This window comes from the organism of the source record quoted next, unplaced genomic scaffold, assembly GCF_019419815.1.
Source record: "Pyrus x bretschneideri cultivar Hongxiangsu unplaced genomic scaffold, Pyrus_bretschneideri_v1 Contig36, whole genome shotgun sequence".
In the NCBI taxonomy this organism is placed as follows: domain Eukaryota; kingdom Viridiplantae; phylum Streptophyta; class Magnoliopsida; order Rosales; family Rosaceae; genus Pyrus; species Pyrus x bretschneideri.
The window spans coordinates 1,121,760-1,193,848 of NW_025999679.1; the positions used below are offsets into that span (position 1 = coordinate 1,121,760).

The 72,089-nt window shown below is 37.7% G+C and overlaps 2 protein-coding genes across 2 annotated transcripts; one reads left to right on the forward strand and one right to left on the reverse strand.

Moving 5' to 3' along the window:
- Nucleotides 1–18,816: 18,816 nt before the first annotated feature.
- LOC103955352 (S-protein homolog 24-like) lies at nucleotides 18,817–19,206 on the reverse strand. The gene has a single exon (XM_009367229.1). It carries the CDS (start codon nucleotides 19,204–19,206, stop codon nucleotides 18,817–18,819), a length of 390 nt encoding a protein of 129 aa, XP_009365504.1.
- A 15,906-nt stretch (nucleotides 19,207–35,112) lies between these two features.
- LOC108867802 lies at nucleotides 35,113–35,523 on the forward strand. Its single transcript, XM_018649439.2, has one exon. The coding sequence runs from the start codon at nucleotides 35,113–35,115 to the stop codon at nucleotides 35,521–35,523; it is 411 nt and encodes a 136-aa protein (XP_018504955.2).
- Nucleotides 35,524–72,089: the final 36,566 nt, after the last annotated feature.

Genomic DNA, 72,089 nt, shown 5'->3' on the forward strand with positions numbered 1-72,089 from the left:
GCAACATTGGGATTGCAAACGAAAAGATTATGTTGGATGTTCGGGCATATGATCTGGTACATTAAGTGGCATCTTGCCCTATACATATGGTTACTGCTATTTGAGTGAATATTTAATGCTGGGCTTAGTAAGAGTGGAGGCCCAAGAACACAAAATGTAAAGGGAGAATTAGGCTCGGACAAGTCGATAGCCCAGGAGGAATTAAAAATCATTTCTTAACAAGGAATAGGCAATAAGCCTATGCAAGAAGTGACACTTAGAAGGGCAGCTCACCCCAGCAAAAAATACTTTTCGAAGGCATGGATAGGTAAATAAGTGGTGACTCATCATGTTTCGGAGGCCATCATCGAAAGGCAAGGTTTGGACAGTTGGGCCAAAAAGTCTATGAAAACAGCAAGGGACACTAGAGACAAGGACACTCAACCAATCAATCAAAAGACATTCCACTTTGCTCTCAGACAAGCAAAACTAGAAAGCTTTAGTTTGTCCAGACTTTGTTCTCTTAGCCATAGATTCACCATAGAAAGCCATCTTTAGTTAAGATGTAGAAGCTTTGCTATTTTTCCCCAACGTTGTAGCATTGAATCCCTTTAGTAAAATCTGTTTCACCTTTCATTCTCCAAAGATTACAACCCTTGTAAAACACAAAGAGAAGTGGCTGTAAGAGGATGAACCTTGCCTAACAACGTTATAATCTTGCCCGAGTCTCTTTTGTTTATATTTATGTAAAGTAGCTCTGTTCTTTAAGGCATCTTTCTTTGTGTTTTAAACCATTTTCAACTGCTTTTCGTTCAAATTTTTATTTTGATGATTAATCGGGCTAAACTAATTAACCTTGCTTCTTTAATGTTTATTGTAATCAAAGAAGAAGTTGGAAGGGCCCTGAACTCCTTTTATCTGGACATATAATATTATGAGTAAAAGTCCTTGTTTACAAGGTAAGAAAAAGGAACCTTATACAGACTTAACCCATCTGTAACAATCCAGTAAGATCAAGAAGTCTAAATGACTTATGGTGCAAGTAATCAACCCAGTTAATAACCAAAAAGAACAATCTGTTATACGAAGATAACAGTGGCATGCTTAGATCCATATTAGTTTTGATTGTGAGCCTCAACGCCTAATAAAGGCCCCACAAAGGCACCATTCAAACTAATAGCAAACTCATATTGCAGCACACTAAGCAGCAAAACCTTGCCTGACAGGCAAGATCCTGGGGAGTTGTGTGAGGGATAGACCTAGCTCAAATGTAGTTTTGGCATGCCTAGTGGGACCCATTTTTTGATATTGTATGCCAAGACCAAGGAAGGATCGAACGTTCAGGTGGAAAGTGGAATTTGGGCAACCTCTTTGCCCAACAAAAGTAGGCATGATAGATCACCCAGAAGACTTTCCTTCACTACACGACCCCACAATCCTAGAGAGCCTGACCTTTTCGAAGAAGTCAAGTGGAAAGGTCACCAATGAAGATTTGCAAGCCACCATGGTACAAGTACTGAGGAGTATGGAGAAGATATTTCTGGAGACCAAATGAGAGGTTAGTAGGCAGTGTTCCTTAATAGAAACTCTACAAAGAAAGTTGGAGTTAGAGTACTCCACACCGAAGGATGGTTACACTAGGGAAAGAATCATAAAGGCAAGCCCAGAAAAGGAACTAGCAATTCATTTGTTCCCTTACTTGATGAAAATAAGAACAAAGGGAAAAGGAAAGAAGAGGCTGGAACCAGCCGGTGAGAAAAAGAAGAGTTTCAAGAGACAGGCTTGCCCGATCCTTTGTCTCCGCTACTAGATGTTAGAATACAAGTCGGGCAGGAAAGGATAAAGGTTGGTACGTCTAACTCAATAGGAGAAACAAGTAGAAATGGCTTATCCACAGCTGGGGGCAAGCATCGTCCTTATAGGCCACCACCATTGGCTAATAAGGGAGGAAGAGAAGCTAGATGGAGACAGCCAGACCCACAGAGAGAAGCTTTCTCAGACATTGATCATAGCTCGAAGTGGGGGATTTCCTATCCCCCACACAATAATATAGCTAACCAACAACTCAGGAATGAATTGGCAGAATTGAGAAGGATGGTGGTACAAAATGCTCAACCGCAAGCCTGCCCGATGTTTAGGATAGGAAATAATTTTCCTATCTTGAGTACATTGATGAGCAAAATAATTTTCCTCTCAATTTCAAGATGCCCGCGTTTCCAACTTTTAGTGGGTAAGATTGCAATGTGCCTTCCAGAGATCACATCTTCAAGTTTTCAAATTACTGTGTGGCGTTTGAGGACAACCCTAACTACAAACTAAGACTTTTTGGAAACTCACTAGTAGGCTTGGTTTCTCAATGGTACTCTCTGTTACCCCCTAATTCCATTGCCAACTGAAGGCAGATGAAGATAAGCTTTCATGAGCAGTTCTGTAGGGTGGAACCTGAAATGACCATTATTGATTTGGTAAAAGTGAAGTAATATGAACATGAGTCTACGAAGGATTTTATGATGAGGTTCAGCAAGACCAGGATGAAATGCCATTTCCTAATCAACCATGCTTAACTCATAGCCATCGCCCAGAAGGCTCTGAGACAACCTATGAGGAAGAAGTTCTATGAAGTACTATTTAACGAGCTTTAAGAGCTCGTGATTGTGGCCACTAAGTATGAGAAGCTATTGGCAAAGAGTAGCAAGTGAAACACTCATCCAAAGTGCCCTCATTTTATAAAAGCAAGGCACCAATACATCAGCAGGAGTTTGAAGGCCTAGAGGCGGGAGAAAATGATAAGGCTTGAGAGAATGGATAGAGTTGTGTGTTGCAGAGATGACCACTCTTTTGAAGCCTTTGATGGTGAAGGGATTGATTCAACCTATCAATGACAAAAAGATTGTTATGAACGATGAAGGCTTTGTACCCATGAAGCTTCCAAAGTATCAGTCATATTCTTTTGACTTAACCAAGGCCTTAGATATCTACGAGGAACTAGTGAGGGCTCGAGTTATCTTGCCCGACAACACCAAGAAGATGCCCAAACCTAAAGAATTTAGAGAGAAGAAGTATTGCAAACTCCACTATACCTTCAACCACTTCATTTCGAAATTTTGTGCAATTCAGAGATTGGATCCAAGACCTTATAGTCAAGGGAAAATTATTGTTGGAGAAACCCCAGGCCAACATGATGATTAACACATATCCATTCCATGAAGCTCCAATCAACATGATAAATCTTAATTGGGTTGAAAGAGGTAAAGGAAAAGTTACCTTGGATGAAAGAGGAGAAAGAAGGCCAGTATTGTGTAGTAGATGTCAGTGTGAGTATGAGCTTGAGGTACCAACATCAGGTGCCATCATCGATCTAGAGTTGGTCAGAAAGGAGAGAGATAGAAAAGTAGGACACCCACAAAAGTATTCTTCGAGCTATGGAAGCAAACAAGGAGACTACTAAGAATGTCTTCCAGATGTTGGGAAGAGATTCAGAGCTTAAGGGTCTATTTGAAATGTTAGAAATTTTGAAGCTTTTGAAGAAGTAGAAGATAAAGAGGTGATGTTGCCATGCTGGGTGGATGTTAAGGTTCCCCAACTAACCAACTACTGCAGCATGAGACAAGGAAGTCTTGAAAGAACCATGAGCTCGATACCACCAGTTACAAAGGTAAATTCAGCCAGATTGGGTCGAAAGTGGGACGTAGTGGGCAGAGATGGAAAACTTGTCCAAGAAATGTGGGCATCCATGATAAGAAGGGTTCAGAGGAAACACAAAGCTCATATAAATTCACTAAAAATGCCTGTTGTTTTAGAAGCTTTTGAAAATGTTAAGTTAGAGAAGTTTACCCAAGGAGGAGAGAGATAACTTAGTTGGAGGAATAAGAAAGAAGTAGAGAGGGCTAATAACAAAGCTAAAGATGTAGGGAATCATGTTCCTCAAAACCCTCATCCAGAGAAGTACAAAATATTAAAAAGAGCCCAAGAAAGCATGGTGATGGTACTTACACCAGGTTGGAATCCAGAGCCCATTCACAAGAGGATATTCCTTTTGGAACTCTAAGGCAACTGCATGATTTTAATGCCATAGGAGATGAGGAAGTGCCCGAGTTGATGTTAACCAAAAATGCTCAAGTATGGATGGACAAGTTTCTGTGCTAGATTGGGGAGAAGAATGAAGGAACATTTAGACCTAGCAACTTTCACTTGAACATGACCTATGTAGTGTCAGCCATGTTCTGTGCAGAACTAAATCAACCAGCAGTAATGAAGGATGATTATGTGGCACAAGAGCTAATAATGGCATTTGTAAACATGGAAGAAGTTAGTAAGAAGGAATCAAGCTTGGCAGACTTACCCAACCCCACACAAAAAAAGCTCGAAAGGGTTTATTATGACAACATGGTGCTCAAAAAGCCAAGTCTGACCTTAGAAAACCATCTAAAGCCCATATATGTGACAGCTTATTTGGAAGGAGTTCCCTTCAAAAAGTGTTGATAGATAGAGGGGCAGCAGTTAATGTGCTACCATTTAAATAGATAAAGAGACCTTGCAAAGGTGAAGAAGACCTTATACCTACTGATCTCACAGTGTCTTTTTCTAAAGCCATCACCAAAACTCATGAGATACTGCATTAGAGGTAGACTTAGGATCCAAGAAGATTATGTTGACATTTTTTGTGGTAGATATCAGCTCTACCTATGGGCATTGCTGGGAAAGGATTGGATACACTAGGGTCTATCTGTACCATTTACTTTGCATTAACAAGTTGCTATCTATCATGAACCCACCACTGTAGAATAAGGATTTTGGGAGATAGTGGAGCCCGAGTCACGGCTATTTCTCCTCACAACTAATGTTGCTAAGGCTAAGTTCTACAATCACAATGTTGGGATCCTAGAATGTCTAGGTGTTGATCAGAACGGCCGCCATCCCAAAGTGTCAGCTCAAAAGCTCTTAGAACAAGGACTTTCTCTCACCTAGGAGGAATGGAACATGCCTCATATTGTTCCTACCTGCCAACACCATTGATGACAGACCAAAAAAGAAAGGACCAAGTAATAGCAGTCAGGTCCTTAATCAAGAGAATGTTGGACAATGGGAGAGAATGAAGAAAGATTCAAGGAGAACTCAACCAAAGAAATGGCAAAGTGGGGAGAAGGAACTTGAGGCACCAAAGATGACCAAGGGAGGGAAATTTTGGAAGAAGAAGTGAAGGCAGCCATTCATATGGCAGAATGTATATATGACTTGGATTGGCCAGAGGAAGAGCCCGATGCTCCAAAGTCAGTAGAATTTTTGTCTACAGAGCTCGATAAACTAGCACCCGAAGTTCAAGACCCTTTAGAAACCATTAATTTTGGAACTGAGGAGGATCCGAGGCCAATACAACTCAGTGACCTGCTGGAAGCAAGAGATAGGGCAAAGGTAGTTGATCTTTTGTACGAATTCAAAGATTGTTTTGCATGGCATTACATAAAAATACCTGGATTGGACTCTAATTTAGTGGAGCATAGAATGCCCATTAAAGAGGGGTACTGACCTGTAAAACAAGCACCGAGGAGGATGTCGAAAGAAATAGAAGAAAAAGTCAAAGAGAAAATTGAGAGGCTAGTAAAGTCAAGGTTTATTAGGCCTACAAAATATGTAGAGTGGTTGGCCAATATTGTACCTATACTGAAAGCTCTAACTAATGCTATTTGATGTTTTGTCGATTATAGAAATATTAACGAAGTAACTCGCAAGGACGAATACATTATGCCTATAGCTGACTTATCCATCAATGCAGTTGCAAAACACAAAGTATTATCTTTCATGAATGGAAATGCTGGATATAATCAGATAAAAATGGCTAAAGAAGACATATATAAGACATCATTTAGGTGCCCATGGCATGTAGAAGCTTATGAATACATAGTCATGCTCTTCGGGCTGAAAAATGCTGGTGCTACTTACTAAAGGGCAATGAACGCTATTTTTCATGATTTGATCGGGCATAACATGGAGGTATACATTGATGACATGATGGTAAAATCTAGATCTGAAGATCAGCACCTGGAAGACCTCAGACAATCCTTGTTGAGAATGAGAACCCACAAGTTGAAGATGAATCCTAGAAAGTGTGCTTTAAGGTTAGGTTGGGTAACTTTATGGGGTTCCTGGTCCACAAAAAGGTGTGGAAGGGGACAAGAACAAGGCTAGGTTAGCAGTGAGAGAAGGCGGGCATAACATTTTCTTGGCAAATGGAATGAAGCTCGTGAAGGAAGTCTCATAGCTCCTGAATGTGGTGGGGTTGTACTCTAAGCTAGTAATGATTGAGAGGCTTTTAAACCTTCAACAACAGGATAAGAGGGGGATGACCAATAATGTGTAATGTCTACACACCTGCCTGATGGCCTCAGACCAAAGACTTGAGCCATATCTAGAATGGTGGAAGTCATAGGACCCACTTTGAAATCGAAAGTGTTGGTCCCTATGTTCCAGAAGAGAAGAGTTATCGAGATAAGCTCATGCTTAATGGGGATGGTGATCTTAGATATCATGATAAGCTCATAGAAGCCATTTTCCATCCATTTCTGCTTCCAGATGGGCTTTACTTCAGCCACCCACTTGGACCACGCTTTATCCTTCATTAAGGGGAAACTCCTATTGAAATTGGACCACTTTAGGGCAGAAATTCCAGCCTCGACCGTATAAGGATTAGGAGCGAACCAGTTGATAGCAGACATGTTGTTTTCCACTGCAACATGAACTCGGGTAGTCTAGGCAGGCCCCAGGGAATGTACTCCTTCTTCCTTGAAGAAAATAGATAGATTAAGGCCAACGCGAGGGCGATGAAGGCCATTGAATCGACGACGCGGAGTGACAATTTCTTCTCTAGACTCCCATGCAAGGCGCGATTTGTGGGCCATTATGGAATTAGAGAGAAAAAAGTGAAAGAGTGGATGGAAATTAAGGAAAGAAAGGGCTAAAAATTCGAGAGATTTGAATCCTCAGAAAGACAAGTTTGTTAAACAAGATGGCCAAAAAGTGAAACGGAAGTTATTTAACGGGCAACTAGTTAACTTTGGAAATCGTGGGTTAGTGCAAAGGTTTGTTTAAAATGGCTAATTAAGTGGCACTAAGACCCAGTTTCGTCATGCAATTTATTTTAATCATTATCAATTTCTTGATTAGTAGACTTGACAATGATTAAAGGGGGTACTGTTTGAGTGGATATTTAATGTTGGGCTTAGTGACAATGGATGCCCAAGAACACAAAAAGCAAAGGGAGAATTAGGCTCAGACAAGTCGACAGCCTAGGAGAAATTAAAAAACATTTCTTAATAAGGAATAGGCAATAAGCCTATGCAAGAAGTGACACTCAGAAGTGCAGCTCACCCATAGCAAAAAGTACTTTTCGAGGGCATGGATAGGTAAATAAGTGGTGGCTCACCATGTTCCGGAGGCCAACACCAAAAGGCAAGGCTTGGACAGTTGGGCCAAAAAGTCTATAAAAGTAGTAAGGGACACTAGAGACAAAGACACTCAAACAATCAATCAAAAGACATCCCACTTTACTCTCAAACAAGCAAGAAACCAGAAAGCTTTAGTTTGATCAGACTCTATTCTCTTAGCCATAGATTTACCATAGAAAGACATCTTTTGTCAAGATTTAGAAGCTCTGCTACTTTTCCCCAACATTGTAGTATCAAATCCCTTTAGTAAAAGCCATTTTACCTTTCGTTCTCCAAAGATTACAACCGTCATAAAACACAAAGAAAAGTGGTTGCAAGAGGATGGACCTTGCTTGAGAAGGTTATAGTCTTGCCCGAGTCTCTTTTGTTTGTACTTACGCAAAGTAGATTTGTTGTTTAATGCATCTTTCTTTGTGTTTTAAATCATTTTCAATTGCTTTTCATTCAAAGTTTTATTTTGATGATTAATCAGGCTAAACTAATTAACCTTGCTTCTTTAATGTTAACTGTAATCAAAGAAATAGTTGGAAGGGCCTTGAACTCCCTTTATCTGGACATATAATATTATGAGTAAAAGTCCTTGTTTACAAGGCAAGAAAAAGAACCTTATACAGACTTAACCCATCTGTAACAATCTAGTAAGATCAAGAAGTCTAAATAACTTGTGGCGCAAGTAATCAACCCAGTTAATAACCAAAAAGAACAATTTGTTATACGAAGGTAACAGTGGCATGCTCAGATCCATATTAGTTTTGATTGTGAGCCTCAAGGCCTAATAAAATCCCCACAAAGGCACCATTCAAACTAATAGCAAACTCATATTCCAGCACACCAAGTAGCAAACCCTTGCCCGATAGGCAAGACCCCGAGGTGCTATGTGAGGGACAAATCAAGCCCAAACAACTGCATCTGTTGGTTGTTTCTCCAGGTTTTAGAGTTTTTGTGACCTCTGAATATTTCTTTGAAATTCTGTAATAATGTTCAGGTGGATACACACATTCAACAACTTTATCAGTGCTTGAAAACTTTTGAGGAAGAGCTGCGTCGAACTCTACTTTTACTCCATTTCCATCTTGTCAAGTCTTTGAATTTTACGCAGTTTATATTTCACGGTTCAAGTCTTTCATTTTTACAGTTAAGATTACCTGTGAGGACATAATTACTTCTTCCTTGAGTTATGTATTTTACCAAATTTGGGTATGTATTTTACTAAATTTCGTAAAGTGGTATATGGCAGAAAGAGAGGGTGCTGCTGCGAGCGCATTGCCCGCTCCAAGTCCCGATAGTGGTGCAAAGTCTGGACGGAGTATTGAAGCTGGTAGAAGAGGGTGTAAGAAGTATCTACCTATTCTTAAAGTTTCATTTGTTATATTTGTTGAGTTGATTTTTCTAGTTTCATGTTTCTACCTTTTTGCTATTAACTACGGGGTTTTGAAACTACATTCTTACCTTCATGGTTTGAGAATATTTACTGACGTGCGTTTCAGCATATTTGGTTGGCATGAGATGCAAAGTATATATATCTCAAATTGTGTTCTTTGGGACCTCGTGGTGCTTTTTTTTTCTCTCCAGAACAAAACTGGTAACGGCCGCTGAGGCAGCAGTAACTGCATCTATAAATCCTACTGCTATGGATTGAGGCATACCTTTGGATCCAAATGAACCTATGTAACCAAGTTAGCTATGGGAAGATGGTTGCATCTGAGAACTGAGAACCCCAATGTACACGATTTTCCCCTTTTCTATATTTTCTCTTGTTTAAAATTATTTTCAACTTTATAATCTAATTTTATTATTTTCCTCCAACACTGCAAGATAGAATGGTTCCATTTTGGCTGTGTTGGTCTGAAAGCAGAATGTAGGAATAAGGAACATAAAATGTTTTGGCCAAAAGATTTTCTAGATCTCAAAACATACGTGATGATATCCTCATAAGAAATCATTTACATCATGAAACATTGATAAATAACAAAATGAGTCATCTTTATTTATCAACTTAATTTATTTCTCAATGTGGACATGTAAACCGCAAGTCCCACCTCTTATGCGCCTCGATGAATAGATACAAGCCATCCTGTTTCACATGCCTAGCGCACCAGTTTCTAGCACATCTGGTGGCATCTCTTTTAGCATCAAAGATGTTGAAATACCTCTTCACGATACCCCAACTCATATCACAAGATAAAACAGCAGTAGTGTTAATGTTGACTGTCCAGCTGAAGTCATTCAAAAATGGGATCGAATGAGTGCTTGGATCTATGCCTGCAGCTTGACAATGAACATGCAGGTTGGTGTTTTGAGCTATGTCGTTTAAAACGGTCACCCGATAATCAGCCATTGAGCTGCAGATGGATAATAAGTGCAGAAAAAGGAAAATGACTGCTACGGTGATTCATGTTGGTATGTTTCAGAACCTTGATGGAGATGCTTAATCAGATGGTTATTGATATGTTTTCATGCTTTAGTTTCCTGTAAATAGAAAAGCTGGGTGTGATAAACCAATTAAGATGGTAACTGTTTTGTGTTGGGCTTCCCTCATTAAGTGGAGGTATTTGGACTTCCAAGGCTTCGTTCATGCATTGACATAGGTTGATTAGAGTTTATTCATGCATTTTGACCAAAAAAAAAAAAAAAGAAAAAAAAAAAAAGGAGTTTATTCATGCATTATGATTATTTCCAGGGTATGGTTTAATGCTTGTAGGTATTGAATTGGCTGGTGTTTTCATGCATGGTATTTTTTTTATGTAATGGTACACGGTAATGGTGGTCTAATTATCATTATCTTACCAGTACTACATTATGGTTTAGTGGTAATTTTCTTAATGGTGGTTTAATTATCATTATCTTACCAGTACTACGCTTATGGTATAGTGGTAATTTTTTTCACTTGCATATGAGAGATTTCAAATTAAACTTACATGGATGATGAGAATGTATTATTTTGTTGAATTTTATAAGGATTGTTTTTTTTGGTGGCTCTTCATCATCAGTCCATTTGTTTAACCGTACAATAAATGAGAAGGTTATGGTCCAATTGCCACTGTTTACCAAATTATGCGATGTCATGTTTTAAACTTCCGGTGAGCCTATGTAAGGAACTAGAGTCTGCTATTGCAAAGTTTTGGTGGCGGGGAAGTAAGGACAAAAATGGCATGCATTGGATCTCTTGGGAGAATATGAAAAGAAGAAAGAAGATGGGAGGGCTTGGGTTTAGGGACTTATTGTCTTTTAACCTAGCTTATTTAGTGAAGATTGGGTGGCGACTATTGCATAATCCTAGTATGTTGTTAGGACAAATTCTTAAAGCAAAATATTTCCCGGATCGGTCATTTATAGAGGTTAAGCTGGGTAGAAGTTCTTTGTGGGGGTGGAAGGGCATCATTCAGGGGCGGAGGAAGCTGGACAAAGGTAAGAGATGGTGGGTTGGTGATGGTAGGTGTATTTGAGTTAGTCATGACCCTTGGCTTCTACCACACTTATAGGGTTCGATCGAAACATAATGAGATGCTGGTGATGGTAAGGGAGTTGATTGATTCAAAGGTAGGGGCTTGGAAGGTAGACTTGATTCACTAGTGTTTTGAGGAGGAGGAAGGCAATCTTATTCTTGGTTTACCAAAAAGTTTAGCAGGGTGTAAGGATAGAGTCATATGGCACTATTTTAGAAACTAGGATTATATCGTTTGTACGGGGTATGGAGTTGCAGGAAAATGGGGAACTTGGTAGGAAAGGGACCGGGGGGGGGGGGGGGTAGTAGTCAACGGGACATGGTTGACCGTTGTTGGCAAGATGTTAGAGGTTGGTAGTGCCAAATAAAATGAAGTTTTTTATATGGTGCTGTTGCAACAAATCCTTAGTAGTGCGGGGTTAATCTTCTTCGACGACGAATGCAAGTGGACAATTCATGTGTTATGTGTTGCAGCTAGACATGAAGTCTATCATGGGGCAGGATTTTTGTGAATCTTGGCAGGGGTTATGTGCTTGATTACGCGACGAAGATAAACAAAAGGAGCTTTTGCAGGAGTGTGTTTTTATTATGTGAAGAATTTGGAAGAGTCGAAATGAGATGGTGTTTAAAAGAGTGTTGACTAATCCCATGGAGGGGTTAATTTGGTGAGGCATCAACTTATTGAATTCAGAGCATACCATAATTCTAAGAAACAAGTTGTTGTCCGTAGTGAGGATGGTGATGGAGCTATCTTTGCTGGACAATCAATTTGATGGAGGCGGCCCAATTATGGTGTGCTTAAGATTAATTATGACGGTGCATGGTGTGGGAAAACATTCAACGGAGGATACGGTGGGTTATGAGGGACTTTACCAGATTGTGGAAAGTGGTAGGTGGGGAATGAGGCTTATTTTTCAATAATGCGGCGATGACAAAAGCTGCTGCAATTCGCGTTAATGGTATGTATTGAGATCGGTTGTGATGAAGTGGAGATTGAGTCTAACTCTCATGTGATAATTAGTATGCTTAATGGGGAGTATGTGGTAAATGCTACTTTGGAGTGTTTTATCCATGATATTGGTCATTTGGCGTCTCAATTATGAGGGGTGAGGTTTGTGTTTGTCAAGCAGAATGGAAATGCCACTGCTCATGCTGTAGCTATTAAGGGTAGTAATGTAAAATGATGCTGAGTAATGTTGTTAGAGTTTGTTATGAGAAGTTTGTTATACCTTACTTATTCAATAAGATAGGAGTTATTCTATATGTAAATGATGGTACATATACCAAAGTGTAACATTATTCAATCAATACAATTCACAAATTCATTTCTCTCTTTCTCTCTCTATCTTTCTTACTAAATCTCTCTCTAGATTCTAACGTGGTATCTATCAATGGTGTCTAACGACCTCCGACGATCCTTTGCGTCCCTGCATTCTCTGTGTTCTTTTTTCTTGTAACCCTACGCTACCAATAATGGCGGTACCTCATTCGCTTTCCTCTGATTCTACATCACAGCCATCTCCTGAAAATTCTTGAGTCCCAATTTCGTGCCCTAATTCGTTCAGTTCTTCGATCACAATCCAAAATATTGGCTCGTTGGTTCCGATCAAACCGATGACTACAAATTGGATCACTTGGAGTGCTTTGTTTGCATTGATCTTTCACCAGTATAATGTCACCGGAATAATTGATGGTTCCATGGTGGCGCCACCTATGTATCTTCTCGATTCTTCAGGAAATTTCACTTCAACTGTGATTCCTCAGTATGTGATGTGGTTTGATAATGATCAAAACATTCTGATCTGGATCAATTCGACACTCTCGGACTCTCTGATCCTCTACACTGTTGGTGTTACCTCTGCTTGTGATCTATGGGCAAAATTGAAGTCTCGCCTTGCGACGACATCTCAATCACACATCCATGAACTTCGTTCTCTTCTTCGAACAATTACTAAAGGTGATTCCACTGCGGCTGCTTATCTTAAACAAATTGAAGAAATCGCTGATGCTCTTGCGAATGCTGGTGCTCCGGTTGATGATTCGGAGCTTATCTTTGTCACTCTTTATGGATTACTGCCTGAATATGATGCTTTTGTTGATACTATTCAATTTCCTCTTGGTTCAACCACCATTGATGAGTTACACAGATTGCTGTTCAGCAAGGAGATTCAGTTGGCAAATCACAAGAAGGTTTCTCCATCAGAGCCATTTCAAGCTTATAATTCATCCGCCGGCATTCTTCCTACACCACTCGGTGACTCCAATTCTCAGGTGTATTATGATCAAAAAAGCTCGAATTTCAACTCTTCACAGGGCTGTGGCATGGATCAAAATTTCTCTAACCCTAAAAATTTTCAGAATCGCCCAATAATTTTCGATCTTACAATTCTTGCTAGAATTTCTCTCGCCAAGGTCATCAGAAGAATAATCGTGGCTCCAGATCCAATTTCAATAATTTCAATTGAAGGAATTCATGTCAAATTGATTTGAACAATGTGTTGCATGTTCCTGATATGAAACAAGATTTAATTTCTACAAATCGATTTATCATTGATAATTGGTGCTCATCTATATCATTTTCACTTCATTGTGAAGGATCTCACTTCGGGGAAGGAGCTTTTTAAAGGCCCTGTCAAAGCTGGATTCTATCCATTTCTTGCACCTTCTCTTGCTGGCAATCATCATGCTTATGTGACCAGTACTAAAGCTTCTTAGGGTATCTGGCAGCAACATTTAGCCATCCCTTTTTCAAAATTTTAAATAAACTAGCTTCAAAGTCTAGTATCTCTCTTTCAGATAGGATAAATAAATTTGTGTGCTCCAGTTGTGTTTTAGGTAAATGTTCTCGAAAATCATTTACCTCTATTCCTAGTAACACAAGCAAACCTCTTGAGCTATTGCACACTAATGTATGAGGTCATGCACCCATTTCTTCTATTAATGGATATCGGTATTATCTTCTCTTGGTTGATAATTTTACCAAGTATTCTTGGTTCTTTCCATTGAAGTACAAATCTGAAGTTTTCAGTACATTTGTTCATTTCAAATCTGTGGTTGAAAACATGTTGGGATTCAAAGTTATTACTGTGAGATCTGACTTTGGTGGTGAATTTGTCAATCATAACTTCTTTGATTTTTTTCAAACATATGGGATCTCTCACCAACTCAGCTGCCCTCATACTCTAGAACAAAATACTTGTGCTGAAAGAAAGCACAGGCATTTAGTTGAAACTACCCGAACTATTCTTGCAGCATCTCAAGTTCTTCACACCTATTGGGTTGAAGCATTTTCAATAACCTTTATCTCATCAATTGAATGCCCGCTGGTGTCAAACCTTCTCCTTGGGAACTATTATTTCATAAACCACCAGATTACACACCTCCTCTAAACTTGATCTTAAAAGCAAACCTTGTGTGCTTTTGGGATATAGCCTCAATCACAAAGGCTATAGGTGTTTGGATGCTCACACTAGGAAACTTTATATTTCCAGGCATGTAATCTTTGATGAACACACATTTCCATTTCATCATAACCAATATATTGTGGGTCATCTTGCTCTAGTTCAACCTATTTCCAATTCATCCTCCATCCCAACCCCATTAACCTTTACTCATTCCTTTAATCTTCCTTCATCATCTACTTTATTAAACACTGCATTTATATCACCTTCACATTCCAATCCCTTACCTACTTCACTTACTCTTTCATCCTCAGATTCCAATCCCTTACCTATCTCATCACATCTCCACTCTCCTTCTACTATCACTAATCCTCATCCTATGACTACTCGCTCTAAGTCTAGTATTTTCAAATCTAAGGCTCTCTTAGCAACCAAACATCCTCTCCCATTTCATCTATCTCATGATTACTCACCTTCCACATATCTTCAAGCATCTAAACACTTGCACTGAAGGCAAGTTATGCATGAAGAATTCAATGCCCTGCTTCAAACTGGTACATGGTCTCTGGTACCTCCTAATTCCTCTCAAAACTTGGTGGGGGTGTAAATGGGTTTTCCGTATTAAAAGAAAACCTGATGGCTCAGTTGATAGATACAAAGCTCGCTTTGTTGCTAAAGGATTTCATCAGCAACAAGGTCTAGATTACAATGAAACATTCTGTCTGGTTGCAAAACTAGTCACCATTCGACTTCTCTTAACTCTAGCAGCTAAATTTGATTGGTTTCTCAATCAGTTAGATGTCAGTAATGCATTTCTGCATGGCAATCTCACTGAGTCTGTGTTCATGGTTCAACCTCCTGGTTTTGAAGATCCTGCTCAACCACATCATGTTTATAAATTGCATAAGTCTTTGTATGGCCTCAAACAGGCTCCTAGAGCTTGGTATGCCAAGTTAATAGCTGCATTACACTTTATTGGATTCTCTGGTTCACAAAATGATCATTATTTATTTGTCAAGAAAGATGTTTCCGTGGTATATGTCTTGGTGTATGTTGATGATATTCTAGTTACAGGACCAGATTCCGTAGCATGTAAAACTATAATTTCTCAACTCTGTGAGTTATTTCCTGTCAATGATTTGGGATCACTTCATTATTTCTTAGGAATTGAGATGAAGAGGTCTTCCAAGGGTATATTCATCTCTTAAACTAAATACATCCTGGATTTTCTCAAAAAGGCACAAGTGGATGGTGCCAAACCTTGTGCCACTCCACTTAGCATATCTAAATCGGATAACTCTTCTCCATTACTGTCCAATCCAGAAGAATACCGGTCCTTAGTTGGAGGGCTTCAATACTTAACTTGGACTTAACCCGATTTGTCTTTTGCAGTAAATCTAGTCTGTCAGTTCATGCAAAGTCCACGAGAATCTCATTTCCAGGCTATCAAACACATTTTCAGATATTTGAAGGGTCCTATTTCTCTTGGTCTCTGGTTTCCAAAATGCTCTGCACCTCTCAGTATTCATAGTTTTTCAGACGCAGAGTGGGCCGGCTGCACTATATATCGTCGATCCACAGGTGGATTCTGTATTTTTCTGGGTGATTCACTCACAAGTTGGAGTGCTAAGAAACAACCCACCGTGGCTAGATCATCCACTGAAGCAGAATACCAATCTTTAGCTAACACTGTTGCTGCATTGACTTGGATTTGCAGATTGTTAGTTGATATTGGCCTTGTTCTTCCTGTGCTCCCAAACTTTGGTGTGACAACATATCTGCTATATCTCTTGCTAAGAATCCCCTTTTTCATGCTCAAACCAAGAATGTGGAGATTGACTATCACTACGTTAGGGAGAAAGTCTTGGCCAATTCTATCACCATGAACTTTTTTTGTACATAGGATCAAACTGCAGATATTTGCACTAAAGCATTATCCAAGGATCGGTTCCTTCTTCTCCGAGATAGAGTTTCTCTTCAGCTACCTCAGCTTAGTTTGAGGGGGGATATAATGATGCTGAGTAGTGTTGTTAGAGTTGTTATGAGAAGTTTGTTATACCTTACTTAGTCAATAAGATAGGTAGTTATTCTATATGTAAATGATGGTATATATACCAAAGTGTAACATTATTCAATCAATACAATTCACAATTTAAGTTCTCTCTTTCTCTCTCTATCTTCTTACTGAATCTCTCTCTAGATTCTAACAGTAGCCTCATATGTTACCTCGCATGGAGGTGCTTTCCATTGGGATGCTCTTGGTCCGGAGTTTTTATCTAATATTTTTGTTGAAGATGTAAACGTTTCTATTAGAATTTAATAAGAGTTATCATTTGACAAAAAAAAAAAAGAATTTGCCACTGTTTAGAAACGGATATCTTCCACCCTTTTGAACGCGCGACTGCCTGTTACTGAGAGCAACAAATTCGGATCCACTGCAGACGTTACAATTAGGAATTACTTTGAAGATAACTGTTGGAAATGTCAAAGGTGATGAAGCATCTGCATCCATCACTCTTCCTCAAGAACCATGGTATGGCGCTGCAGTACGAATGAGGGGGTTGTGGTTTTTTTCTTGGATTTGGATTGAATATAACGATCTCATATGCTTACGGAAAGCTTATTTGACATGGTTTTTGTTTTTCATGACATATTTAAGAATTATTATGCAATTCGACCTGATTTGTATATCTGGTTTGATTGTTATTGATACCCAATTTCTGTTTTGTTCAGTTGTTTGGGGTTTTGATGTGTGGGTGTGCGTTGATGAACCTTATGCATGCATAGGTTCCCTAAACCTCCTAGCTATTGGGTTATTGTATTGAAGTAGGTTCATTGGACAATATGGCAAAATAGACATTCACTTATATTCGATTTATAGAACTTGCGAACCTAAGACTGTGGAATGTACCAAAGTAGTGTACTAACTAAACTTTTCGCTGTATAATTTCAGAAACAAAAGAGATGGAAATTATGCTTAGCTAGACACCAATTTGAACCACAATTGAGTTTTATTGTATAATTTGGAACATTTAATAGGATAGGTAATGACTCAAAAACCTAAGAAAGAAAGAAAAAGAAATTGTGTCGCCTCTTGTAATATAAGATTATACAAATAATGACAAAAAAAAAAAAAAAACCTAAACAAGAAAAAAAAAATAATAATCATATGTATTATAATGGAACTGGTATCAATATAATAAAAATCTTTTGACATTCATCCCATTAATGCATATATTTGAACACCCAAAAATAGACTAATGATATAAAAGGCATTAAAAAAATATTGCAAATAACGAGCTTTAAAATTATGTTGACTCATCATTACACAAAAGTGTTGGGGAAAAAGATTTAGAGTACAAAAGTGTTGGAGAGACAACACAAGTAAACAAATTATTTGTATTAACTCACAAAATATTACAACACACAAACTCTTAAGAACACTCTTTAGAAGTTATGACACTCACTCTTTCTAGAGACACACTCTAGAACACTCACACTCCTACAAGATTACTCTTGCTTCTCACTCACTTGATTTCCTACTTGCTTGATTCTTACTTGCATAACACCATTACAGATTTATAGACTTGCCAAACCGACTTTCTAAGTCGGTGGAATTGACTTATTTCATCCTAGCATTGTTCTAGGCTTTTCTGCAATCAGCCCACCGACATGGGCTTTGCATGACAACTTCACAATTATACAATAGCTAGATCTTTCTAGCCAGTGATCCACCGACATATCCATGCAAGAAGTTTCTAGCATTTGCATGGATCAAACTTTTAGCCTATCATCATAGGCTGGATATCATCTTGGCCAAGGAAAGATTACACTTCAACACAAACACCAATTGGACTGGTGTTGATCTTCAACAAAAAGGAAACATCTTTTTGAGAGGCAAGGGGAATTTTCCAAATTTATCTTGACCCAATCAGATGATCATCTTTATTTCTCAAACTTAATTTCTCAGTCTGGCCACGTAAATTGCAACTCCAACCTCTTAGATATGGCTTTCAATGGAGATATACAAGCTGTCCTATTACCCAAATATGAAACTAATGTTCGTGGCTAATCCCATATTTTCTTGTAGTGCGTATATGAGTTATAGGATAATGCTTGTGTCCCCACTTACTTTAACAAATCTCTACTTTTCGAACATTACAAACCTTTGCATTCTCTTCATTATTATATAAAAATTATATCTACAAAACATCATTCAATTTGAAGATTATGTAGTCATCCATATACATAAGATAAGTGGTCAATCATTGCCAATTGGTTTTTAAACGACCCAACTTCAAAAATATAAACAGACCCGTTGAAATGCTTTGTGAGATAGCCTAAAGAATTATATATGAATGTCCACAACATAGAAAGCACTATTGAGTAAGAAGGAACATAAAAGGTTTTCGCCGAATGATTTTTTAGATCCCAACACAAATATATGTGATGACCTTCTCAAAAGAAATCATTAAGATCATGTAACATGGATAAGTAACAAAATAACAAAATCAGAAGATCATCTTTATTTCTCAACTTAATTTATTTCTCAATGTGGCCATGTAAACTGCAACTCCAACCTCTTATGCGCCTCGATGAAGAGATACAAGCCGTCCTGTTTTACACGCCAAGCGCACCAGTTTCTAGCACATCTAGTGGCATCTCTTTTAGCATCAAAGATGTCGAAATGACCCTTTACGCTACCCCATCTCATGTCACAAGATAACACAGGAGTAGTGTTAATGTTGATGGTCCAGCTGAAGTCTTGATAAAATAGGATCGAGTGAGTGCTCGGATCTACACCTGCAGCTTGACAATGAACATTCAGGTTGGTGTTTTGAGCCAAATCGTTAAAAACGGTCACCCGGTAATCAGCCATTGAGCTGCAGATGGACAGCGAGAGCAGAAGGAAAAAGCCTGTCACCCCGTAATCAGCCATTGTGTTGGAGAACCCTAGCTTGATAAAGATGCTTGATCAGATGGTTATTGAAATGATTCGATGCATAGTCCTTTTTAAATAAAGTAGCTTTGTGAAAGAAACCAATGAAGTGTGAACGTCCCTCATTAAGTGGAGGCCTTTGGACTTTCAAGGCTTCATTCATGCATAGGAATTTATTCATGCATTATGATTATTTTCATTATACGGTTTGATGCTTGTGGTTATTGCGTGTTGGCCATTGTATTCATGCATGGCATTAATCTGTGCATTTGTACATGGTACTGGTGAGTGAATGGTTAAATTATCATACTCTGGAGGTTTCTACGTGTGGCTATAAAAGGATATGCTTTGGGAACATTATGGGAGGGCTCAGTTGGGATTTAGTTGAGTACAACGGTTACAAGAGATGACGTATCTCTTTGATGCGAGCTACAATAGTGGGTTTACTGTTTGGGTTATTAGAGAGGGTATTTCCCTAAAGTGACAGAGTGATCTTCATTAGTTGACAGAGTGTACAGGGGGTGTATCCTATTGAATACGGACTATGTAAAGTCTAGCTTTAAGTGTTTGGCTTTCCTTATCAAATATTATAATTAAATCATCGCACATGCTCAATCTAGCTTTACAATATACTCAGATTATGAGCTATTGTTGCTGGAGTAAATGTTCAAGAAGTGGCACATTTCAACTCAAATATTTGTTCATGCATGCGCATTTCATATCTCTATTTGTGTTGCATTTTATCTAGTATGATTGTCTAGTTAGTTTTGCGCGCTGACTTCCAGTTATCTAGACACACAGATTAAGACAGCCCACATGGGCTGACTAACACCTTTCTGATGGTAGTCAGTTTTTGACCATTGATCTGCCTAGATCTCTTTTGCAGCTGACAAGTGTCTTTGGGACAAGTTAGTTGATGGAAATTTTGATTTCCTTGGGTATATTTGCTCCCTAGGAGGTTTTAGTTTGTTCTTGGGGGGTTTAGAACTTAGTTTTAGAGAGAGAGTTGCCTTAAAGGCTTGAAGCTTGCATCTTCTCCATTTATGAACCCTAACTGCCAAATCTTCCTCGTGCATTAAACATCCAATCATTGTCTATTAGGGTTTCATTGTTTTAAGGTTTTGCATTTAAGTCTTGGTCTAGTTTTAAGTTTTAAATTTGATTTTAGACCAAGCTTTTGGATTCAAGTTAGATTCTTCCTTCAATTGTTTGACTGGAGAATTTGACTGGTCATTTGAATCCAGATTTCATGTGCATATCATAAAATCATATCACATCATTGATCGTGTTGATCTTGGTGCCACAAGGTGATGAGCTCATGCGGAGCTGCCACTTTGTAAAGACCGAAGGAGTCCATCTCGTGTAAGGCAAGGTTGCACAAAGGTAAAGCTGCTCCGTAGATATGGATCTAGGAATTGAGCTTGTGTGGTCTCTGTATGAACTTTTGTTTACACTAGTGGATTGGACTAAGTGGAGAGTTTTTGGTTTTTTAACCCAAATGTGAGTTTTTCCGACCAAAAATATTTTGTGTTCAAGTTATGTTTATTGTGTCACACATCCTATATACACGTACATGGTACATATATCTGTTGAACATTTAAATGGTATGTGCTCACTTGACACATTAATAACTTGCAACAATTTACAGCCTTGCTGAGTAGGATAGTTTTTTGAAAACTGAAATTGGTATTTGAATCTCAGATTTATCGACTAACAAATCTATCTAGTTGACTAGCAGACTTAACTAGTCAGTCCAACAAATTATAATTTTTATATACAGGATATTCCACTTGGTACCAATTTCAGACTAATTTGGGTTTGGAGCAGTTTTTACATGTAAGGTCAAATTTTTTGTTATTGTAATGAAACTGGAAGCACTCGCCAACCACGTAAATTCTTGTTGTGTGCTCTTATTAACTTTACTTAGTGTCATGCATTGAAAGAATTTATCTCTTTCAATGGACTTGTTTGTCATGATGAGAGGGGTTAATTTTGACTTAGAACAAAATTGAATATTTTTGCTCTAAAATTAATAAAATAAGTGGTCAAGAAAATTGAATGGAAAAATGTTAATCTATGACTTCAAAGATTATTCTTTGTTGTTTGCGTAACTTTAGGCATTTTCGTAATATCCGGACAGTCCCTGCTTTCGTATATGTTTAAGATATGTTAGGGAGATTAAAATTTTAAAATTTTAAATTAAGTTTGCAAATCAAATATTGTGTCACCTATAGGAAATAAACACGTTAATTAACGCTTAAGTAATAATCCAATTCTCAATAACCACATCATTTGATTTGCGAATTTAGTTTAAAATTTTGGTCTTGCTAGCATTGTCCATATATTTTTATTTATTGTACCGTAAATGTGAGGTGTGGATTCCGTTATGGACTATGTGGTTCCATTTTGATATTTTCCGCACATATCAAGTTTATACATGCCGGGTTGGCATGCATGTATATACATGTGATGTAGATGAGAACAACTCATGATCTTGGCGTGCTAATTAGACATGTACATGCATATGACAGTTTGGTTATCATGTATGTAGACATAATTAATAGGTAACGACTATAACCTGAAATGCTAATCAATTAATTAAGCAAACAAATATGAAGTTGAAACAAAGTAGCATCTATTCAAACAATGAAAAAGCATTTGTTTTCTTATAAAAGCATATAGCTAGATTGCCCATATACTGAACCAAAGTATATACTGAGCAGCATTGGCAAAAATGAAGGTGTTCTTCTATTTCGTGCTCTTCCTTACTCTGGCATTTGGCCCGATTAGCTGCTATAGTTACATTCTTGGAAAAAAGCACTTTGTGCGTTTCGTTAACAAGCTCGAGTGATGGGGGACTGTTAAGGGGCAGAGAATTAACTTGATGCAGGAGAAGCTAAGGGTTCTCGAGAAGACGAGGAATAGATGATCTGGGATTCGCTCAACCAAGGGCAACGGAGCTTGCTCAAGTCACTAATCGTGGATTTGCTCACATGACCAAGCCAAATGCTTGATTTTAGAAGGAGAAATCACTCTCTTCAAATGCACAAGGCAAATACAATTTTAATTCATTCCAATCTCCCATTCAAGACTTTCTAGTACAATATTTATAAGCGTTTACAAATTAATTGACCTTAGGTTTCTATAACACCCTTACAACTTTCAAAATAACTTTACAAATTCCCAAATAATTAAAATGCAAAACCTTTGTTATTCCAAAGCATATTAATGGTTTCAAATTGTTTTCTTCAAGGCTTGCCTCGTGCATCACAACTAGACAAACACTAGCATAACTAGAGAAGGAAACTAAGATAAAGAGCCAAGCTAAATACATAATTGAAACACAACTTACCAAAATACAAATTACTAAAATATAAATTAGCCATTTAAATGTGAGAGCTCAATGAATTTCCCTTTCATGCACTGTATCAAACTTTCCAGGTGAGAAAGAACTCACCCACGAGTTCACTGATTCAAAATCGATCCATAACCCAAACTATTGTAACCAACTTTTCTTCGCATGCTTAGTTTTCTTTTTCAAGCTAACAAACAATTTCTTTGCATAATAGAAAAAATAGCAGTTATTTCCAGAAGCCGCAATAGTTTATAAAGATTACTTGAGGATGTATCAACTTCCAAATATTGCAATAACTCTTTTCGCTCTTCCATTTTTTTGGTTACATCAGTGTGCATGAAGTCATGCCAAACCGGATCATGAAACTCAAATGTAGGAGTAACTTCCACAACTTTAGGTTGCTCATGTATGGCAATGTGTTGTGGCCATCCATTTTTAAATCCTAACACCACATCTCTATTACCAGAAACCATCAATATGTTGCTACTTGTTAGATCAACACAAGACTTCACATCTAAAGCACAAGTAGAGGCCAAAATATCCCTTGTAGAATCTGATTTGCAAACCCCTTCTTGACATAGACTTGTTGAGTTCTTCAATGATACAAAATTCAATTATTTTGTCCTAAAAAGTGTTGAGGTTGACATTCTTCAAGCTCACTTCTTCATTGTCAACAGATTCATTAAAAATAGGTGGTACAGTCCAATCAAAAGTACTAACCATTTGATCAAACTTGGGTTCTTTATCGCAATCATATTTCATTTCACCGTATTGAGTTTCTTCTTCAAGAGAAATGCCAAGTTTATCTTCCTTACACTTAATTTCAAAATAAGAAGGCAAAGAAAATTGACTTACGTCCAGGTTTGAATCTTTATTGATTTCAATTGGTGCTTCAACCTCAAACGCTAATCCTTCAGTGTCATCTGGTTTGTAATCTTCCGCACAATCCCTCAGAACCTTAAGTCAATTATGAAATCTTGGCATCCTAAGCTTCCATAATTGATTTTTATTCCCCTGAGACGAACGGTGTCGTGGATTGTAAAGCCACCTCAATTCTGCCTCATGATCAGAATTACTGCGTTTTGACCCATTAGGCTTCATACGAGTTTCTTGGCGTTCGATTCCTACTAAGTTGTTCAACTTGTCTTCGAAGTGCTTGAAGTTCTTTGTCTCTTTCATCCCTAGATTCCACGATGCTCATATGGTGCTCATGTTTTCCTCTACCTCTTTGTCCCACCATTTTACATAAACGGTATGGAAACGACCCAAAGAACGTAGCAAAGCTCTGGTACCAAATGATGCAAGAGAAGCCAAGGGTTCTCGAGGAGACAAGGGATAGATGACCTGGGATTCGCTCAACCAGGGGCAACGGAGCTCGCTCATGTCGCTAATCATGGATTTGCTCACGCCACCAAGCCAAATGCATGATTTTAGAAAGAGAAATCACTAATGATGCAGGAGGTAGGCCTTGAAGAAAACAATTTGAAACCATTAATATGCTTGTCTTGTATTTTAATTATTTGGGAATTTGTTAATTATTTTGGAAGTTGTAAGGGTGTTATAGAAACCTGAGATCAATTAATTTGTAAACCCTTATAAATATTGTACTAGAAAGTTTTGAATGGGAGACTGAAATGAATCAAAATTGTATTTGCCTTGTGCATTTGACGAGAGTGATTTCTCCTTCTAAAATCAAGCATTTGGCTTGGTCATTTGAGCAAATCCACGATTAGTGACGTGAGCGAGCTCCGTTATCCTTGGTTGAGTGAATCCCAAGTCATCTATCCCTCGTCTCCTCAAGAACCCTTGGCTTCTCCTGCATCATTGAGAGCCAACTTAACTACCATTGTCGATCATGGAACGATGATTTTGGTATTCGTAATCTTGCTTCTAATGAGGAGTGGGAATTCGAATTTCATATTGGGTTCAATACAGTTTTTACATGTATTCTGTGGTACTCGAATTTATTAGATGCTGTTGTTAATGTATTTTATCCTAGTGACAAATTTATTGATAGTTGTGGAGGAGTCCATTGCATATGGAGAACACAAGAGAGTGGAATTTACTTATTCCACATCAACACAGGAGAGTGGGAAAAGAAGTATGACTGGACAATTGGTTAAAACTTCATAGGATGAGTTGTCTGTTGAAAGACATGATTTTCGTTCTCTTCAGTTTGATAAACTGGAAATGTTTGGCCTTGAAATCCTATTGTACCTCAAAAATATAATAAATGGAAATGCTTTTCTTTATCATGTTAGCGTTTTACTTTATCATCCTTTGAATTTCTAGTGTTTTTTTTTTTTTTTTTTTTTTTTTTTTTTTAATTTTAATTCCGTAGAGTGAAATCTTCATTTGATTTTTGTGGTCTTGTAGTCGACTTCTATTGTTTTGAAGATTGGGATAATTTGGTGAAGGAAATGCTCGAATTTGTAATCGTGCATAATTGAAAATTTAATGGTCACCATTGTCGAGATATTTGGGAGACGTGTTTAGAAGTAGTTTAAAAATAACTGAAAACGTTTTGAACAAAATGTTTTTAGAACCAATCATTGATAAAAGTATGAATGAATTCTGAAAAAAAATTACTTGAAGTACTTTATGCAAAAAACAAATAACGGTGCATCAAATATTTTTAGAACTCTAAAACATTTTCATCAAAAGTAGTGTTAATAATTTGAAAAGTACTTCCAAACACATCACAAGTGGCAAACCACTAATTATACTCATTTTGTTCACAACCTGCACCTTACCACCTATAACACAACATGTATACGATCAACGAATTTCATATGGAGAAGGATTCTTTTCCCTCCTAATTTCTCTCTCCTTCCCTCCTCTCATACTTGAACGGTTACAGTTAAATCACATCAACATTTTATATTAATTTTTTATAAAGACAATAAGACAAGAAATAATGTGTGAGAAGAGAAGAAGGAAGTGAATGAGAAAAAGAAAAAACAGAATCCTACTCCATTTCATATAGGTATCATAGGAGCTAGACAAGACAGCAAACACGACAGCTCGGCAAGGCAAGGTAAAGATTCAATTTGGCCCAATAAAATCGATAGTTTGGGCAAGGTATGGTAAATATAGAATTTGAGCCCAATCTATCAATATGCGCTCATCATATGTCAAAATTTCAGAGCCGAACTAGTGACCTATTGATAAAAAACTTAGGCCTAGCATGTCCACCACAATCATCCACATTGTCCCAACCTTAGTTTTGGGGTCAATTCAAACTAGTTCATATTTATCATCACTGTTCTTTACAAAATTTATTATTTTATATTAACGAACTACTAGCTCTATGCTAAAATGTAATGTTCGTTAGTGTCAATGTATCATTACTATATCTATACTAGCAAACTACTTAAATTAAAAATACATGAACCAAAGCCACTTAGTACTATGATTTATTGGTATTCCATTTCACTTGTAAGCGAGAGGTCTTAGGTTCAATTCTCACGAAGGGTGAATTTGAACCATATTATTGCTAGCTCATTGTGAAGCTTAACCTACTCTGCTGCTCCTTTAGTGTAGACAATATCGTTTATTCAAAAAAAAAAAAAAAAAAAAAAAAAGAAAACATGAACCAAAATGAAATAAGTTAGGTTACAAACCAAAAAGCAAAAACTTAAGTTACAAACCAAGGTTCCAAATGAAATTAAAATTTTTTGTTCAAACTTGAAAGTTCAAGTTCATGAAGACTACCCCTGCGGCCCTTTTCCCTTGTTGATGGTTGACCCTTTCCCCTTGATGTAGTGGTTGTAGATGATTGGACCCTTTCTCCTAAAATGGGTGCTTGTGGAGATAATGATTTGCGTTGTTGAACTTGAGTGGTGGTGGAGGTGTCATTTCACCTCCTTGAGTGTTAAGGTGGCATCATAATATTTTATTTTTTTTTTTTTAGAAAGTAAGTAAAATTGTCAGGCCCCGAACCTGGAGTCACTAGAAAAAATTTAACGCCGCATGCAATGCGTGAATAAAAAGTAAAGTAACAAGAACATATACATCTCTTAGTTTACATCATAATGTCTCACAACCAGACATTCACACTCTACTTATGCTACAAAATTTTTGTCTATAATTCCCATGAAAGTCTTCCCTTGCAGGTCTCTAAGTCAACAACTGTCAAATATTCATAAGGGGCGAACTTATGGCTCATCAAGGCAAAAACCACAATGCATATAATACACTGGAATCAATGACGATGCATCAATGTAGTATTTCCTCTTCAGTCTATTATGTTAATCCAGTTAACAAACAACCCTGTTTCTCTTTTCATTAGTCATCTCGTCAAATTCACAGTTCCAAACCCAAACCCAAACCCGAATAGATCGTTTTATCAAACTCTAACACAAAGAGCTTCGCTCCCTTATTTCGTGCATTTTGGGCTAAACATAGGTCTTCTTACCCCGAGAGGGCTAAACTACTATTAGTTTCATATTTCCACAAATCTCATACCTTCTCAATTTGGGACTAGTGCATGATCTTTTGTTATTCAATTCCATGGATCTTTCCCCACTGAGTCCACGATACATGACACAGTTATCGTTCATGATAACTATGAAACAATATTCAAATGACATTCAAATGAATAATATTCTTCAAGAAACATCAACCAAAGACAAGCTCCAGCATTTGAATCATGATATCAAGTAGTCATAAAATTGCACCAATTAACATACACAATTGTGTGTATGAAACCAATCAATATATGAAGGTTCTCCAAGAATTTTCCTACCTTGATTCCAAAGCTTAGCATGCTCCCACAATTCATGACGTCACCTTCACAGTGTGTCAATGTTTTTTTCATGAGTAACGTACTTAGAGTTCCTAATCCAACAAAAATACAAAAGGTTAGTATATAATCCTTATATAATAACCAGGTTATATTCCCTTTTATTTTGTTAGGGTCAAATACATTTCTTGGAGTCTAATTTGGTACCCTACTATATGATACTTACACTCTTGTCCTAAACAAATTTCTGAGTTTACAAAACACCCTTAAACTTTTGGTTATATACACCTTGGCCCCTTTATGAGAAATACATAATTGGCCCCAAAACTGAAACTATTTTTATAGTTCAGTCCCTGGTATGAAACCAGCGGGTTTCATAAATGTATTTTTTTTTTTTTTTTTCCACAAAATTGAATTCAACTTTGAAGCTAAAATATCATCTCTGCAAAATATAAATTAAAACTAAGGTCGTTTAGTCAATCTATTATAACAAGTACATAGACAGTTCGTAATGCTTTTACTAATACCGTTCATTTGTTTTTAAACAGTTTGATGACTAAACAATCTTAGTTTAATTGATTTTTGCAAAGGCGATCTTTATAGGGTAATTTATAATATGAACAATTCTGATTATAAACATAAAGTTCTATAAATTGACAACGAACAATTTTGAAAGTTTTTGAGCAGGAGTTCCTACTAATCTTTGAGTAGTTAAGTATTGTTCACAGACTAATCTCTTCCAAATAAACTTCCTTTAATGTCCACACAGAAGAGAATGCTTTGAATGATATGTTTATTCTTCTCAGGAAGAGGTATACAATCCTAAGCCTAACCAAATGGGGAGGACTAATTATAAGAGGTTACAAAGAGATTTCTCCTAGATTACACGGGATCCATCCTAAACTAGGAAATCCTAAATTATAGGAAACTATACAAGTCAACACTCCCACTCAAGTTGGTGTAGATATGTTACACATGCCCAACTTGTCTACAAACTTAGAGAACTTTTCACTAGAAACTGCTTTGGTGAGAATGTCAGCTATTTGATCTTCCGTTCTGATTAGAAGGACTTCAATTATTTTACCTTCTAGCTTTTCTTTAATAAAGAACATGTCAATCTCTACAAGTTTAGTTCTATTATGTTGCATCGGATTATGAGCAATATCACGAGCATCCTCATTATCACAAAACAACTTCATCGGTTGACTATGTTTGACACTCAAATCTTGTAGTAGTAGTTTAAGCCATAAAATCTCACAAATACCAAGGGCCATACTTCTGTATTCTGCTTCTGCACTCGACTTTGCTACTACTCCCTGCTCTTCTCCAAGTGACCATATTTCCACCCACAAAGGTGAAGTAACCTGATGTTAAGTGCCTATCATCCCTCGAACTAGCCCAGTCAGCATCCGTATAACCTTCAATACTAAAATGACCATTCTTCTTAAATAAAATCCCTTTCCCCGAATTTCCTTTCAAATAAATCAATATCCTCATAACTACATTCATGTGTTGTTCTCCTGGATCATGCATGTATTGACTAATGACACTCAAGGCATGAGCAAGGTCTAGTCTAGTATATGACAAATACATAAATCTTCCCACTAACTGTTGATAACTCCTTTTAGCTACCAGTGCTTGGTTTAAATCAATGTTTAGCTTCATTCCTTCTGCCAACAGAGTAGTCACGGATTTGCATGCTAACATGCTAGTTTCTTTTAATAGGTCAATAATATACTTTCTTTGTGACAGGAAGATTCCTAACTTGCTCCTTGATACCTCAATCTCGAGAAAATATTTTAGAGAACTAAGATCCTTCATCTTGAATTCTGTACTTAAATATTTCTACAAGGCTACATGCTCATCCGGATCATTACCGGTGACTACCATGTCATCCATATATACAATGAGTGATGTAAGCTTTCCATTCCGACGTTTCAAGAACAACGTGTGATCATAGTTACTTTGCTTATATCCAAAGGCTCTCATAAACTTGGTAAATCTACTGAACCATGCTCTTGGGGACTACTTCAACCCGTACAATGATTTTCAAAGCCTGCAGACCTTTTGTCTATGCATATTTGGATCATTACCGGGGACTGCTTCAAACTGCTGAAATGGCCAATTAAGATTTGCAGCCAATGACAACAAAACACGAACTGTATTGATCTTGGCCACATAGGCAAATGTATCTGTATAGTCAATTCCATATTTTTGAGTGTATCATTTTGCTACTAGTCTTGCCTTAAAGCGATACACCGTCCCATCAGCTTTGTACCTCACCGTATAGACCTATTTGCACCTTAAGTCTGTGATATCTCAGGTAGCATTGTTCTTTAAAGACTTCAACTTTTCACTCATTTCTGCTTGCCAACGCGGATCAGCTAAAGCCTTATGCACACTGTTAGGAATAGATACAGTAGATAATTGATGCATAAATGACTTATTTGATTCTGACAGGTGACTGGTAGACACATAATTACTTAACGGTATAACACATTAGACTTAGGGTTGGGTTTACTCACCAAATACCTAGTTTTGCATTTAGGGTTGGCTTTATAAGTAAGTTTAGGAATACCTTGGCTAAGGTGATCAGGGAGATGACGTGGTGATGGTGCATCCAGGATCGAAGATGATTGATTATGCTTATTGGGACTCAAGATTGACTGCGAGGTAGTTGGCGATAGAAGATTGTTTGGTCGTGAGGAAATTAGCAGTGAGCTATCAGGCAGTGAGTTATCTTGCGATGTCGATCCGTCCTTTTAAGTTTTTCAATATTGTTTCCACGTGAATGATCACCACTTGTCTCCGAGACATTACTACATAGTTCCAATTCATTCACATCATTGTTTTCGTGTAAATGATCACCACTTATTTCCAAGACATCACCACTTAAATCCAAATCATTCACATTATCTATATATGGAATAGTATAATCAAGAGTTTGAACTTCTGTCTAATTGTCCCCCTGAAGTGAAGACTTAGGATTGCAAATTACATATCATTCTCATGAAACGCAACATCCATAGTGACAAACAATTTTTTTGTGAGAGGGTGATAACAACAATACCCTTTTTCATTTGAGGCATACCCCTATAAACACGCATCGTAAGGCCCAAGGCTCAAGCTTAATCTTCTGCTGTTTATGAAGATGAATGAAGGCCACACAACCAAACAAGTGAGGTGAACTGTAGGAGCATCAACATATGAAGAGAGAGAGTCTGGAACGGCATCTGAAAGTCGACTAATCAGGATAGAACACGATTCATGAGATATGCAGCTGAGGTGAGAGCATCTCCCAAAAAGATAATGGGAGACCTGCCTTGAGCAAAGATGCACAAACAACCTCTAGAAGCTAACAATTCTTGCGTTTTGCAACACCATTTTGTTGTGGAGTATATGGACATGTAGTCTGATGAACAATACCATGATGATCAAGAAAGACATGAAGTTCAGAGTTTACATATTCGCCGCCATTGTCATTCCTGAAAACCTGTATTTGTGACTTATATTGTACTTGTACCATTTTGTAAAATTGCTGAAACAAAGAAGTAACTTCACTTTTGGACTTCATCAAACAAACCCAAGTCATACTGTGCAGTCATTAATAAAAGTAACAAACCAATGAGCACTACCAAGTGTAGTAGTTTTAGATGGTCCCCAAACATCAGAATGAATTATCATAAATGGGATTGAACTTTTATTCAAACTAGGCGGAAATGAAGTATGATGACTTTTAGCCATTTCACAAAAACCACATTTAAAGTTAGAAATATTAGGCTTAACAAATAGGCTAGGAAACAACCTTCGCAGATAGCCGAATGAAGCATGTCCAAGTCGACAATTCCACAACCAAATCTTTGAAGCTTTATTTCTATCCCCTTGTTTTCCTTCCACTGCAGGAGCTTGAGTGAATTCAGGAACTATTCGATGTCAGCTCCAAGTAATAAAGCTTCCCCTTCCTAATACCATAACCAATCGTCTTGCGAGTCCGAATGTCCTTAAAAACACAAAAAGGAGGCCAAAAAATGACAAGACAATTTAGGGTGACAGTTATTTGAGCAACTAATTATAAATTATAGTCAAGAAAATGAAAAACAAGTATGGTATCAAGACTAAGGGTATCTAAAAGGGAGACAGTACCTTCCCCGATAATAGGGGTAGGATTACCGTTGGTGACATTCACAACAGTTTTGGTGGATGGTTTTAGGGTTTGTACCTATCTAGAATCACAAGTCATATGTTCAATAACACTAAAATCAATCATCCACGTATTATTTGTAACAAAGGCAGAAACCTTTAAAGCCTTACCATTGTTACTTGTATTAGTAGAGGCAAACACTTCTGCAAGTATATTTTCAAAATCTACCTTCGCATCAGCAAACGAGGTAATTGTGGTCTTATTCTCATGGCCGAGTCGGTCGGTTCGATTTGGAGAGGTACAAGTCTATATTGCCATTCCTAAGCAACTTTAACAAATACATTAGTAGGTGATTAATACAACCCAAATTTCCAAGGAGCCCAAGCAGTATCAATTAGCACGAGCCAATAAGTAAGATAGCCCATCAACCATAGATAGCCAATTAAAAAATTATAATTTAACTAAAATCAATCACTTTTTCTAGCCTGTGTGTGATAGGAGCATATTTATGCTACTTAGTTATGTTGTTTCCTTGCATTTAGTTAGTTAATTACTATCTATTTTAGTCTTTTAAGCTATTTTCGTATGTTTTTAGGTCCTAATGGCAAAATGAGCAAGAAAGTGCATTTTGAGGCTATTTGGAGCAGTTTTGGGCATGGATTGGATAGCGTAACTATGGAGCAATGTGGATGGACGAAATTGAAGTCAAAAGAAAGCTAGGAAAGGCTAAAAATTTGGAGAAAGAAGTCAAAATGCAAAGAAGATAAGGAAAGAGCAAGAAATAAGGAACCTTATCCAAATTTCCTTATCTTATCCAAACCTTATCCAACCTTATCTTATCTTATCCTATCTTAATCTTTTCCTACCTTAATCCCAACTTCAAAGAGGACTCCTTTTCACATTAAATCACCTAAATATCAAGTTCTAGAAGCCCTATTTTCGTGCATTAAGTTTATGCCACATGTAACCCTCCTAGAAGTTCTAGAATCTGCCACAAGGACCATTCATTGTCCTCCTTGGAATCTGATTGAAGGTGTCCTTGTTCTTTGTGATTTGGAGTCCTAATTCCTCTCCTTTTCAGCCCAATTTCGTGGCTCCTCTTCACCCTATAAATACATGATGGCACAACACTCAAAAACCACCACCATCTACCCCAAATTCACACCACACCATCCACCACACCTCAAGAGCCTAAATTCACACAAATCCCCATTGTTGGCAGCAAGGAAGGAAGGAGGAGCCACCTGGAGTGTTTCTAGGTGTATTCTATCTTTCTTTTTAATGTTTAAGTTTAATTATCTTTGTTTTGCGAACATGAGGAGCTAAACTTGTTTTAGCTAGAGGAGACTCTGAAACCATGATTATATTTGCAATATGAATTGGTTACTTTCAGTTGTGATTTCTTAAATCGTGAATACAATTTACTTAACTGTTTGATTAAGAACTTATTCTTATGTGTTGATTAAGAGGGCCCGCTTAGTTTGCATGCATGAATTTGATGCTAAAATATAAGGGAGTTTCACCTAATCGTTATGAACTTATATTTATAAGTAGTGGAGGTTGCTACTCACGATCGTGTTAAGTAAATTCCTGGCAGGAGTATCATGCTGTTCATAGTTACGAATGCTTTGTCAATGCTTATGATTTTCAAAAAGCTTAATGATCTTTGATTGTATCTCTATTATGCTGTTCATGTAGGGAACTATTGAAGAATAATTTGGTTGCCGATGCGTATTCCATCCAATTCAATGACTTAAGGAAAATCTGAGGGTTAATTAGTGCTGTTCATGGTTAATCTAGGGTGTTGAGGTTCATGGTTTATTGGAAAAGCAACTGGAAATCAATTTGTATGCAAGTGTGTCATGTGTGGAGAACGACCCTCTAGCTAGCTTATCACCCATAGTTTTCCCTAATTTCGTCCAAGTTGTTTAGTCTTTATAATCTGTTTGTTTTTACCTTAATTTCATCCAAAATCCAATCCCCTTTACTTGGTTGTGTCTTTTAGTTAGAATTTGTCCAAACTTGTTTTAAGTGTTTTGTGTCAAGTTAAAAGTAATTTTCGTCCAAATCATCCTTTAGTGTCTAATTTGAGTCTATTTGATTATTTTGTGCTGTTTTGAGTCTTTTTAGTTTGTTTTGAGTCATATAAGTATAGTTTTCTATTTTTGAGTCTAGTTTAGTGTTTTAGAGTCTAATTTGAGTAGATTAGCATCCCTTCTAATCCCCGGCCTAAAACGATCCCTACTTTCATATACTACAATCATAAGGTTTTATTTTGAGTGTTAGAATATTTCACATCAGTGTGGGCCTAAAGCAAAAAAGCCAATTTTTCCTTTCTCTTTTTGTCTCTTTGCCCTTTGTCCAATGTCTTCTTTGTACAAACAAAAGAATAGACAACCAAACTCACTGCAATCTGGAGCAGCAACAGGCATATGTTGGTGTAGATTGCAGATGGTTAGGGTTTTAAATCGAGGAGGTGTATGATGTAGGTTGCTAGAAGTCTAGAAACTCCTCAGACTGTGGTACAGTGTAGAGATTGTCGTGGTTTTAGGTCAGAGGGATGGTTGCAACGACAACGTATGGGTCCAGTGGGTTGTGGGTTAAGCTTGATCTGGGGTAGTTGGATATGGCTCCATGATGTAGCAGCGGGTCGTGGTGGATAGATGCATGGGTCAGCGTAATGGACTTGGGGTCAGCAACGACAGAGTCGCTCGCTGGTTAGACGGGTGCAATGCACAACTGGCTGCACTGTTGGTGGTTCTTGGGTCAGCAACGATGATGTCACTCATTAGTCAGACGACGCTGCACAGTTGGCTGGGCGGCTGATGGTTGTGGTTCTGTGCACAGTGCACTGTTTTTCTCTTTTCTCTAGGCTCTGATATCAAGAAAAGAATGTAGGAATCCTTTATTTGGACTCAACTAGTATTGATAATAGTGAGTCAGCATATTTGAAATTATAAGTTAGTTGGGGTTTTTTAAATACAGTGGAAAAACCATATCATACAAATGAGGAAGTTCATCCATTGTGCTTGTGGTTTGAAGCACGTGTCAGTTTCACTACATGCACTGCGGAATTAGAGGCAACGGTGCAATAACCATCCTCCACGATAGATGGAAGTTGGGGAGCACTAACTCTATATAAAGGATTCCCTACTCACAGAGAAGTTGTTCTTCGTATTTGGGACTATCACCATAAGAATATTAAGATCTCTAGTGAGTAGAAGAGTCTCTTTGAAACACGACAATGTCTTCTGCAGGTTAGCTTCATCTATGTAATTAAAACTATGATGTGTTCTAGGGTTCAATGTTAGAAAATATTTGAATTATTCCTACATTTGGTATGAGAGCAAACTAATAAGCCCTGGAACCTATATGTTTGTGTTTAATTTTCTGTATGATGAGTTCGGCAATTTTAATATCATATCATCATGCACTTTTTGCATTATTTAAGTTGTTTAAATTTATACACTTTATTGTCTGGTGATGAGATTCATGCAACGTCCATATTTTTCTCAAAAGAAAATATGTATGAGCAGGAAAGCTATTTAAATCACGCATTGTGTCTTTGTTCAGCATAAACTCTTGTCCAAAGGCCTGAGATATACGCATGAAAAGATTATCCTTCAATGGCAGTCTGTACCTCTTGCTCATAAGTGTGGTACAAACATGCATTGGTTAGTTACTGACAATAATCAGTTGTCTTCTGTAGTGAATAATCCAGCCATGAATTTCTCTTCGATTGCGCCTTTAAGTGGAGGAAATTTCAAGAAATGGAAACAAGACATCGAGATTGTCCTGGGCCTGATGGACGTCGATTTGGCACTGAGGGAGGAAGAGCCTGAACCACTCACTGATGTTTCAACTGCTGAACAGAGGTTGAAACATGAGAAATGGGAGAAAGCTAATAGGATGTCATTGATAGTCATGAAAAGGACCATGAGTGAGACTGTGCGTGGAGGAATTGTTGCTGATGACAAAGCCAAAGACTTCCTGGAGGCAATTGGGGCAAAGTACAGGGAATTAGAGAAGGCTGAAAATGGGGAATTTGATGACCACTCTCACCACACTCAAGTTTGATGAAAATAAGAGTGTGAGAGAGCACATTCTTAAACTGGTGGAAACTGCTTCAAAGCTCAAAAACTTGGAGGTGGCCTGTGGACGATGCTATTGTCGTTCGTATGGCACTAAATTCATTGCCATCAAGTTTTGAGCAATTGAAGGTCTCTTACAACACTCAAAAGGAGAAATGGACACTAGATGATCTCATCTCGATCTGTGCTCAAGAGGAAGCAAGAATTAAGAAGAACCAAATGATCAACCATGTCAATTTCATGCAGGTAGATAGGGGTAAGAAACGTATGTATCAACATGGTAAGATTCCTAAGCCATTCAAATCTTATGATACTGCCATGAATGCCTTCTCCTCTAAGGGAACTGAGATGTCTATGGAAAATATGGACAATGTCAAATCTTATTTTTGCAAAAGATATGGGCACATGAAGAAAGATTGTGATAAATGCAAGAATTGGAAAATTAAGAAAGGTATTTCTTTTGTTGAAATTTTTGTTTGTTTTGAAACTAATCTTGTTGAAGTCCCTCCAAATTCTTGGTGGTTTGACACTGGTTGTTCGGTGCATATCACCAATTCTTTGCAGGGGTTCACAAGAGGAACTACAACAACAAAAAATGAAGTTTTTCAAGTTTATGTTGGCAATGGAAATAAAGTGGCAGTGGAGGCTATAGGGAGTCTAAAGTTGAAACTGTCAAGTGGTCATGTTTTAGAGTTGTTTGATGTTTTATATGTACCTTCATTAAGAAGGAATTTAATTTCTGCATCTAAGCTTGTAAAATCTGATTATGCTTTCGTTGGTGATAATGAAAGCATCAGAATTTCTATGAAAAATAATCCAAACGTTGTTGTTGGAATTTGCTTCTTAGTAAATGATCTTTGGCAGTTGTTGTGTTCCATTTTTTCCAATTCAAATTTCTTGAATGTTGAGACCTTTTTGCCGAGTAAAAGATTGCAATCAAATGAATCATCTGCCATGTTGTGGCATAAACGATTAGGCCATATTTCAAAAGTCAAAATGGAAAGATTAATAAAGGACAACATATTGCCAACTTTGGCCTTTGGTGATTTAAAGGATTGTATTGATTGTTGCAAAGGTAAACTAACTAAAGTCAAGAAAAAGAGTTCAATAAGGAGTGAAAAGCTTTTGGAAGTAATCCATACAGACGTGTGTGGACCCTTCCCAATTAAAACTCTTTGTGGAAATATATATTTTGTGACTTTTATTGATGATTACTCAAGGTTCACATATCTTTATTTGATCAAAGATAAGACTTCAGTGTTTGAATGTTTTAAAATTTTTAAAACTAAAGTTGAGAATTAATTGGATTTGTCCATAAAAGTTTTAAGGTTAGATAGAGCAGGGGAATATTCTGGCAGGTACACTGAGATTAGTCAGGCAAAGGGTCCTCTGGCAGTCTATCTGGAGCAGTGTGAAATTCAAGCGCAGTATACATCTCCAGGTACACCACAACAAAACGGTGTGGCTGAGAGAAGGAATAGGACTCTAATAGAGATGGTGAGGAGCATGATGAGTTGTACAAAACTTCCACAATACTTGTGCGGAGAAGCTTTATAAATGGCAAACTATATCTTGAATAGAGTCCCAACAAAGGCTGTGAGTAAGACTCCTTATGAGGTATGGATAGGGCGTAAACCAAGTCTTAATCATTTGCATATCTGGGGGTGTTGTGCAGAAGCAAAAATTTACAACCCAAGAGAAAAGAAATTAGACTCGAGGACAATTTCTTGTCACTTCATGGGATTCCCTGCAAAGACCAAAGGGTATAGATTTTATTTTACTGATTTTCCTATGAGAATCTTTGAGACTGGAGTTGCCAAGTTTATTGAAGAAGGGGAGTGCTCACTGGAACCAGACATTGAGGCATCAAGATTCAACCTTGAAGAAACTGGCAATGTATTGCCTGATAATAACATTGAATGGTTTGATAATGATGGAACTTACGGGACCCACATAATTGAAAATGATGGTGGAGTGATCAATATAACTCAGCAACAAATTGAGTTTAATATTGATAACTTTGATTATTCATTGAGTGGGGTAGGATCTGATTTTCATGCAGGGACCTCATCGCAACTCTTTGGTAGGTTACTTGAGCAACAAGTAACAATGGAGAATAGTGAGCAACCTGACATTGGAACTTCATCACAACCCACAAGTGAATTAATTGAGCCACAAGCCACAATGGAGAGAAGGGTATTACCAGCAAGAACAAGAAAGTCAGCCATCTCAAGTGACTACTTGGTGTATCTTCAGGAAATAGAAATGTGTGTAGGCATGCAAGATGATCCAGTGACATTTTATGAAGCAATGGAGACCCAACAGTCCAACTATTGGAGAGAAGCAATGATTGACAAACTAAGGTCCATGCAAACTAATAACGTGTCGACCTTGGCGGAAGCACCATTGAATGTCAAGCCAATTGGCTGCAAATGGGTCTTCAAGACCAAAAGAGATTTGAATGGTAAAGTGGAGAGGTATACAGCGAGACTTGTAGCTAAAGGTTTCACACAAACTGAAGGGATCAATTATTCTGAAACTTTTTACCCAGTTTCTACGAAAGACAGCTTGAGGATCATTTTGTCATTGGTTGCACATTACGATCTTAAGCTCCATCAAATGGATGTCAAGACAACTTTCCTTAATGGAGAGTTGGAAAAGGAGATTTATATGCAACAACCTTTGGGATTCGTAAGAGAAGGACATGAGAATATGGTTTGTAAGTTAAACAAATCCATATACGGTTTAAAGCAAGCATCAAGACAGTGGTTTATGAAGTTTGATCAAAAAGTCACAGCCATGGGTTTCATTGAGAACAAAATTGACCACTGCATATATGTTAAGGTATGTGGTTCAAAATTTGTTTTTCTCATTTTATACGTGGATGATATACTTCTAGCTAGTAATTGCATGAATATGTTGTTGGAGACAAAAAGGTTGTTATCTAAAACCTTTGAAATGAAGGATATGGGGAATGCTTCTTTTGTTCTGGGCATTGAAATTGTGAGAGACAGATCGAAAAAATTATTGGGGCTTTCACAGAAGTCTTATATTGAAAAGGTGCTCCAATGGTTCAACATGCAACATTGTTCGAATGGAGAAGTACCAATGGGGAAAGGAGACAGGCTCAATAAATCTCAATGCCAAAAGAATGAACTAGAGAAACATGGAATGTCAACAAAACCATATGCTTCATTGTTGGGAAGCCTTATGTATGCACAGGTTTGTACAAGGCCTGATTTAGCCTTTGCAATTAGTGTACTGGGGAGGTACCAAGCTAATCCAGGGGAACAACATTGGGTTGCAACTAAGAAGGTCTTGAGATATTTACAAAGAACAATCCTACATGTTGGTTTATAGGAGTGTGGAGAACCTTGAACTAGTAGTATACACAGACTCTGATTTTGCAGGATGTTTGGATGATAGGAAATCCACGAGTGGTTATGTATTCACACTTGGAGGTGCAGCAGTATCCTGGAAAAGTGTTAAACAAAAGGCTTTGGCAACCTCAACTATGGAAGCTGAGTTCATAGCTTTATTTGAAGCAACGAAGAAAGAGTTGTGGTTGAAAAATCTTATTACTTTCATGAGATTGGTGGACTCAATTTCAAGACCTTTGGTCATCTATTGTGACAAAAAAGCAGCTGTATTTTTCTCCAAGAATAATAAGAAATCTGAGGCAACACGCTTGATGGATGTCAAATATCTATCTGTAAAGGAGCATGTGAAGAAAGGTGACATATTAGTGGAGCACATTGATACCAAAAGGATGATTGCTGATCCTTTAACAAAGCCTTTAGCAGTGGGAGTGTTTAAAGAACACATCACAAGCATGGGGTTATATGAAAGCTTTGATTCACCTGGTATGTGGGAGTGAAAAGAATGTTGCTGGATAAATCAAGATCACTGACATGTAGGTGTTGCTACAAATTATGTTTCGAATTTCTTTCAAACTTATGTATTAATTATTATTTATACTGCATGTACAGACTTATTTGAAGCACTAAATGCATGTGATTGGTGTTTATTCCAAAGAACACATTGTATAAGTTTGTTATGCACAAGAAGCTGGAACTGGATTTGAAGTTCAGTTGTTCGAAGCAAGAGTGTGATAATTGTAGTGCATAAAATGATATGGATTGAACATATATGTATATGCCATTGACATCATACATTAGAACCTGCTAAAAACGTGATTTCAGGGTGCATGCAGTTCTTTACTTGCATTGTTTTCTGGAGTTTGTTTTTAAATAGGACTGTTGGTAGATGTGTATAAGATATGGATTGCGTAATAAAAAAAAAAAAACATTGTGATCACTTAAGGGTGACTTATAATTGAATATGTTGATTCAAATCCAAATACTAGTTAAGTCCAAGTGGGAGAATGTAGGAATCCTTTATTTGGACTCAACTAGTATTGTCAGCATATTTGAAATTATAAGTAGTTGGGGTTTTTTAAATACGTGGAAAAACCATATCATACAAATGAGGAAGTTCATCCATAGTGCTTGTGGTTTGAAGCACGTGTCAGTTTCACTACATGCACTGCGGAATTAGAGGCAACGGTGCAATAACCATCCTCCACGATAGATGGAAGTTTTGGAGCACTAACTCTATATAAAGGATTCCCTACTCACAGAGAAGTTGTTCTTCGTATTTGGGACTATCACCATAAGACTATTAAGGTCTCTAGTGAGTAGAAGAGTCTCTTTGAAACACGACAATGTCTTCTGCAGGTTAGCTTCATCTATGTAATTAAAACTACGATGTGTTCTAGGGTTCAATGTTATTTGAATTATTCCTACAGAGAATGCTTTGAATGATATGTTTATTCTTCTCAGGAAGAGGTATAATATACAATCCTAAGCCTAACTAGATAGGGAAGAATAATTATAGGAGATTACAGAGAGATTTTTCCCAGATTACACGAGATCCATCCCAAACTAGAAAATCCTAAAAAATAGGAAATTATACAAGTCAACACACACTACATGAACTTCGAATCAAACATCAAAATTTCTCTAAATATCATCCATTTTAAATATGCAGAAATTCTAGCAACCAAAACACAAGTATTTCTTTACCTTAATGCCTTACACTGTAGCCTTCAATCAAGCTCCAAAATGCTCAAATCATTCACGAACAAGTTTGAAATCAAAGATTTGAGTCCAATTAGTCAAAACCCCTAAATTTATTACTCAAAAGTAAATAATAATCCTCAAAATTTACCTCGAGAGTTGGGTTTGGTTTACAGATCATGCAGGTGAAAACTGTTCGTTGTTCAGACGTCCGGATTACTAGTTAGGAATTTCGAGAGTTGAGAAACCCTTCTATTTTTCTTTTTGGTACGTGCCAGCTATAAGGAAGAACAAAAATATGGGGTTTATCACATATGCTTGCCGGCTCACCTCTTCCCCTTAGACTTTAGAGGCCTATTTCCAATTGCCATCATACCACATGACAAAAAGAAAAATCCAAATTCATTTTTCTTGTCTTCTTTTTGTCTTCTCTTGTTTCAACAGCGCTCATATGCTGGGATTTCCAGGTGCTGACCCGTGGAAAGCCAAGCTCTCATCTACTACCGCCTTAAAATGCTATGAATTCTTAATACTGTATACAATCTTTATCGGGTCTCACAAAAACTCACCCACCTCTTTCAATCATTCACCGTCGGAAGGCTCACCGCTTGGTCTTGGCCGTCAGCCCATTAACCTCTTTAGAGACCTCCTCTTCAAAGTAAGAGATAAAACAGTCATACTCATAGACCATCCTAGGGAACACTTGTGTTCATGTATAATGCAATGGCAATGTCATTTGCACTAGCATTATCAACAATAATGCTAAATACCTTCTCTATGCCCTAATCATTCAAGTATACTTAAAAACCCGCCCAAATTCGTCACCTTTGTGAGACATAACTTAGACAAAGTTTAGGATTCTCTTATGCAATCTCCAATTATTGTTCAAAAATTGGCTAGTGACAACCATGTAATTTATATTTTGGATTGAGGTCCAAGTATCAGTAATGTTACTTACCCAAAATCCCTAAATCACACTTTTCATTTTTGCCTTATCCATAAAAAATAAGTCCAAAACCACCGCCGCCACCTTGTGCCCTTAGGAAATTTTTACTTTGGATTCAAGTCCTATAAGTCATCTCAGCCATGCCATTGTAATCCACTTCACAAATTTATATCAAGTCCATTTTAATTGACAGTGTGAGGGATAACTGAACTCCCCATCCTCGCTTCTATCAACAATGGTTGGTTTGAATCATGACTCTTGAATAGACTAGAACCAGGGCATTTCTGCAAGTGCTTTAGAATCCCCAATGTCCCATGCATGTTTGGAGGATTACGCCATTTTGAAAAATAAAATGTGAATGGATCATTAATCAATTATCTAGTTAAAACATTTTGAAAGTACTAACCCTCATTTTGAAAAATTCAATATAAATTGAAAACTACATAGTAGTATCTACTACAATATATAGTTTAGAAAAAAAAATAGCACAATCAGTTCCAAATAAGAAATCATACCTATAGAACACCAATAAATACTAGCATCTACTAGTACAAGTGCAATCATGTGCACATACATCTACTTGTATTTTGCTAGCATCTACTAGTATATCTAGCCTCTACTAGAAATATAAAACATGTAAATATCCTACGCTTGCAAATAACGCTATTCTTTACTTAAATTAGACCATGTGGTGAAAAGAAACCACAATAGTAATTAATTTAATCTAGTCCAAGACTAATATCAAAAGCATTCAAGACTAATATCATAAGCATGCAAGTTCAATCAAGAAATATTTTTGAAATGATCTACTCACAAAAAATTTGAACGTTTCTCCTTGATAGGCTATATATATATATATATATATGTATATATTTCGTACATCGATATTTTTACACTAAAGGAAGGGGGAGTTCGGCTAAACCACATAAAAAGCAACCTAATTTGGTATCGAATTCGCCATCCATGATAATTTCTAACCTAAAACCTCTCACTTCCAAGTGAAGAGGAATACCACCAAACCTTTGTCCAATTTAGTTGTTCTTAAAACACATTTAGTACTTTTCTAAGTAACTTAAGGGTTTCAAAACCAAATGTGCAAAACGAGTTCGAATTAGCAAAAACGGAGTGCACTAGGGGTCTAGACGTAGAATAACTTTAGGGTAGGTCTCAGGTGCCACGCACGCCGCTGTATGGACGGCCACGTGCCGTCTTAGGTCCCCACGCATCAACTGGTCGCCGATAGATGAGCCGTTGTCGTCACCGCTTTCTCCGGCAGACGAGCCGTCGAACTCTCCGCTGGCGATTGCGCCGTCCTAATCAACGTCAGAGGTTGTCCTGCATCAGGCATGTGTCTGATCTGAGGGGCGCCGGGCTTGTGTGTGCTTGTGATCTGAAGGGTACAGGGCGTGTGTGTGTGATATGAGGGTTAACGGAATCCGTTGTTGGTGCACTCGTTGGGGGTGGACGATGTCTTCTGACATTTTCATCTTCTTTTTGCATTGGTGCACTTGGTACATGTACAAACTCAATTTGGCTCTCATCTGCTTTGTGGGGGTTGTCAAGTGTTGTTTCTTATGTATATGAACAGATGTGCAGAGACAAAATGAACAACACTGCGAACAAGAAATTGAGGATATAAAGCGTGAAATTAAGTCTGGGAATATTATATTGGAATAAGTCAATATTTAGGAAAAAAAGGAATGTAAATATTTTGTAATTATTAGAGTCCTGTTTTTCCCGTTGCATCCTTGCAGCAAAGTTAATTACTTGCTGCGTGCTGCTGGTGTCGTGAGGAATGAAGGAGAACAAAGACTGCAGGAAGAGACAACTACAGTGCACTGCATGTTTTGTTTCTTTTTCCGTTGCATACCTGCAGGAAGAAACAACTGCTGTGCGTGTGCTGTGTGTTTTTGTTGCAGCGTATTGTGTCTTTGCTAGCTGTACTCATTGCAGCAAGTGTGCCGTGTATTATATTTCGTATCGTGCCTCGTGGGAATATTGCTCTGCTGCTGCAATCTGCTTGCTGTCTGTTCTGCCGTGAGTGGCTGCTGCTTGTTTGGTCTTGCAACTTGTGGTTCCGTAATTGGTATGGTGATGTGATTGCCATGTACTTGTGATTGTCATTTTGCGTATTATGAAATGGCAAATGCATGTTGGATTTTAGATTCTGGTGCAACGGATCATATGACGTATGAAAGAACTTTGTTTCAGTCCATGAAAGATTCTCATAGAAAATGTGTGGCAATTGCCAATTGTACTACTGCTGCTGTTGTTGGAGTAGGAACAATGTCTCTTACACCCTATCTTCCGTTACATAATTGTTTATCGGTTCCGTCATTGTCCCATCACTTATTGTCTGTACCTCAAGTCATTGAACAATTGGATTGTATTGTAGTAATGTATCCTTCATTTTGCTTGCTTTAGGATATTCAAACAAAGGAGATCATTGGGCGTGGCACTAAGAGAGAAGGGCTATATTATGTGGATGACATAGTTCCTGGAAGAGCTCATTTGGTTCATTTGTCACATAATAGTAATCTACAGAAGGTATTGTTATTGCATCGTCGTTTGGTTATTTGAAACATATATTACCTGATTTGTTTAGTGGTATTGAAGACTCATAATTGAAATGTGAAGTATGTATTTTAGCGAAAAGTCATCGTGCTTCATTCCCTCCAAGTATGAATAGAAGATCTTCTCCATTTGCACTAGTACACTCTGATGTGTAGAGGTCTTCCCCTGTTAGTACTACTTCGGGAATTAGGTGGTTTGTTACTTTCGTGGATGATTGCACTCGTATGACGTGGTTGTATATGTTGAAAAATAAAAGTGAGGTTTGTGATGTGTTTCATCTGTTTAAATAGATGGTTAAAACTTAGTATTCCACTGATATTAAAGTTTTGCGTTCTGACAATGGTGGAGAGTACATAGCTTCTGAGTTATCCTGGTTTCTACAAGATCGTGGAATTATTCATCAAAACACTTGTCCGCATGCTCCGCAACAGAATACGGTTGCTGAGAGAAAGAATCATCATAACTTAGAAACTGCTCGTGCCTTGCTTATTGGTGCGTCTGTGCCTAAACATTTTTGGCCTTAACCGTATGCCATCTCGAGTTGTAGAATTCCATACACCTCTTCAAGTATTGATGGAACATGTTCCTGTAGTATCCACTAATACCCTTACTCCTCATGTGTTTTATATGTGTAGCTATGTTCATATTCATAAGATTTATCGTAACAAATTGGATCCATGTGTCCTTCAGTGCGTTTTTGTTGAGTTTGCCTCCCAACAGAAAGGGTATAAGTGTTATCATCCTAAAACTCAACATATGTATGTGACTATGGATGTTACTTTTTCTGAATCAGAGTATTTTTATTCTTCAATCCCATCACCTTCAGATCACCAGGGGGAGAACACTAGTGGTGATCAAGTTGATCTTGGGTGGTTAGAGGTACCAGAGGATGTGATATGTAGTTTAGGGGGAGCATGTGTTCACGATAAGGATGAAAATGGGACACCAGTATCTCGACAAGAAACTGCCGAGAATGATATGGGCCTTCAGCTGCTGCTTGTCGAGACAAGTGCAAGCTTTACGCAAAGTCCTACCGAGGAAGCTATAACAGTCCAGCAACCTACTGCCGAACCAATTACTTCAGGGGAAGAAGTGCCACCTACAAAACCCACATCACCCTCTCTCTCTCTAGCTCGATAGTGCCACCCAATGTGCCTACTTTGAATATCCATGAGGTAAGTACTACAAATACTCATGTAACTAATCCAAATAATGATGTAAGTACGTATAAGTTGCCGCCAAGGCAAAATCGTGGTGTTCCTCCTGATAGGTTTTCCCCTAAAGGAAAAGTAAAGTATCCAATAGCAAATTATGTGTCATGTAAAAACCTTGCACCGGAACTCCAAGCCCGGGTAAATCATGTGGATGCAATCCAAGCACCAACCCGAGTTGAGGAGGCCTTGAAGGATCCTAAATAGGCTGCTGCAATGGATGAAGAAATGATGACACTACACAAGAATGATACATGGGAGGTAACAGAGCTACCTAAAGGCAAGAAACTGGTTGGGTGTAGATTGGTTTTTACAATCAAGTACAAGGCAGACGGATCTGTAGACGTGTGTATAGCAAGGTTAGTAGCAAAAGGTTATACTCAAACTTATGGTGTTGATTATCAAGAAACTTTTTCTCCAATAGCAAAGATGAATACAGTACGAGTTCTGATTTCTTTAGTTGCAAATTTGAATTGGCCACTAAAACAGTTTGATGTGAAAAATGCTTTTCTTCATGGGTACTTGGAAGAAGAGGTATATATGGATTTTCCTTCGGGGTACAATGCTGGAGGGAAAACCGGAGTATGTAGGTTGCGAAAGTCACTTTACAAACTTAAGCAATCACCTCGTGCATGGTTTGGTAGATTTACTCAAGTTATGAGGAGGATTGGGTATTATCAAAGTCACTCGGATCATACATTATTTGTGAAGCGGAAAAGTAGTAAAGTGACGGCCTTAATTATTTATGTGGATGACATGATAATAATGGGTGATGATTCTAAAGAGATGATGAAGTTAGAACAAAACCTTGCATCCGAGTTCGAGATGAAGAATTTGGGAGATTTGAAATATTTTCTTGGCGTGGAAGTCGCTCGGTCATCTAGAGGTATTTTCTTGTCTCAACGTAAATATGTTCTGGATTTATTAAAAGAAACAGGCATGCTGGGGTGTAAACCTATGGACACTCCCATCGTAAAGAAACATTATTTGGGGATTTATCCAAATTAAGAACCGGTTGACAGAGGTAGATATTAAATACTAGTAGGCAGGGTGATTTATTTGTCTCACACTCATCCAGATATTGCCTATGCTATAAGTGTGGTAAGTCAATTTATGCATTCATCTAGTGTGGATCATATGGCGGCGGTAATGAGAATCTTGGCATATTTGAAGTCTGCCCTGGTAAAGGAATTTTGTATGAATGTCATGGACATGTGAGGATGGAGGGATTTAATGATGCTGATTGGTTAGGTGATGTGACTGATAGAAGGTCTACATCTGGGTATTTTACATATGTTGGAGGTAATTTGGTTATGTGGCGGAGCAAGAAGCAGATTGTGGTATCACGGTCTTCTGCCGAAGCCGAGTATAGGGGTATGGCACATGGTGTGTGTGAGATTCTTTGGCTACAAAAATTGCCTTAGAGTCTCGTTTTTAAACAGAATGAGGCAATAAAGTTGTATTGTGATAATAAGTCCGCTAGAGAAATTACTGAGAATCCAATACAGCATGATAAGACTAAGCATGTTGGGGTTGATAGACATTTTATCAAAGAAAAGTTGGAGAAGAAGATTGTGTCAATACCGTTTGTGAACTCAGAGGAACAACTTACAGATATTCTCACCCATGCCGTGTGTAGTAGGAAGTTTGATGACTCGCTTGTCAAGTTGGGCATGAGTAATATCTATGCTCCAACTTAAGGGAGAGTATTGGAATAAGTCAATATTTAGGGGAAAAAAAAAGGAATGTAAATATTTGTAATTATTAGAGTCATGTTTTAGGAAGGATATTGTGTCCTTTATTTTGTTTCCTTCTATAACAAGGATTGTATGTACCTTTTATTCAGAATTGTGGAATACAGAGAAATTAACCCGTAAAATTCTATTTATTACACCTAATACTTCCCTTAATAGATTCTCAGATGATCTTGATGAGCAGAGATTGCAAACGAAAAGGTTCTATTGGCTGTTTGGGCATATGATCTGGTACATTGAGTGGCATCTTGCCCTATACATATGGTTACTACATCTATTGGTTGTTTCTCCAGGTTTTTGAGTTTTTGTGACCTCTGAATATTAGTTTTGATTGTGAGCCTCAAGGCCTAATAAAATCCCCACAAAGCACCATTCAAACTAATAGCAAACTCATATTGCTGCACACCATGTAGCAAAACCTTGCTCGATAGGCAAGACCCCGGGGTGCTATGTGAGGGACAAATCTAGCCCAAAAAACTACATCTGTTGGTTGTGGTTTTAGAGTTTTTGTGACCTTTGAATAGTTATTTGAAATTCAGTAATAATGTTCAAGTGGCTACACACATCTAACAACTTGATCAATACTTGAAAACTTTTGAGGAAGAGCTGCATGGTACTCTACTTTTACTCCATTTCCATCTTGTCAAGTCTTTTAATTGTATGCAGCTTTTACTACCCGATTCAAGTCTTTCATTTTTACACTAAAGATTACCAACGAGGACATAATTACTTCTTCCTTGCGTAATGTATTTTACCAAATTTAGGTATGTAGTTTCCCTATTTTTGGTAAAGGGGTATATTGCAGGAGGAAAGGGTGCTGCAGTGAGCGCGTTGCCTGCTCCAAGTCCTGATAGTGGTGCAAGTATAGATGGAGTAGTGAAGGTGGTAGAGGAGGGTGAAGAAAGTATCTACCTATTCTTAATGTTTCATTTGTTGTATTTTTTGAGTTGATTTTTCTAGTTTCATGTTTCTACCCTTTTACTATTAACTACGAGGTTTTGAGACTACATTCATACCTTCAATGTTTAAGAATGTTTACAAAGTGAAGTGAGTTTGAGCATGTTTGGTTGGCATGAGATGCAAAGTATATGTCATCTCAAATTATGTTCTTTGGGACCTAGTGATGCTTTTTTTTCTCTCCCAGAACAAGACTGGCAACGACCGCAGTAGTAATTGCATCTGTCAATCCTACTTGTTGATGGAATAAAGTGTGTCCCGATGGGTTTAGGGTTAGCTTCTAAGGTCAACTACCACGGGTGTATCTCTAAGGTAAGCTTAAGGCCATATTGTTGTATATCAGCTTTTCCTTCATTTAAGGGAAATGACTAATTAGTGTAAAGTAGATAAAGCTTTTCCTTGATTTAAGGAAGATAACTGATTAGGTTAAGTAGGTGAGCTCTAGTTGACTGTGATAGACAACCTTCTTTTCTTCCTCCTAGTTAGCTACTTACAGCAGCTAACTACCCGGACATCTCCTCCCTCTCCTCTCTCATATATACCTTGTCACTTGTACATTTGAATATATGAAAATATATTGAAACTCAAAGCTAGAAAATCTACATGGTATCAAAGTAGGTTCTTCTGTAACTTGTCTCTACCATTCTTGCTGCTCTTCAAACTTTGGGCCATGGCCAAAGAATGCTAAGTAAACTGTGATGAGGAAACTCAGCATAGCCTCTCCCTAAATTTCTCAAACATTAAGGTTAACACCAATCAACGTCTGTGTTCAGCTCTCTTGAACGAGTTCAATTATCTTCCTTGGTCCTGAGCTGTTTCACTTGCTCTCGGAGGCAAAAGGAAATTAGGGTTAGTCAATGGAAGCATGGAAGCTCCAGACAGCTCCTCGTCTATATACGGTGCATGACTTTGCAAGGATCAGCTTGTCATGTCCTTACTCCTCAACACCATGGAGAAACATGTTGCTAAGATTTTCAGCTATTACAATTCGTCACTTAACCTTTGGAAAACCTTGCAAGATATGTATGGAAATCAAAATAATTATGCATGAGTGTTTCAACTTAAAAAGGACATTGTCAATGCCCAACAAGACGGGAAAACATTTGTTCAACACCTTGTGAGCCTCAAGGCCATGTGGAATGAGCTGGATGTATATCTTCCTTATACCATAAACCCTACCATTCTCTTGAAATGAGCTGAGGAAGACAGAATCTATCAGCTGTTAGGGAGTTTAAACTCAGAACACAAGGACCTAAGGAGTCACATCTTGATTAGTTAAAAACTGCCCACCTTCAACAATGTTTGTGCAACTATTCTGCGAGAAGAAGCAAGGAAGAAAGTGATGAATGCTGAGCACAGCTCGAGATTAACCTGAGACTAATGCATATGCCTCAAATTAGAAGAACTCAGAAGAAAAAGTGTACAAGGATAGAAATACACAACTAAAATGCAAATATTGCAATGGTGTTGGCCATATGGAAGACAAATGTTGGGAACTTCATCTTGAACTTAAACCTAAGTTCAGCAAAGATGGAAAGATAATACCAAGGTCCTCATAACAATTTCACCCTCACCCTAAGGCTTAACTTGCTAATGCTCACTCTCCTAATGTCTCACAAGGATCCATGGAGTTCACTACCAATCCATTGTCACTTATCAATGAATTTGCAACCTACCTTCAAAGTAAGGGACACGGAGGAGGTTCACAAGCTCAAGGCAAGGATGAGGGCAGTCATACAGCAATGTTAGGACAGTTTGCTGGCTTTCTTGCTAGAAATGAGATAATACCACATGAGGATGCACCAAGTATACTCAAAGCCTTCACTACTACTCTATTAACTAGTACTGAAAATGATTATTAGATAATAGATTCAGACACCATAGATCATATGACAAACAAAGTCACAAACTTGCATCATTTTAAACGTTTTTCAAGTCCTTCACATGTTTCCGTTGCAAATGGAAAAAAATGTCTTAGTTTTGGGCAAAGGAGAAATAAACTTACTCTCACACAAAACACCTTCCACTACCCTATGTATACCAACCTTTCCTTTCCAACTTCTGTTAATTGGAAAAATCATAAATTCCCTAAACTGCCGTGATATTTTCTCACTAGATAACGTGATTTTTCAGGATGTTCTCACCATGAAGATGATTGATGAAGGGGTCTTCATAAATGGACTTTACTACCTGTGCAAGGATGCCTGTTTTCCTTAGGTTTTTCAAGCTCGATCGAAGTCCATAGATGAAAACCAACTTTGGCATAAGAGATTAGCTCACCCCTTAGATGTTGTTTTGTCTAAATTGTTTCCCTTCTTTTGTAAATCTTATCTTACTTGTGATACTTGTCAATTTTGTAAGTTTACTAGACTACCTTTTGGTAATTCGATGTCTAGGACTAGTAAACCTTTTGAAATGGTACACATTGATGTATGGGGACTAGCAACTGAATCAATGGAAGGATTTAAGGATTTTGTTTTATTTGTTGATGACTTCTCTCGAATGAGTTTTTTTATACCTTATGAAATCAAAGAGTGAAGTCCCAAACATTTTCAAAGATTTTCATATGCATGTTAAAACTCAATTTCAATCAAACATTAAAGTTTTAAGATCAGACAATGGCACTAAATTTCTATCCAACAACATGCTTCAATACATAAGTTCTCAGGGTATCATACATTAAACCTACTGTGTAGGAACTCCCCAACAAAATGGAGTAGCCGAGAGAAAGAATAGGGACCTCTTGGAGAAAACTCGTGCTCTCATGCTTCACATGCATGTTCCCAAGAAGTTTTGGTCATTTGCTATTCTCACTGCCACTTATCTCATCAATCAACTCCTAAGTAGTGCGCTAGAGTACAAATTTCCCTATGAAACACTCAAAGGTAGAAAAATTGATTTGACACACCTCAAGGTATTTGGATGTGTTTGCTTTGTTCACATTCAAGCTTTGAATCATGACAAATTATATGCCAGGGTTACTAGGTGTGTGTTTATGGGGTACTCTTCCACTCAAAAAGGATATAAGTGCTTCAATCTAGTCACTAAGAAGTGCATTGTGTTAAGAGATGTGAAGTTCGAAGAGGACCATCCTTATTTCACTTCCAAAGGCACTACTACAAATCAAGGGGAGGAATTGTTTGAATTATTTCCACTCCTTCAGAACTTTGATCATCCAGTGTTGAAAGACAAACTAGTCTCTATGAGTTCAGATAGAGAACAAGTGCAAACTGACTCAATCACTGCTAGTCCAATTACCGCCAGTGAAAGGGACGATGAGTCCCATTCTAATCACTCTCAACCTTTTATAGAGTTTCAAGTGATTAAAAGAAACCCTCCTCGAACCAGGAAACCTCCAACTAGGTTGTAAGATTATGTTACTTATGCCTCACGACATCCTATCACCGAAAGCATAAGTTTTTGTGATTTCTTTGCATCTTATGCTGCCATTTCTCAATGAAATTGATAAACATTGTGAACCTAGGAGTTTCCAAGAAGCATCACTCCTCCCGCAATGGAATCAAGCCATGATAGATGAGCTTCATGCACTAGAAGAAAACAACACTTGGAGCTTAGTTCAACTACCAATAGGAAAAAGGGTTGTTGGAAGTCGTTCGATTTATAAGATAAAATTTAAGTCTGATGGTTGTATTGAGAGACACAAGGCTAGTCTTGTGGCTCGAGGTTTCACCCAAACCTTTGGGGTAGATTATAAAGAAACATTTGCTCTTGTGGCCAAGATAAATTCAATGAGAGTTTTACTCTCAGTGGCTATTAATTCTGGGTGGTCCCTCTATCAAATGGATGTGAAGAATGCCTTTCTTCACGGAGAGTCTCAAGAAGAAGTGTATATGTAGCCTCCTATAGGCTATAATGGTCTTAAAGGCAATGTGGTGTGTAAATTGCACAAGGCAATATATATATTGAAACAATCCCCGATAGCCTAGTATGCCAAGCTTAGTTCGTACTAGAAAAGGCTGGATTTGTTCGAAGTAATGTTGATTCCTTAGTATTTGTAAGAACTGGACCAGTGGGAAGTTGGCGGTTCTCATCTACGTGGATGATTTCATCATTACAGGGGATAATGTTGTTGAAATTGAGGCACTGAAATGTTCCTTACATCAAACATTTGCTATTAAAGATCTAGGGCAACTCAAGTATTTTTTTTGGGCATTGAAATGGCAACTTCTTCAAAGGGTTGTTTCTACATCAACGTAAATATGTACTGGATCCTCTTCATGGAGCAAACATGCTTGACTATAAACCTTCCATCACTCCCGTGGATTATAAACTGTGACTCAACATATAGGGAGAAGCCATGCATGATGTGAGTTATTATCAGCAGTTGGTAGGGAAGCTTATTTATCTCACCATCACTCGCCTAGATATCACATATACAGTGAGCTTGGCAAGTCAATTTATGCATTATCCCACTGTTGATCACCTTTACATTGTTAAGAGAATCCTACGCTATCTCAAGGGTTTAATAGGGCAAGGAATCATCATGCGTAACAATAAGTCTGCTACCATTAGTGGCTACACGGATGCAGATTGGGCAGGGAATGCACTTGATGGAAAATCTACCACAAGGTATTGTACATTTGTGGGTGGAAACCTTGTCACTTGGAAGAGCAAGAAGCAATAGGTCATTGTTCGCTCTAGTGCAGAGGCTGAATATCGAGCCATAGCAGCCACTGCCTTTGAATTCAGCTCTACATATTTAACTTTCCTGTTGCTTGAGTGGTGCGGTATAATTACCTATCCTATGCTATATTGTTTCAATGAGAGTGATGAGGCATAATTGCCTTCCTCATTAATTATGTAAATGTCGAGCCTGAAGTTTTGAGTGCTTAACATTTTGGCCTGAAGATCAAAATGAAAAATTTGTAAGAACCAGAAGTTCTAACATTACATTCCTCCAGAATACATATTATTGCAAGTTCTTATACATCTCATTTTTCTTTCAGAAAAAGAAAATGGTGAACTTGGCAAAGCTTGATTTTGTTGCCCTGGATATTACTAGGAATAACTACTGTAGCTGGGTAGTGGATACCAAGATCCATCTGGAGGTAGGAAATCTTGGAGAAACCATCAAGGAAGGAAACAATGCGTCCTCTCAAGATCGGGCCCAGACCATGATCTTTATCCGTCCCCACCTTGATGAAAGACAGAAGAGCGAGTACCTAACGGTTGAAGATCTATTAGCCCTCTGGAAAATAGATACAATCACCAGAAAACGGTGATTTTTCCAAGGGCTCATTATGAGTAGACATACCTGAGGATCCAGGATTTCAAGTTGGTTACTGAGTACAACTTTGCAATGTTCAAAATTAGCTCCTAGATGAAGCTTTGTGGGGAGACCATTACTAAGGAAGATATGCTGGAAAAGACTTTCAACCTTTCATGCCTCCAATGTGCTTATACAGCAGTAGTATAGAGAGCGAGACTTTACTTAGTACAACCAGTTGATATCAGTGCTTCTTGTGGCTGAAAAAAACAATAAGCTCCTAATAAAAACCATCAATCCCGACCTACTAGATCGGCACCATTCCCAGAAGTGAATGTTGCTTCCCTTGAAATGAACACCACATCCTCTCATGGCAATAATTACAAACAAGGACATGCTCACATGTGAGACCGGTGGAACGGGAAATGCAAGATTCATGGTGTCCAGTCTTACAACAAAAGTCCAAGGCATAATTCGAGCCCGAACTTCAAAAATGTAAATTGCCATATGGGTAAGGCTCATATGAATAACACTCTTAGAAATTCTGAAGGAGTTTGCCATAGGTGTGGTGGCAATAGGCACTAGGCGCCTACCTATCATACCCCAAAACATCTGGTGGACCTGTATCAAGCATCCCTCAAAGAGAAGGGTGTCGAAACCAATTTCCTTAACCAAGCTTAACCAATGAATATACCTGATCCAATGTTCGATTTATTAGTGCAATTGAACACAACCCACCTGGATGTCTCAGACTTCATTATGGAAAGAGTGAATGAAGTGTATCAGTCTGACTGAATCATTTGTTTTTTATGTACTCTTATTATCTGAGCTTGTAGTTTAAAGCTCATATTTCAATTCAATAAAAGTGGCATTTCAATTTCCTTTTATTAAGAATAAATTGTTTTTAACTATGATTACCTTACTTAGAACAAGAGTAATGGCTGGATATTTGTCTTGCAGACAGTGCAACCACGCATACAATACTTTGAGATCGAAAATATTTCTCAAGCTTGAAGCTTACAAAAGTAAAAGTAACAACAATATCAGGCCAATCAGTTGTAATTGAAGACTCAAGAAAAGCTCAGGTCATGTTGCCAAATGGAACAATATTGTCCATACAAAATGCATTGTATGCTACTTGATCTACACGAAATTTGTTGAGTTTTAAAGGCATATGTTTAAATGGATACCACAAATTGACCAATCATGGAGAAGGCAAAGAAGCTATCATCAACATCTAAAGTGGCATAGAGTGGTTGAAAATGATGAAATTTTGACTCAAAGATCGTCCTTCCCCATCATGATGCACGATTTCTTCCCTGAAGACTTCTTCAACCAATCGATCAAGACTTATTGCTCTGAAGTTTGCAAGGAACGCCAGTCCAAGATTGCTTGACAAATTCACATCAAATGCTCCTCCCCTACACGAGCTGAAAATGCAACACGGCACCAAACACTCCTTGCCTGCACGAACTGAAATTGCAAACGGCACCAAATCCACACCAAAATGTTCCTCGTTCGCATGAGCCTAAAAGGCGACATCAAAGCTCCTCATTTGCAGAGGCATAAAAGGTGACAACAAATGCTCTTGGCCTGCAAAAACCTAAACTGTGTCCAGCACAAAGAATAAAAAAATAAAAAAATAAAAAAAAACATATTTGAACTACGTTATGACTAGATCACTTTTTCAGAAGGGTACATCTCGAAAACAAAAGTCGAGTTCAGTCACATAAAAATGAAAAAAATGAAAAAATAAATAAAAAATAAGTTCCAACCTTTGGGATGAAGATGCAAGATCAAGCCATCACTTTGAAGTTGTGTAGCTGAATCATAAGCAAGTCTTTGAATGTCTTCAATGCATCGGTGTCTTCCACAAACAAGCAAGTAGCAAGAGCAATGTGAAGCAGAAAATCTCGAAGACGGTGCAACCACAAGCGCAATGTGCATCAGAGATAGTGATGTTCCAGAGGTGATGCGGGTGCAGAATCGACACCTACAACAATGGTAACCAGGAGCATCACAACTTGTCGTCACAATGGCATCAAAACTTGTTGTCAAAGCGACATCCCAGCTTGTCTTCACAATGACATCACAACTTGTCGTCACAGCGGCTCATCCTCGTAGGCAACGATGTATCCTCGTCTTTGCAAGCAAAGATAGTACATGCAGTTCGGCGATTCCTTTGCAACAAGCAATCTTATTACGGTGAGCAACACTCCCTTATGGTGAGCACACTCCTTTGTGACAACAACAACGGGCTGTCGTAGAACCAATGCCGAAGGCTACAGCAAAAGCCTACAAAAAGCTGCCACTAACTGTAGAAATTTGCAGGAACCCGCCACTTACTGCATAAACATGTAGGAAGCCGTGACTAACTATAGAAACTTACAGGAAGCCGCCACTAATTGCAAAAACTTGCAGAAAACCGCCATTAACAACATAAATTGGCAGAAAACTGCCACTAACTGCAGAAACTTGGAGAAAGCTGCCACTAATTGCAAATTTGCAAAAAGCCGCCGCCTACGGTTGGAAATTAAGCTCAAAGACGACACGTGGACACAAGCGGCAAAACATAGGGAAACGATGCAAAATTCCACAAGCGTTGTCACTTGCATAAAAAAAAGTGTCAAAAAAAAAGAAAAAATATATACATATATTATTATTATAATGTATATTATATTAGATATATATATATATATATATCTACTAATTAATAAGGGGTGTTTTGATATAGCACCTCATTTTTTAATTTTTTAGACTAAACATACACTCCTTTTGAAAATCTGATTAAACATTTTCCTAAAATTTTGGTTATTAATTTCAGTTTTTCACATAAGTTCAATTTTGTTTAGAATTTTAGTTTTTTCACGACTTTTCCTGAACATTTCAGTTTTTTTTTTTTTTTTTTTTTTTTTTTTTTTTTTTTCATTTCCTCTTGTCCCTATTTTTATTATCCATCTCTATGCATTTTTTTTTTTGTTTGTTATAATTTTACTTTTTTTTTTTGTGAATATAGTAGAATACTTATAAAACAAAATTGTCATATTTTATTATTTAGAAGACCCAACACATAATAAAGATTTGTTTGATTATATAGCTACGTCTAGTTACCTATAATATGGACACGTTTAGTTTTATAGTGGATTTGATTTTTTTAATTTGTCGTTACATTTGGAATGTAAATGTACCAAAAGGGTTATCTGATAAAGACATTTGGTTTTGTGGTATATTTGTGATTTTTGTTCATTTGGTCTTTTGGTACATTTGGAATCTAAACGTGCCAAAAGAATTACCTGACAATGGGCACATTTGGTTTTATGGTACATTTGGTTTCTCTGTACATTTGAAATCTAAACGTACCAAAAAGGTTACATAACAATGGATACATTTGGTTTTATAGTACATTTGAATTTTTGGTACATTTGGTTTCTCAGTACATTTAAAATCTAAAAATACCAAAGGTCGATACTTTTGTTCTCAAATGTACCATAAGTTTTAAGTATATTTTTTATATATCTATACGTAAAAATATATGTATTGAAGACTTTTTATTGAGACATTTTGAATAGAAAGAGAATATTTTTTTTTTAAAACACTCATAATAAGGTAATGAGGAATTAGTTAATTAATTTTTTATTTTATTTTATTAAAAATGTCCTTTTAATGCGTTGAAGAGGATTGACGAAATTAAATTTCTATATTATTGGCAATTAGTTGCTAAAATACCTTATGCCTCTATATAAATACATTTAAATTAATGACATGAAAATTAAATAAATAGAAAATTATTGAAGTGACAATTGATCAAAGCATCTTAATCAAATCTTTAAAAGGGATGAATGTTTAGTCTAACAACTATAGAAAAGATGTAAGACATTCTAATTTTCTCAATTAATAAAACACTTATTGTCAATCAAAATTATATAAAATTACCAACTTAATCTTCTAATAAGAAATATAAAAGCAAAAATGTAATTTCACATAACCAAATTTTACTTTTTTTTTTTTTTTAAACCTCACCTATATATAATCCTACCATATCTCTAATTAAAAATAAAAATAAAAAATAAAAAATTTCTACTCTCACATTCTTTATCACTATCTTCCTTTCCCCTTCTATTGCAAAATAAATAAATAAATAAATAAATAAATAAATCTCACCGTATGTGTCTTTCCCTGCAAAAAGAAAAAAATTAAAATAAAAGCCGCCCAAACCCAGGCATTGCCTCCCGAACACAGGTCGTCAATGGCTATGTCCTGACCACCAGAGGCAAGGTCATCGCAACCAGGTTGCTTGCTCCCAAGATCAGCCCCTCGTCCTTGCAGAACCCGTCGGCTTTGGCTTCTCCTCCGCCTGCCTATTACCCGATCTGCGGTGTGATGGGGATCCATCCTTCTTCCCTGCCGTTCGTGGCTGTTCACCAAATCCCTCGCTGACAAACAGCCTGGGGAATAAGGGTCTGCCGTTCACACCAATCCAAGCAATCAATTTATGACTGGCAGCCCCAAATTGGTCTGCAACATTCGCATAAAGATGGGTCTGCCGTTCCAGGACTCATTCTGGAAGAACATGACTCGGCCCGGTGCTCCGCCTGAAATTGGAGGGGTCGCGCATCCGATTGGACTGCCGACTGCAGAGGCTCTAGAATTCACGGAGGAAGACAACGGCGTTTGAAGCCGTGGGTTGTGTTGTGAAAAAAATGTTCAAGTTCATGCCCACTGTATATTGAAGAAAGAAAATTCTCACAGAAATCAAATCCTCCAAATTAGGAAAAAAAAATCAGGAACGAAGAGCTTAATTTCCGTCTGAAACTTGAATGGGGACAGAAGGGCCTTGCAGTGCAGAGGAAGCCAACCAAAAAACAATAAAAAAACAATAAAAAATAAAAAAAAATGGAAAAAAATGATGGTGCCGTGTGTGTATATATATATATATATGTACATATATGTATATGTACATATATCTATACACGTGGATGCCCCAAAGCAGCTGCTCAAGTCTAGCTTCAATTGGGTATTTCAAATCAAGCCAAGTTCTCTGCTTATAAATATTAGGCACTCATTTAAAGAGGGGAGCAAAAGGAAGCAAGTCAAAATTTCGGACATATAGAACTCTCTCAAACATCCAAACAATCGTATTCTTCAAGCTTGTGGAGAATCAACAAGCACAAATAATACACGTGCCGATTCATCCTTAACAAAGTCGAAGACCACGCACCATGTGAAACTCCTCATGGTTCCATTTCATTCAAGATTAAGCCTCAACAGCCCTTGAAGAAATGATAAGTCTGATTCAAGATCAAGTATCAACCACCCTTGGATCAAATTCGACTCCAAAGAAATGTAGCAAAGCCAAACCTTTGGAGGAAACCAGAAAGCTCTCTGGCCAAAGAAAACACTCAAGTTGTTCACCAAGCTCACAGAGAATGAACAAGCACAACTACACGTGCCGATTCAACCACAACAAAGCCGAAAACCACTCGCCACGTGAAACTCCTCGTGGTCCATTTCATTCAAGATCAAGCCTCAAGGTCTTTGAAGAAATCATAAGTACGATTCAAGGTCTAGTGTCCATCACCCTTGAATCAAAGACGACTCTAGAGAAATGAAGTGAATCCGAACCTTTGGAGGAAAACCAGAAAGCTCTCTGGCCAAAGCAAATATTTGTGTTCTACATCAAGCTCGTGGAAAATCAACAAGAACAAAAAATATGTGCCGGTTCATCCACACCAAAGCCAAAGACCTCCCACCACGTGAAGCTCTTCGTGGTCCTATTTCATTCAAGATCAAGCCTTAACGGCCCTTAAAGCAATCATAAGTCTGATTCAAGATCAAGTCTCCACCGCCCTTGAATCAAGGTCGACTCTAGAGAAATGAAGTAAATTCAAACCTTTGGAGGGAACCAAAAAGCTCTTTGGCTAAAGCAAACATTTGTGTTCTTCATCAAGCTCGTGGAAAATCAACAAGCACAACAAATATGTGTCAATTCATTCCCAACAAAGCCGAAGATCACCAGCCACATGACATTACTTGTGGTTCCGATTGTTCAAGAACAAGCCTCGACGACCCTTGAAAAAATCACAAATCTTATTCAAGATCAAGTGTGCACCACCCTTGAATCAACTTTGACTTCAGAAAGCTCTCTAGCTAAAACAAACACTCGTGTTCTTCATCAAGCTCGTAGAGAGTCAACAAGCACAACAAACACGTGCCAATTCATCCACTACCAAAGCCGAAGATCACCCACCACGTGAAACCGCTCGTGGTTTGTTTCATTCAAAACCAAGCCTCGACAACCTGAAAAAACCTCCAACCCAATTCAAGACCAAGCCTTGACGACCCTTGAATAAATTGCCAGCCCAATTCAAGACCAAGCCTCAACGGCCCTTGAATAAATTTCTAGCCCAATTCAAGACGACCCCAGAAGAAATTTCCAGCCCAGTTCAAGATCGAGCCTCAACGACCCTTAAATTGACATCTACATAGAAGGATTTTAAAGCATAGTGGTTAAAGTACATTCACTATGTAGAGGGACTTCAAAACACATCTTCTACATGTGACAAGCACATGTATACGACGCATCTTAAAGTGGGGGCATTTGTAGACATCAAAATTTTGGTGAAACCAATGCATTAAAGTTTTGACAAGCCAGGGTATACGTGGCATGCACCATGTGTCTCACAAATCATATACATGGATGTGACTCATCAAAATCGGATGAGTCATCAATAAGGACACGTGTCAACTTTTGGCGGAAATGAATTATTTGATTTTAATTTAATTAAATCAAATATCAATTGATGGAAACAAATCACGAGCCGGCCCACAAATCGAGTCCTAGTTCTTTCGTCAATTAATCAAGCCCGCAATCAAGGCCAAATCCATCTGTGGGCAAGGCTTGGAGAGTCTATAAATAGGAGGCTCTAGGACAAAGAAAAGGGGTCCAATAATTATTTCACGCCCAGACACTGAAGCTTTGAAATTCTGAAGCTCTCAAGCACTCAAACCTCCCAAACACTCAAACACTCAAGAAGACTCTGAAAATCCTTCGTGTTCTTCATCAAAACTCGTGAAGAACCACTAAGCATCCCTACACGTGGTGGTCCTCCATTGCCAAGAGCCAAAACCTTGCGGCATTCGTTCATCCAAGATCAAGTCATCACGACCCTTGGATCAACAATACTACACCTCTACACATTTCGGAGATTGAATTAGAGGATCAAATCATAAAAAGATTGTAACTCTACAAATTTATTTTGTACACGTGTTTTTGTCTCATTTGTCGCAGGATTTTCATGTTTACAATATTTTCTCTTGTTTAAAATTATTTTCAACTTTATTATCTAATTTTATTGTTTTCCTCCAACGGTACAAGATAGAATGGTTCCATTTTGCCTGTGTTGGTCTCAAAGATAAACCGAAACCGAGAGGAAAGTGGTATTGCACAGATTGTGCTGCGTTGAAAAATCACCGGAAGGGAAGTTCCGGTTAAATGACCTCTTTAGTCTTCAGTAGTTTGCATATAAGTTATATTTCTAGTCTCCAGCCATTGCTAATTGGTTTTTAAACGGCCCAACTTCAAAAGTATAAATAGCTTCGCTGAAATGCATGTGAGATAGCGTAAAGGAATATATATGAATGTCCACAACATAGAAAGCACAATGTACGAATAAGGAACATAAAGTGTTTTGACCAAAAGATTTTCTGGATCTCAAAGCAAATATATGTGATGACCTCCTCAAAGAAATCATTAACATCATGAAACATGGATAAATAACAAAATCAGAATCTTTATCTCTCAACTTTAATTATTTCTCAATGTGGCCACGTAAACTGCAACTCCAACCTCTTATGCACCTCGATGAATAGATACAAGCCATCCTCTTTCACACGCCAAGCGCACCAGTTTCTAGCACATCTAGTGGCATCTCTTTTAGCATTGAAGATGTCGAAATGCCCCTTTACGATACCCCAACTCATATCACAAGATAAAACAGCAGTAGTGTTAATGTTGACGGTCGGGCTGAAGTCATTCAAAAATGGGATCGAATGAGTACTCGGATCTATGCCTACAGCTTGACACTGAACATTCAGGTTGGTGTTTCGAGCCAAGTCATTAAAAAGGGTCACCCGATAATCAGCTATTGTGCTGCAGATGGACAATGAGAGCAGAAGAAGGAAAAAGACTGCTACGATGTTCATGTTGGTATTTTTCAGAACCTTGATGAAGATGGTTGATCAGATGGTGGTTGATATTAATTCATGCTTTAGTTTCCTTTAAATAGAAAAAGCTGGGTGAGATGAACCAATTGAGATGGTAACTGTTTTGTGTTGGACGTCCTTCCTTAAGTGTAGGTATTTGGACTTCCAAGGTTTCGTTCATGCATTGACATGGCTTGAGTAGAGTTTATTCATGCATTGACATGGCTTGAGTATGGTTTACTGCTTGTAGGTATTATATTGGTCGGTGTTTTCATGCTTAGTTTTTTTTTTATATGTAATGGTATATGGTAATGGTGGTCTTATTATCTTATCTTACTAACTAGTACTACGGTTTAGTGGTAATTTTCATTACATGCAAGTGAGAAATCTCAAGTTAAAGTACATGGATGGTGAGAGTGTATTATATTTATAATGAGTTTGATAAGTTAAAAAAGAGGCTTTTCATTATCGGTCCACATTTGTTTAACCGTACATAGGGTCCAACATCATAAACCTAGCTGCCACATAGACATCTAGGTATTGTTCTCATATTTTAGCCCATTTGCCACTGTTTAGAAACTGGAGTCTTCCCCTTTTGAATGCGTGACTGCCTTTACCGAGAGCAACAAATTCGGTTCCACTGCAAACGTTACAATTTGGAATGACTTTGAAGATTTGAACTGTTAGAAATGTTAAACGTCAAGCATATGTGTCCATCACTCTTTGTCAATCTCGAAACCATGGTAAGGCGCTGCAGTATGAATGAGGCATTTTGGTTTTGTTCTTGGATTTGGGTTGAATATATCTCACTATCTATATGTATCATCCTTGTCTGATTTCGGAGATCGTGAAACTCCATGGATATTGATTCATTAGGCTTCGTTTGCCACAAATAATTGAATTGAAATGGATAAGACATTATCTTTAAGGTATGTTATGTTGGAAAAAGCTTTGAAAAACTGTTATATATTTTATTATAAACTATTAAATAATACACAATAAAATTTCTACAAATGCAAGAAGAACAAGGAATGGAAGAGCCTTAAGAGATCGAGGCTAGAATTTGATTCTATAGCCTTAAGACAAGATTGCCCCTCAGTGGTGCCTCAAGGTTTGCGTTGGCAAATGTCTCTCAGGATACAATGATCTTTCTCTTTGCAGAAGTAGCACTCCAATCCACAAAGAACAGCGAACCAAAAGTGTTTAAAACTCTCTCTTTCTTGAACACTAAACTACTTTAATTTCTATATGATTTCTGGATGCAAAACTATATCTAAAATGCTTGACTTGGTAGTCTATTTATAGGCATTGACATGCCCCATTTTCAAAGATTGCATCTGCTTTCCAAAAGACAAAGGATGTGTCTGCTCCCAAAGAACAAAGGTTCCGTCTGCACAAAAGATGCGTCTGTTTCCAAGGTAGAAAGGATGCAACCTTTGGAAATCTGCCACCGAAACAATTTGTCTGCTTATCCAAAAGAAAAAGATGCAACCTTTGAACAAAGGTGCATCTGTTTCCAAAAGCTCCAAAAGCTGCATCTACTTTTCCAAAACATACATAACCTCTTGGGAAAAGCTGTAGGTCAAAACTTTCCAAGACCATTTTCATAATAAAATAAAATTAAAAGGAAACATACACAACCCTTGAAAATCTACCAGTCAAACCTTTCCATGCCCACTTTTTTATTTTAATTTTCATTCACTTGAATATTTAAATTATTAAATTTCTAACAATCCCCACATGAATGAAAATTAATAAATTAATGCAAAAGAAGATGTAGACACTAAGAGAGAGTTTAATTGGACAAATACTGTATAGGGAGACGTAGCTTTTGGCTTTGAACCTTCCTTAGTGAAATATTATCGGATTTACTAGCTAATCAGTGAACGCGATGCCTTAAACTGCTCAGCCGTTGATGTAAACCAAGACAATAATATTCACACGATATTCCTCCTAACACATATGATTCTACGATTGTGTTCATTTTGGCCCTGAACAATTCCCGGTAATCTTGAGTGCTTTAGAGAATTCAACCTTATAATTCTCATAGAAACGGCCACTTTTCACACTCATGTAGGTGATGTCCCATTAAGAGTATCCTGCACAATGCCCCACTTGTTATTTCCAAGTATAGGAATCATTAAAAGCAAAGCTTATCCTAAACACGTTGCAGATAGCACTGTTTCATCATAGGACATGGGTAGGAGATTATCGCCGCTGTGCTCCCACTGAATCATCCACAATTCGGTTGTCCCTTTGAACCTAGATCTTGGGATCTCCAGTCAGCTAGGTTGGGTTGCCATTATGGCGAGTCTTAAGACATAGGCTTTAAACCCATTCCCCTCAATGATTTATAAACTTGCTCTCTAGTCAAACCTTTAGTAAACGGATCTGCTATATTTTCTTTTGACCTTATGTAATTAATGGTAATTATACCACTTGATAGATGTTGCCTAACGGTATTATGTCTACGATGTAAGTGCGGGGACTTACTGTTATACATATGATTTTGTGTCTTTCCAATCGCTGATTGGCTATCACAATGTATACATATGGCGAGCACCGGCTTCAGCCAATTGGGAATATCCTGTAAGAAATTACAAAGCCATTCAGCTTCTTCCCCTGCTTTGTCTAAAGCAAGGAACTTAGATTCCATAGAGGATCTAGCTATACGCGTTTGTTTAGAGGATTTCCATGAAATGGCTCTGCCTCCCAGAGTAAAAACATATCCACTCGTGGACTTCGAGTCTTGTGTATCAGATATCTAGTTAGCATCACAATAGCCTTCAAGTACTAATGGATATCTTGTGAAGTGCAATCCATAGTTCTTTGTAAATTTCAGATAACCAAGAACCCTTGCAATTGCTTTCCAATGATCTTTTCCAGGATTACTCGTGTATTTACTCAATCTGTTAACTGAATATGTAATGTCCAGACGTGTACAATTTGTAATGTACATTAGACTACCAATTATTCATGCATATTCACTTTGAGATATACATTGACCAATATTCTTTGATAAATGCAAATTGACATCATATGGTGTTTTTGCAGGACTACTTACATAATTACTAAATTTTGTAAGTATTTTCTCAATATAATGTGATTGAGATAAAATTAGTCCTTCAGACGTTCTAGAAATCTTGATTCCTAGTATAACATCTGCAACTCCCACATTTTCATATTAAACTTACTAGCCAACATTCTTTTGGTAGATTTAATAATCTCATGATTACTACCAATAATTAGCATATCATCGACATATAGACGCACAATGACATATCCCTCTTGTGTGCTTTTAGTGTAAACACATTTGTCAGACTCATTTATTTTAATTCCATTTGACAACATTGTAGTGTCAAACTTATGGTGCCATTGCTTAGGTGCTTGTTTTAAACCATAAAGTGATTTAACAAGTCTACATACCTTTCTCTCTTGGCCATGTACTATGAAACCTTCAGGTTGTTCCATATAAATTTCCTCGTCCAAATCACCATTTAGAAAAGCAATCTTGACATCCATTTGATGAATCTCAAGATTATGAATTGCTGCAATAGCAATCAACATACGGATGGATGTTATCCTCGTGACTGGCAAATATGTATCAAAATAGTCTAAGCCCTCTCTTTGCTTATAACCTTTGGCGACAAGTCTTGCCTTGTACTTGTCAATTGATCCATCTGCTTTCATCTTCCTTTTGAAAATCCATTTATAGCCTAAAGGTTTATTTCAGGAGGAAGATCCACCAATTCCCATGTATGATTTTGCATAATGGATTCAATTTCAACATTAATAGCCTCTTTCCAAAATGATGCTTCTGGAGAGGATATAACTTCCTTATACGTTTGAGGCTCATTTTCTAATAAGTAAGTAAGAAAATCAGGTCCAAAAGACATTGATATCTTAGCCCTCTTACTACGTCTTGGTTCAATTTCTTGTACATGTTCTTGGTCAACAGAATTATCATTACTTTCTTTATGACTGCTATTAAAGTCATCATAAGCTCTTTTCAAAGAACTTTGTTCTTGTGCAATTTTCCATGGAAATGCATTTTCAAAGAATGTAGCATTCCTTGATTCAATTATTGTATTAACATGTATTTCAGGATTATCCGATTTATGTAGAAGAAACCGATATGCACTACTATTTATGGCATAACCAATGAAAGCACAATCAATGGTTTTAGGTCCTATTTTAATCTTCTTAGGATCAGGGACCATTGCCTTAGCTAGACACCCCCAAACTTTGATAAATTTATAAGAAGGCTTTGTGCCTTTCCATAATTCATAAGGTGTCTTATCTAACTTCTTGTGAAGTAATTTATTGAGAATGTGGTTTGCAGAAAGCAATGCTTCTCCCCACAAATTCTAGGTTGCCCTAGAACTTATCAACATTTACGTGTGAAAACAAATAATTTTCTTTTCTTATATGAAGTTAAGGCACATTTTTTTTTGTCACCCCAGGCCTCAAAATCTCATGACCGATTCTGATTGATCTAGTTTGGTATAGGCACTATTAGAACAAAAATTGTTCACTGCTGTGAACGAATGTGCCCTACACGCAGCTCAGGCACATTAAAGAAATCAAACAATCGGGATTAACCTTGGTACCGGTGAGATATCGGCCAAAGGCTCTCCGACAGTCAAGTTAGTAAAAATATTAACACTTAAGTAGAGGGCAAGAGAATAAGCAAAGATCAACGATTGTGTTATAAACCTTAAGCCTTGCCAGAATTATGCGCTAGATGATTGTATTTATACTAGTATGGAGAGAGATCTTTAAGAAAATGGAATCCGTATTACACTGGGAGAATTTTAAAGGATATCTAGAAATAGATATTGCTTGGTTTTAGGGGTGTGATTACTTGTGTCACACGCTCATCCCTAGATTGTAGGAATGCCCAAGAAAATTGAATCAAGTTTTCATGTCTTACTAAACAAGAATGGTCAATCCTAACGAAGTCAGTAGAATTCACCTACATTTTCGGAACGCAGGATGATAGTGACATCACTAGACCGTTTGTACAACTCAGTTTAGTCGGAGTTGTTGAGTCCATGACCAAACTTCTAAGATAAACGTATTCTAATCCTGTTTACTCCGACCATGAAAAATCATGGTCCCATAATTTTTTCTAACTATGTATTTGAAAGGGATGTCTCCCTTGAGTATGGGTAGTTATTCAAAGATCATGCCTTTATGAGTAAATCATAATACATATAGTTTAATCTTCTTTAAAGTTTCAACATGTAGTAAATTTGCCTCATAACCATTGCAAAATAAATGAGACGTTCTAGATTCAAGCGTGTGGTCTCGAAAATTGTGCCGAAAAATAGAAATGGTGGGATGTTTCAGTTGCATGTGCACGAGAAATGAGGAACCGCATTTTACATTTCCAAGTGATTCCGACCGTCGAATTCGTAGATCACGAAGCAAGACGACTTGGATTCAACGGTACAACGACCCCGAAATATCTTCTACAAATATCTTTGGATTTCTTCACATTTTCTTCACACTTCGAAAGCCTTTGGGTATTTTTTTTCTGAGATTTCTGTGAGTCTTTAGCCTCTTTTGCTTCTAAACCCAAACTTTCGATTTTCTTTCATAGACTTTTCGACTAAAATAGTGGCCTTATCAAGTGCTTTTCCTGCCCAGCAACCAACCACGATTCCCATCATGACCCTTCTATTGTTAGGGTGCGTAGGCAAGAAGGAGGAGAAACCCTTGTTCGCCACCATCGAGAACTTCCCAATGGATGTAAGGTCTAGTAAGTGTGGCCAGTCAAGATATTCAGGCGGCTCTGCCTGAACCCTCTCACCAGAGCGTCCATGTACTAGGATTCACCCTTAGTACTTAGACTTAGGTCTAAAATTTTCCATTAATATGTTGATTTGCTTCAATCTATCACTCTACAATCTCACGCTTACTTCGTATCACATTATTACCTTTTTGGATTTGTTGAACAAATGGTATGGAGCAAATTTCAGGCTTCAAGAATTCCACATGCTTTACACCATGTGGAGGAGCTCAGGCACAATTATTTCTTCAATCTAGGCCTAGTCTTCTGTGGGGTGCCTATTTTGCTGACCTGCCCAGGAATGACAACGACTGGTACAAGGATGTCCTTGTGGTTGTGGAGACTGGGAGGGCGATATTTCTGGGGCTCGTTTGGAACACCCCTTCGATTAACCTTCAATTTGACAACCATGTGAAGAATTATGGGTTATTTCGACGAAGTTGATTGACCGGGCCTTTTCCAATTATCCCTGCATAACACCAATAAGGTCATCAAACTTTGCAGTTAACTAGCTTTTCGAAGTAGAATTGATAAGGTCATCAAACTTGCAGTTAACTAGCTTTTCCAAGTAGCATAAATAAATCTGTGCTACTATCTAGTTAACTCTAAAGTTTGATGGCTTATCGAAAGATAATAAATACTTAAAGTTCATATTAAATAATTATTCCTAATATAATTAAAAAATTATTTAAATTATTTTATGCCGGTGTCCACAAATACACAAATATAAAACCAATTTATTCGTCCATAACAACCTACTTTGCTGGTGGGGCTTCTCCATATCGGGTTACATCAAACTTTCACTGCCGATAATGCCTCTTCAATATATCATCCAGAAAATCATCAGGTTGGGCTCCATTTGATCAATAATAGACCACTTCTTTTATTCAAAAAATAATTCCAAATTCACATTATAATATATTATATAACAAAAATAATTACTAATATATTAACTCCCACTTACTGCTAATATATTCTTCCAAGACGCCCACTCGGCCGTAGGACATTTGTTCCATAATACATGCGCAATCTCGTGTGCAAGTTCGGCGTGCGACTCTCTCTTAGATCCTCTGAAATCATTCAAGTTGATTCGCTTGGGCCTGTCATTATATCCTCTTCTGCCAAATGTATGCATAATCTTTACCCTTTTTTCCCAGATGCTTCTTCCTGATCACACCCCTTACTATATAATCATTGCCGAAATGTAGATAATGTGATCGCAAATGTTACCAAATTTTTTCATATTTTTCACACTTATAAATTAACTATTATAATTTTCTTTATATAATTTGATTTTCCTACAAAATACTAAAGCACGATTAAAAATTCATAATAATTAATTAACAAGTGTGAAAAATGTGAAAAAAATATGACAACACTCGTGATTGCATCCTTTTACGCTTTGACAATTATTTCATCATCATTTGGATTTTTATAGCCCTCCAAACTCGTGAATGGTGTTTTTAGAGGGAGTGATTATGAATAAAAATTCGTTATAATTAACGTAGAAATGAGAAAATGTGAAAAAAAAAATATACCAACATTCAAGACCGCATAGTTTACACTTTTGCGATGGTTAGATCGTCATTTGTATTTTTGAAACACTCCAAACCCTTGTGAATAGTGTTTTTCCTATGACTTCAATACAATTAAAAAAAATAGTAATAATTAGTTTACAAGTGTGTAAAAATACAAAAAAAAATAAAGAATCGCTCGTAATGACGTGGCTTACAATTTTCGTGAAGGAGTTAACTCCAATGCTCGATACCATGATCCATAAACCTTAGTGACAAACTCTAACCATCCGATTGTCGATTACGTTTACCTTTTAATTTTCCATCATCGAAAACCCTTTTCTGGAGCTTCTTTGTGACAGCCCGTCCCGTATTATTCATACCGTAGGTGTGAAATGACGATTTTGCCCTTGGTAGTTATTTGTCATTTTGGGTGGTTTTGTTGTTTTGTAGGTTGCATCTGGACCACACACACACCTACACCCACATCATCTTCTCCCGTGCTCTCTCTATCGCAGACTCTCTCTCTCTCTCCTTCTCACTTGTACGGACAGGGTTCAAAACCCTTACAAACGTGACAGATCGAAGTGGGAAATGGTACCTTTGTGTTCGTGAGGATCATACGAGTTCAACCATACCAAATTTAGGTAAGGAATCCTTCAATTTCACATCGAACAGGAATCTCCGATTTGGTCATTGTTCATGCACACGTGAATTATTGACTTTCAGGGAATTTGAAGCTTTTAGGAAGCTTAGTGAGGTCCTTAGGAAGCTCAGGGTGGTTTGTTGGGTGGAATTGGACGTCGGGATCGTGAGTTGCGAGTTTGGCCGATTTTTCTTGAATTTCTCCGACGACATCTCGTGATCTTTGGGGCTTTAAACAGGTAAGGAAATATTCAACAAGTTAAGAGCTTTAATTTGGTATTGGTTTCATGAAACTTGGTGAAGAAACGAGTGAGAACAAAGGGTTTAAAGTTTTTCCAAGTTTCCGGAGATCGACATTTTGCCGGAGAAGAAGGCGGTATATTCTGTCAGTTTTGGATGGAATATGCTGATGCCGTCAGTCAGTTTTGATGGAATCTGTTAGGATTTAATAGAATATTCCTGACGGCGTTAACTGCCGCCAGTGTGCCTGGCACGTGGCCGCGCGTGGGGGGCGCGTAGGTCCGTGCACTCATCGGCGCGTGGCGGCGCGTGGGCTCTTGGAAAATTATTTTAAAAATATTGGGATGTTCATGTGGTTGAGTAGATCACGTTGGTATATCCAAACATCCCATTTGAGCATTATATGAGAAGTTATTACCTAGTTTTGGTTATGTGCTTTAAATTGACATTTTTATAGTTGTTTCGCATATAGATGAGACCCATCCTGAGGACGAGCATAGTCACTCAAGGCAAAGGGGTTACGACCCTTCCACATATCAGTGAGTGGGCTTTTGGTTTTCCGTATATACCTATATACTTGTGGTTTTTCCTAGAAAATGAAATGGAATGTTTATATATATTTAAATGCCATGCATAGCGTTTGCCTATTTATTTATGCATTAGTAGTTGCATATATGTATGTTTAGTGCTGCGGACGCACAGGTAAGTTTATGGTTTATGATTGTGAATTAGTGATTATGTGAGATGCATAGAGAGCTCATAACCTGCACCCCTGGTGTTAGGGCTCCCGCCCAGAGTAGGGCACAGTCCTTCATGTGATGTTCACCTTCTGCACCACATGCTTATCTTGGATCCAAGTTAGGTGCACAGTCCTGTCGTACAGACCACTATAGGTGGTTCTAACACGTAGGTGACCCGCGATTATTCGTCCAGTCTTCACATGATCGTAGCACTTGAGCGTATTTATTTACACCCAGTCTTGTCGTACAAACCACTATAGGTGGTTCCTACTTGTGTGCAGGTATAGTTAGTGAGTTAGGGATTTGAGCTCTAGATTCAACCGTACAAGTCACGTTAGGTGACTCCGGCTGACATGTTACTTGCATTGATTAACATTACCTGGGTTACCTAAGTGTAGTCCAAGAGAACGAATACTAATTACACAACACCCAAAGGTGATCTTACATTTGTGATGTTCTGTCAGAACCACCGTCAAGTCCTCGTGAACCACCAAAGTTGCTTCTAACTAGAACCTGCAAGAGTGCAAAATAGAAAGTGTGAGTGGGCAAAAACAAAGCTTTTCAAAATCATTTCATTATCAAAAGTTCTAACCCCTCGCCGTAAAAGTTGTATAGTTTCCCAGAAAATAGAATATACACATATATTGAAAACATGTTCAGAAATATGCCATGTCGAATGCCTCCACATAAACTGTAAGTAACCCAGGTAATGTCAATCAATGCAAGTAACATGTCAGCCAGATTCATCTAACATGACATGTACGGGTAAATCTAGAGCTCAAATCCCTAACTCACTAACTATACCTGCACACGAGTAAGAACCACCTAAAGTGGCCTGTACGATAAAACTGGGTGTAAATAATACGCTCAAGGGCTATGATTATGTGAAGACTAGGTGAATAATCGCAGGTCACCTACGAGTCAGAACCACCTATAATGGTTTGTACGACAGGACTGTGCACCTAACTTGGATCCAAGATAAGCGTGTGGTGCAGGAGGTGAACATCACGTGAAGGACTGTGCCCTATTCTGGGCGGGAGCACTAACATCGGGGGTGCAGGTTATGATCTCTCTATACATCTTAACCACTAATTCACAATCATAAACCATAAACTTACCTGGCACTTACATGTGTGTCCGCAGCACTAAACATACATATATGCAACTACTAATGCATAAATAAATAGGCAAACGCTATGCATGGCATTTAAAATATATAAACACTCTATTTCATTTTCTGGGAAAAGCCAGAAGTATATAGGTATATACGGAAAACCAAAAGCCCACTCACTGATATGTGGAAAGGTCGTAACCCCCTTGCCTTGAGTGATTGCGCTCGTCCTCAGGATGGGTCTCATCAATATGCGAAACAACTATAAAAACATCAATTTAAAGCACATAACCAAAACTAGGTAATAACCTCTCATACAATGCTCAAATGGGATGTTTGGATATACCAATGTGATCCACTCAACCACACGAACATCCCCATATTTTTAAAATAATTTTTCGAGACCCCACGCACCGGCGATTGCACAGACATACGCGCCCCCATGCGTGGCCACGTGCCAGGCACACTGACGGCGTTATTCAGGAATATTCCGCTAAACCCTAACAGATTCCATTAAAACTGACTAATGGTGTCAGCATATTTCGTACAAAATTGACGG

What these genes read in the sequence shown, in the direction of transcription:
- LOC103955352 (XM_009367229.1), bottom strand. Translation starts at nt 19,206, where the DNA reads ATGGCTGATTACGGGGTGACAGGCTTTTTCCTTCTGCTCTCGCTGTCC.
- LOC108867802 (XM_018649439.2), top strand. Translation starts at nt 35,113, where the DNA reads ATGCATTGGTTAGTTACTGACAATAATCAGTTGTCTTCTGTAGTGAAT.